At 34.5% G+C, this 72,089-nt stretch overlaps 1 protein-coding gene across 1 annotated transcript; it reads right to left on the reverse strand.

Annotated features, from left to right (window-relative positions):
* Positions 1-18,824: 18,824 nt before the first annotated feature.
* Positions 18,825-48,194, reverse strand: LOC143226689 (alpha-crystallin B chain-like). The gene is made up of 3 exons (XM_076458034.1): positions 47,888-48,194; positions 40,446-40,829; positions 18,825-19,553 (listed from the first exon to the last, which is right to left on the reverse strand). Exons 1-3 carry the CDS (start codon positions 47,888-47,890, stop codon positions 19,356-19,358), a joined length of 585 nt encoding a protein of 194 aa, XP_076314149.1. The 5' UTR covers positions 47,891-48,194; the 3' UTR covers positions 18,825-19,355.
* Positions 48,195-72,089: the final 23,895 nt, after the last annotated feature.

The following is a 72,089-nucleotide window of genomic DNA, read 5'->3' on the forward strand; positions in this document are numbered from 1 at the left end:
TTTTTTTTCAATATTAAAAAAGAATTGTTTTATTACAAAACGGGTTTAATTTAAAAAACTGTATATTTAATAACATTCATCTTCATTCGTGAAAACCGTGTTCTAAGTTAAGATGGCCGTCTTATTCCATCTTCCCTTATTACCGTTCTTACAGTAAGATAAGTCCCTGTACTAAATCCACTGTTAATCTAAGTTAAGATGGCCGTCTTATTCCATCTTCCCTTATTACTGTTCTTACAGTAAGATAAGTCCCTGTACTAAATCCACTGTTAATCTAAGTTAAGATGGCCGTCTTATTCCATCTTCCCTTATTACCGTTCTTACAGTAAGATAAGTCTCTGTACTAAATCCACTGTTAATCTAAGTTAAGATGGCCGTCTTATTCCATCTTCCCTTATTACTGTTCTTACAGTAAGATAAGTCCCTGTACTAAATCAACTGTTAATCTAAGTTAAGATGGCCGTCTTATTCCACCTTCCCTTATTACTGTTCTTACAGTAAGATAAATCCCTGTACTAAATCCACTGTTAATCTAAGTTAAGATGGCCGTTTTATTCCATCTTCCCTTATTACTGTTCTTACAGTAAGATAAGTCCCTGTACTAAATCCACTAAAATTTTCTTTAAAGGTAAAAGATTCAAACAAGCTTCAGAAAACAATTCTATTCTAGTATAACGTACTATTTCACATAATTAGTGATAAATTTTAATTTTTCTCACGTGATACAATGTTTAGTTTTGATTTGTTCTTCCAATTTTTAACTGATTGTTTATTTGGTAAATTATTGACCACGTTCAATGACGGATTTCGCTGAGATTAAAAGTTTCAGTTTGTCTATCATGTTATTGTACATTAAAGCAATTACGAAAAAATATGGGTTTTATTTATTTATTTTATTTTTTGTAGAGAGTAATTGTTCTGGATATCGTGAGAATTGTTATTTTAATTATGTTTGTTTTAATTTCACACAAAGCTGCATGAGGGCTATCTGTCCAACAGCCTTGTTTCAGACAAAGCTGCATGAGGGCAATCTGTCCAACAGTCTTGTTTCACACAAAGTTGCATGAGGGCTCTCTGTCCAACAGTCTTGTTTCACACAAAGCTGCATGAGGGCTATCTGTCCAACAGTCTTGTTTCGCACAAAGCTACATGAGGGCTATCTGTCCAACAGTCTTATTTCGCACAAAGCTGCATGAGGGCTATCTATCCAACAGTCTTGTTTTACACAAAGCTGCATGAGGGCTATCTGTCCAACAGTCTTGTTTCACACAGAGCTGTATGAGGGCTATCTGTCCAACAGTCTTGTTTCACACAGCTGCATGAGGGCTATCTGTCCAACAGTCTTGTTTCACACAAAGCTGCATGAGGGCTCTTTGTCCAACAGTCTTGTTTCACGCAAAGCTGTATGAGGGCTATCTGTCCAACAGTCTTGTTTCTGGCTTGAAATCCATAATTTTCTTGAGAAAATCGCCGTTAATAAAATGAAACCAAAGTTATTTTAATGTGATTTGTTTTCAACAGTCTTACTGCTATAATCTGTCACTTTGGATATTTGTTTTTCTTCGTTCGCTGACAACTATTTATTTAACTTCCATTATATTGATAATTTAATATTAATTAATAATCTATAAGTTAACCCTTTTGAAATTTATCCTGAAATTGAATTAGAGCGTTATAAATATTTAATTTACAAAATACACTTTTCAGAGTTAGATACTGGCTTCTTTTGTTTTTTTTACACAGACTGTTTGACAACGCATACGGATACGATAGTCTGTGGGGTAAATATGGAAAAGGAATCACATAATGTTATTCATGGTCACAGGTGGAGAATATAATTGACAGAACAGGAGATATAGATGCTGCTGCTTTTGTTGTGTACGTAGGAGCTAATAGTGTAGGGAAAGATATGTCAGAGGAGGCAAATGATAAGCCCAGGGGTTGATGAAAGGATTTATAGAAAAGCGTCACAACTTTACTGTGTCAGGGGTACTGCCCAAGATTAATACAATTATAAATAGGTCATTGCGGAAGAATGCTTGGCTAAGGATGAGTTGGTTTACTGGTTGGACTTTTGAAATCAGTTTACTGGGAGAAACGAGGTATTTGGATTGGATGGTTTGCGTTTAAATATGGTAGGAGCTATTAATAGCAGTCTGCAAGAACTAATTGCTTAGTTGTAAAGGAGTTTTAAACAAGGGCTATACAGTGGTAAGGGGCAGGATAAACTAAATAAGAAAACCCATCATGCAGAGAAAGTTTGGTATAGGAAGCGAGTACGAAAGTAGTTCTTAGGTTAGGCTTAACTGTTACTGTTGTCATACTAGAAATATAAGAAGTAAAATAGGTAATTTTAGTGCATTGGTAGGAGTGGGGAATTCTGATATAATGGGAATAACTGAAACCTGGTTAAATGTTGATGACAGAAATACGTGGTTATAAACTATTTAATATAGAGTATCAAAGAGGAATAAGTTTATATGTAAATGTGAGTTACATATCATAGTTATTAACAAGGACATTTAATCCATCCGAGCTTCTGATCGTGAGTATTGTTACAGACAACCAGATGGTACTGATGAAATTATTAGTGAAAGACTTTACAGTGAAATTAATTTGTTAGCTATTAATCAGATCATTATTATGGGCAATTCTAATTTCAAACATATAGATTAGGAAATGCTAGAGGCAAACCGTGAGGGAAAAATAATTTTAGAAACTATTGAACATGGCTTTCTTCACCAATGCGTCAAACAACCTACAAGAAAAACCACTATTTTAGATTTATTGTTAACTTTTTAGGTGTAAATTGTTGAGTGGATGGAAACTGGGGAACATCTGGGTGTCACTGAGCGCTGCTCTATCAGGTTCGATGCTTTGCTCCATATGAAGATAAAGAATAATGATATTTTGGTTACAGATTTTAATAAAAAAGCAAATTTTGAAGGGATCTAAAGAAATTATTTGTTGTGAACTGGACACTTGCTTAACTGAAAACCCTTAACATGTTAACAGTGTAAGTTTGTTTTATCATTTATAACGTTCTTTGTTGTGCAGCACAAAGCTACCCACTGGGCTACATACGTACTACCCATCGCTGGTATCAAAACTCGCTTTTTAACCTCTAAGTCCTCAGATGTACAGCTGAGCTCTTGGACGTATAAGACCACAGGAAGACATGATATATAGTATACCATCACAAGTAACTACAGTGTAGTATCATGAATTTGATAATGTTTTCTTGCTTGATTTACTTTAATAATGTTATTAACATACATAATGAATATTCGTGTCGAATTGTTGGTTAACATAGTCGTAGTAAACGTGTTGTAAGTTTTTCCTTATTTTATTTCAAATTACTCCTTTGAATATATAAATAAATGAATTCCATTGTTTTGCACTGATACAAGTAAAGTCAAATTAAAATTATGGCGGTACATATTGAACATAAATTTTTCTATAAGTAGTTTCTTTTCTTTTTTTTATCTTTTTAAACAGAAATCTACACGATCATCTGTCTGTGCTTTGCCTACCACGGGTATTGAAACTCGAGTTTTAGGGCTGTATGCCTCCAGACTTACCGCTCAATCAATGGCGACTTCTATAAACATTAAAATTTCAGTTTATGTAATTTGTTTTAAGTATTATGTCATATATATTTTTAAGATTTGTTTGGAATACATCATTAGAAAGAAAAAAATGTATCACATGTTTTCCAGTTTACAAAACAACTGAATGAGAAACTGGCAAAAGCTAAATATTTATATTAATAATTCTCTTTCATCTTATGCTTCTGAGAAAGTGATCTAAATTACGGAGGTAGCGACATAGTTTAGAGTCCGTGCCATACCCCAAAATATTCTCCACTTCCTAAGCTGTGGGTGCGTTATAAGAATGACAGTCAATCCCTTACTACATTGTAGGGTGTTGCTGACTGGTTGTCTTCCCTCTGGTCAGTAGCTCAGAGACGGTAACAATCTGTTTGGTTTTTGATTGGACAACACTGAACACCTGATGACCTGAGCACTGGTGGTAACAGATTTATACCAGATAGATTCTGTCATATCATACTGCGTAGTTAGTGGGATTTCAGATTGGAATTTTCGTATGGGTCAGAAATGTATGTGGTTTGGTTATTTCATTTTGCCAATTTAGTTACCACATGTTTCATCTTGGTATTAATACTTTTATCTTTTACGTAATTTTCCCTGTCAAACAGTCGTCATATTAAAACGATTTAGAACACGTAAATCAGCAAATCACATGGATGACTGTCTGAGAAAAATCAAATGTCAAAAACAAAATGTGTTATAACTGATATTCTTAGCTAGTAAGTTGTTTGTACTTCCACAAAACGTACTCGTCTATTTATAAGGCTAAAATGAAAGGTTCTACATCTGCCGTGAACATAGCATAGATAGCCCATCGTGTGGTTTATCCGATGGTGTATATACACTGCTGGCCAAATTCTTAAAGCCGATGAACATAAAGGAAAAATATGCATTTTCCATTGTTAGACTCAACCACTTATTTGAGTAGAGTTTCGAAAGATGAAAATAAGAAAAGAGAAAAAAAATATTTTTTAGTATTTAATAGGGAAAATGTGAACACTATGAAATTAGTCTAAATACTAGCTGGTCAAAATGTGAACACTATGGAATTAGTCTAAATACCAGCTGGTCAAAAGTTTAAGACCATACTGAAACGAAGCGTTAATCGGTAAACACGTAACGAAATTTAGTCATTTGTGTTCAAGCATTAGCGTTGTCAACATCTCCCACTGACATCTCCTGTGTTACATTGGGTAAAACAATGGGGTTCAGTTCGGGCGAACACGCTGGATGGTCCAAAAGAATCACGTTATTCGCCATGAAAAAGTCCTTTGTCCTGCGAAAATTGTGGATTGCAACGTTGTCCTGCTGAAAGATCCAGTCATTTCCATACAAGCGAGGGCCTTAGTCAATAAGGATGCTCTTGCTCTCTCCGACATGCCAATGTAGCCATCTGCTGTTTGACGCCCCTGTATAAACTGAAGCTCTATTGTTCCATGGAAGGAGAAAGCACCCCAGATCATGATAGAACCTCCTCTACTGTGTCGTGTAGCAAACATCTCCGGTGGGATATCCTTATCTTGCCAGTAACGTTGGAAGCCAACTGAACCATCCAGGTTAAATTTTCTTTCATCACAGAACAAAACTTTCGTCAACTTCTCTACGTCTCATGTTTGGTGCTTCTCAGCAAAGTTTAACCGAGCTGTTTCGTGGTGTGGAAGAAGGCGTGGCCTTTGAAGACGTTTACGGTTTTTAGCGCCTTTCTCTCGCAGATTCCGTCTTATTGTTCTTGAGCTGCATTCTGCATCCGTAAGGGCCTTAATCTGATTCGACGATCGGCTGGTGTCTTGCCGGACAACCCATCGAATCCTTCTGCTTCACGTCAGCGAAATTTTTTTGGGCCGATCACTTGAAATTCTCGTTTCGTATCCCTCAGGGTCTTTTAAGACATTTTCAACTGCAGTTTTACTACGCTTAATCTCACCAACGATGGCACGTTGAGAGATACCTTGCTTTTGCAGCTCTACAATTATGCCACGTTCAAACTCTGTCAACTTTTTAGCCTTTGCCATGTTTTTACCTAATGTAACACAGGAGATGTCAGTGGGAGATGTTGACAATGCTGATGCTTGAAACACAAATGACTAAATTTTGTTACGTGTTTACCGATTAACGCTTCGTTTCAGTATGGTCTTAAACTTTTGACCAGCTAGTATTTTGGCTAATTTCATAGTGTTCACATTTTCCCTATTAAATGCTAAAAAAGTTTTTATTTTTATTTTCCATTTTATTATTTTCATCTTTCGAAGCTCTACTTAAATAAGTGGTGGAGTCTAACAATGGAAAATGCATATTTTTTCTTTATGTTCATTGGCCTTAAAAATTTGGCCAGCAGTGTATATCACCTCATAAAGTGATAGTCGTAAGATAGTAAATGTTGAATATCGGACACGTGGGACAGTAAGAATGGAGAATAATTTGAAGGAATGTGTTTTCGACTCGGTAAATATACCTTAATGTACCGTTACAAATAAAGCTACGTGGTCAAAAAATAACTATTTCTTCTGAAAAACTCTGTGGGAGTTTGGAGATTCTATTTAAGTTCCAGAAAATGTGATTAACTATACAACAGTTCTAAAAGTACTCGCTGAATGTTGATTGTTTGTGACGATTATATTTTTGTCTTCTCACATGTGAGATACGAAATGTAGTGTGTGTATATATATATATTTCGTCTAATTTTTCTTCTTAATAATATATTATGTGAAATCATTCACACGTTTCCATATAAATTAAGTGATATTTTTGGATCCGAAAATACAGAGTAGCGGTTAAAAACTGGTATTGGTTGTTTGGCCTAAGCCTCGTCAACTTCTCTTTCCCACATCTAATGATTCATTACGTGTCTTATATCATACAGCTACGATTATTTCATAATTGTGTCAATACTGCATACCTTCGTCAGGTTATAACTGAAGTGTTTTTTATTGTTACTGATTTTAAGCGCAAAACTGTTCAAAAGTTTATATGTGCTAATTGCAGAGATCGTGGCTCAAAAATGTGAATACAAATCTTTAAGCCTACTACTAAGCTGTCTAGCGCTAACATAACTTTTTCCCCTGATCTTGGTGTCGTTTACAGTTGTATGTCAAAAATACTTTTCTTTTTCATAATCACATTATTTTTATCTTTTGACTTTTAGTAAAATCATTAGAAATATCTGTTGTTCCTTAATGTACAGAGAAAACGGGAAAACATGACAGCCTGTTGTCTTCTGTTCTCAGGTATAGATAGAATAGTGACAAAATAACATGTTGTCTTCTGTATTCTGGTATAGATAAAATAGTGACAAAATAACATGTCTTCTGTTCTCAGGTATAGATAGAATAGTGACAAAATAACATGTCTTCTGTTCTCAGGTATAGATAGAATAGTGACAAAATAACATGTTGTCTTCTGTATTCTGGTATAGATATAATAGTGACAAAATAACATGTCTTCTGTTCTCAGGTATAGATAGAATAGTGACAAAATAACATGTTGTCTTCTGTATTCTGGTATAGATATAATAGTGACAAAATAACATGTTGTCTTCTGTATTCTGGTATAGATAAAATAGTGACAAAATAACATGTTGTCTTCTGTATTCTGGTGTAGATAGAATAGGGACAAAATAACATGTTGTCTTCTGTATTCTGGTATAGATAGAATAGTGACAAAATAACATGTTGTCTTCTGTTCTCAGGTATAGATAGAACAGTGACAAAATAACACGTTGTCTTCTGTATTCTGGTATAGATAGAATAGTGATAAAATAACATGTTGTCTTCTGTATTCTGGTATAGATAGAATAGTGACAAAATAACATGTTGTCTTGTGTATTCTGGTATAGATAGAATAGTGACAAAATAACATGTCTTCTGTTCTCAGGTTTAGATAGAATAGTGACAAAATAACATGTTGTCTTCTGTATTCTGGTATAGATATAATAGTGACAAAATAACATGTTGTCTTCTGTATTCTGGTATAGATAAAATAGTGACAAAATAACATGTTGTCTTCTGTATTCTGGTGTAGATAGAATAGTGACAAAATAACATGTTGTCTTCTGTATTCTGGTGTAGATAGAATAGGGACAAAATAACATGTTGTCTTCTGTATTCTGGTATAGATAGAATAGTGACAAAATAACATGTTGTCTTCTGTTCTCAGGTATAGATAGAACAGTGACAAAATAACATGTTGTCTTCTGTATTCTGGTATAGATAAAATAGTGACAAAATAACATGTTGTCTTCTGTATTCTGGTATAGATAGAATAGTGATAAAATAACATGTTGTCTTCTGTATTCTGGTATAGATAAAATAGTGACAAAATAACATGTCTTCTGTTCTCAGGTATAGATAGAATAGTGACAAAATAACATGTTGTCTTCTGTATTCTGGTATAGATATAATAGTGACAAAATAACATGTTGTCTTCTGTATTCTGGTATAGATGGAATAGTGACAAAATAACATGTTGTCTTCTGTATTCTGGTATAGATAGAATAGTGACAAAATAACATGTTGTCTTCTATATTCTGATACAGATAGAATAGTGACAAAATAACATGTTGTCTTCTGTATTCTGGTATAGATAGAATAGTGACAAAATAACATGTTGTCTTCTGTATTCTGATACAGATAGAATAGTGACAAAATAACATGTTGTCTTCTGTATTCTGGTATAGATAGAATAGTGACAAAATAACATGTTGTCTCTCTATTCTGGTATAGATAGAATAGTGACAAAATAACATGTTGTCTTCTATTCTGGTATAACCTTAGTAGCCACTTTATTAGGTACACCTGCGCTTTAATGCAAATAGCGAATTATGTGGCTGCAACTCAATACATAAAGCATGCAGAAATGGTCAAGAGGTTCAGTTGTTGTTCGGTGAAACATTAGAATGGGGAAGATACGTGCTCTAAGCGACTTTGACAATGGAATGGTTATTGGTGTCATACATGGTGGTTCCAGCATCTCGGAAACTGCTGAGCAACTGGGATTTTCACGAACTACAGTGTCTTGAGTTTACATAGAATGGTGAGAAAAACATTTAGTATGCTGCAGTTCTGTGAGCTAAAACACGTTGTTAATGAGAGAAGACAAGTTGCCAGGAAAGCCACAAATACACAAATAACCACTCTTTAAAACAGTAATGTTCAGAAGCAGATGGTCTACAGCAGCAGACAAACACTCCGGGTTTCACTCCTGTCAGTTAAGAACAGGAAGATGAGGCTACAGTGTACACTGGATCACCAAAACTGGATGATTGAAGATTGGAAAAACATCCCCTGGTCTGATGAATCTTGAATTCTGCTGTTACACACTCACAACTTGACGTAAACAACATTAATCCATGGATTCATTCTGCCTTGTGTCAATAGTACAGGCTGGAGGTGGTGGTGAAATGGTGTAGGAGATGTTTTCTTGGGACACATTAGGCCCGTTAATACCAATTAAGCATTATCTGAATGTCACAGTGAACCTTAGCATTGCTGCTGACCATGTGCATTTCTTTATGGTCACAGTCCACCCATTTTCCAATAGCTGTATCTAGCAAGATAATCTGCAATATTACAAAGCACACATCATCTCAAGCTGGTTCCACGAACATGACAGTGACTTGAGTCACTGCAATAGCCTACACATTCCTCAGATCTTAATCCAATATAGCATCTTTGAGATGAGGTGGAAAGGGAGGTTCATAGCATGAATATGTGTCCGACAAATCTCCAGGAACTGCTTGGTCCTGTCGAGTCAGCATTGGTTCTCAACAGGTGTTTTGGACGTTGTGTCTGATGCTGGTGTTTGGGTACAGTGCTCAAGAAACCCTGGCATTGTTAAAATGTCTTTGTTTAACATTGTAGTGCGCCCCTCGTAGGGCTTCATAGTGGGTGGGGTCAGTGGGCACTGAAATGTATTGCCTTTATTATAGATATCCCTATTCATGTCGTCCTTTCAGCCATGGGGGGCGTTATAATGTGACGATCAATCCAACAATGCGTTGGTGAAAAAGTAACCAAGAGTTGGCGGTGGGTGGTGATGACTAGCTGTCTTCCCGCTAGTCTTACACTGCAAAATTAGGGAAGGGTAGCGCAAATAGCCCTCGTGTAGTTTTGCGCAAAAATCCAAAACAAATTAAACCCTATTCATGAAAAAATAAATAAAAATGAAAAACAGATTACTGGAAAACGATCACACATGGACGACTCTGATGTACCATCACCATCGCAGTCAGATTCTGTACTTCGATTTCTAATTATCCATTCCTTATCTGAGAAACTCTTAGGGCAGATGTCTCCATTTTTTTCAAAACGGATTAGAAGGGCTTGCTGGGTCCCCAGGTCAGTAAAGAAGTTGTGCTCTGGAGACGGTTTGGTGGAAACATCTTCACCACAACATACCAAACTCCTGAAACTGAAGGCCATTGGGGATATACCCATTGACTCTGCTCTTCATGCAACTCTGAATTCTTCCAGTAACGTTATGGTTGAGAGGACTTTAAAGAACATTCGTAAGTCAGAGATTCTCGCTGGTTTCTCCAGCCAAGGCATTTCTGTGGTGCGCCGAATATCCACTCGCAAATAATGCCTACTAATGTTCTGATATTGACGTTTACATCACCACGTCCTTCTGATACAGTCAAAGCAGGTTATCTGAACTGTAAGGTACGGCCATACATTCCAAATCCTCAAATACATCATGTTGTGGTTCTTTAACATGTGTTCGTTATGGTGGCAAAAACCACGACGCCTACGAGTGCAAACAGGAGCCACATTGAGTTAACTGTAGTGGTTCACACCTATCTTACTCTATTTCTTGCCCTGTGTGGGTGAAGAAAAAAGAGGTACAACGCTTGAAGACTGTAAAAATATCTAGAGGTTCGGAAGTTATTGTCCCTACTCCATCTCAGACATATGTTGTCGTCTATGTTGTTCCATTACCACATTTGGAGTGTAGACAGATCTCTCCATGCCTCCAGCAAAGGTGTTTGCAAAACATTTGAAGAGTTTTTGCCCTCCGTGATTAAAAGAGTTGACGAATCTAGTCTATTTCCATCTCTGTCTCTGCCACTCCTTCTAGTGACAGCCCAGGTCTACTTCTTTTGGCTTCAAATTCGGGTGTTTCCTCGGTTACATCCTCTTCTGCAGCTCCAAGATGCAAAACGATTATTCAGTCGCTGGAATATTTGTCCACAGATAGAGACCTTCCTAGTCAACCCAGGGCAGGGTCCATGGAGGTCAATAGACCTTTGTCCAATAAAAAAAAATGTGGTTGCAAACAGAAGAGCTCCCTCTTCCATTCTCCTCTACATAAATAAAAATGACCACTATGATGCAGTGGAACTGTCAGGGTTTTCATTCAAATATAGATGACATTAAAATTTTGATTGATTTTTATCATCCTGTATGTCTCTCTTTACAGGAAATGCTTCTGAAACCTGCTGATGCAATCATCCTTTGGTACCTTTCTTTGTATAGAAATGACAGGTAGTGTGATGGAAGAGTGCATAAAGGGATGGTACTACTGGTCAATCAGCATGCACCCACTTTGTCTTTGACACTCGATACACCTGTATCGGGAGACCATAGTCATCCATATTTTCTTGGGTTGTACCATCACCATTCGTTCTCTCTACCTGTCTCCTGAAGAGACCTATGATCAGTCAAACCTTGAAGCCCTCATTAAACAGTTGCTATCTCCCTTTTTAATCCTGGGGGATTTTAATGGACATAATTCCCTTTGGGGTGGTACTGATATTCATGGGAGGGGTCGTTCCATAGAGTATATGTTCTTGGATCACAACCTTCTCTCTTCAATACTGATTCTTATACTTATTTTAAAGCACCAAGTTAGTCGTTTACTGCTATTTATCTCCATGCCTGCTCCCCTTCATTTTTCTCTTACTTTCCTTGGAGGGTTGACAGCAACCCATGGGGCAGTGATCATTTTCCTATCATACTGAGAGAGACTGGCCATAGTTGATGCAACCAGACCCGCGTGCGTCGATAGAAGTTGGACTAGACCAACTGGCCCTCTTTCACTGCTCTCTCAGAACTTGGTTCTACCATCGTCTGTAAGTTTCGATAGACGAGTGCATGGCAGCAGTGACTGACTGTATTGTACAGATAGCTCCTCAGTGTATTTCTTAAACCTCGACAAGTTTTCCACAGTATCTTTGTCCGTGGTAAAATCTTGCCTGCCACGTGGCACGGAAGGCTCAAAAACGGGCCTGGGATACCACACTGCTTTTTAGTGGGATCGTGCACGTACTCAGAAGGTCATATGTCAAAGCTAGAAGAAATTTTGGATAAAGTACACATCTAGCATCTCTTCTACCACAAGTTCCAAAGTGATATGGGACAAGAATCGAAAAGTCAATGGACAGTATGCTTCTGTCCACCTTTCAATCTTGCTTTCTGATGGCCAGGAAGTTACTAATGCTCATAACATCGCCGATACTGTCGGAGAAAGCTTTTCTCGTGCATCAAGCACTTCTGCTTAACCTCCCACCTTCTTAAACATGAAGACATGGGCAAAGTGATCGCTTATTTTCTGTCAGGCTGATAATCTCTATAATTATAATCGCCCCTTTACAGTGGTGGACCTCAAGCTCACTCTTTATCAGTCTGGCAGTACATCAGTCGGACCTGATGATATTCACTATGAGATGTTGCGCCATCTATTTCCTGTTTTTGTTGCTGTTCTTCTGGTTGTTTTTAACTGGATCTGGCAGGAGAATGTTTTCTTTCTGAAGCTTGGCACCATGCTATTGTGTTACCTTTTCCTAGGCCTGGGAAAGATCCCAAGTTTCCTTCAAACTACTGTCCAATTGCTTTGATGAGCTGTCCCTCGAATCAAACAAATTCCTCTCACCCATCCAGTGTGGATTTTGACGACAACGCTCCACTGTGGACCACCTGATTCGACTTGAAACGTCAATCAGGGAAGCCTTACTCAAGTGACAACATCTTGTTTCTCTATTTTTTTACCTTGATAAAGCATATGATACTACTTGGAGGTATGGCATCCTGCGAAATCCCCGCTCACACTGGTTGCGTGGTCATTTGCCGATTTTTATTAAACATTTTAATGGACTGACGATTCCAAGTTGATGTGGGTCAGACTCTTTCCTATTATTTCCCACAGGAACTTTGAGTTTTTGGAGGCTGTTTCTTGAATGCCACACTTTTCATTATAAAGATTAATGCCATTACTGGACAACTTCCCCCTACAGCTGCAAATGGTTTCTATGTTGATGACTTCTACGCTTCTTGTTAGTCGTCGAACAGGAGGTTTATTGAGCAGAAGCTACAGACTGCCCTCAATTATTTACTGAAGTGGATCACAGTAAATGATTTTACTTTTTCTCTCTCTACATGCAATACGGGCATTCACTCAATTCCCGAGATCCGCTTTGATAAACTTGTGCTTCCTGTGGTCTACTGTCAGGCTGATAATCTCTATAATTATAATCGCCCCTTTCAAGTGGTGTAACTCAAGTGACTCATCAAACAGCTACGTGTCAAGTGTACAAAGACATTGAACTTCCTCTGTGTCCTCTCTTTCACCTCTTGGGGAGTGGATCTATGTTCTATGTTCAAGATCTATCGTCCCCTCATTCGATCAAAACTGGAATATGGGTCTCTGGTCTATGGCTCTGCCATGATTTCGGCCTTGAAGATGTTGGATCCTGTTTATCATTAGGGGCTTTGGCTCTGCACAGAGGCCTTCCACACTTCTCCAATCCAGAGTTTGTACACTGGGTCTCATGAACTTCCTCTATATATTCGCCATTTTCAACTGTCTTTACTGAATGCTTCAAAACTTTGTTCCTTACCATAGCATTCCACCTGGAGATGAGTTTTCCTTCTTCAGTGGATCATGCTTTTTCAGAATAAACGGTCGGCCATTTTTTCTTTTGGGCTTTATATCCATTCACCAATTCAATGGGTGAATTGAGTCAGTTCTTGAATAACACTGCTGTATGCACTGGTCAGCCCATCCAACCATGGCTTATTTCTATTCCCAAGTGTGACCTTTCTTTACGTCAGCTGAGAAAGGGCAGATATTCCCGATTGGAATTACTGTCTTCTGTTGGCCATCTTTCCATTCCCATTCGTAGAGATGGTTCAAAATCACGTCACTCTGTCAGCTCTACCATGATTTGTTGTGGTTTGGTGGTTGTTGTACACAAAATCCCCACTACAGTTTCTGTGTTCACTGCCGAACTGTATAACATTTCTCTTGCCTTAGATAAATAGAAGCTATGTAGCACACGAACTGTACTATTTATACTGACTCGCTTAGTTCTCTACTGGCCCTGGTATCGCTTCATGTTAGTTCTGTACTGGTCCTGGTATTGCTTCATGCTAGTTCTGTACTGGTCCTGGTATTGCTTCATGTTAGTTCTGTACTGGTCCTGGTATTGCTTCATGTTAGTTCTGTACTGGTCCTGGTATCACTTCATGTAAGTTCTGTACTGGTCCTCGTATCACTTCATGTTAGTTCTGTACTGGTCCTGATATAGCTTCATGTTAGTTCTCTACTGGTCCTGGTATCGCTTCATGTTAGTTCTCTACTGGTGCTGGTATCGCTTCATGTTAGTTCTGTACTGGTCCTAGTATCACTTCATGTTAGTTCTGTACTGGTCCTAGTATCACTTCATGTTTGTTCTCTACTGGTGCTGGTATCGCTTCACGTTAGTTCTGTACTGGTCCTAGTATCACTTCATGTTAGTTCTGTACTGGTCCTGGTATCGCTTCATGTTAGTTCTCTACTGGCCCTGGTATCGCTTCATGTTAGTTCTGTACTGGTCTTGGTATCGCTTCATGTTAGTTCTGTACTGGTCCTGGTATCGCTTCATGTTAGTTCTGTACTGGTCCTGGTATCGCTTCATGTTAGTTCTGTACTGGTCCTGGTATCGCTTCATGTTAGTTCTGTACTGGTGCTGGTATCGCTTCATGTTAGTTCTGTACTGGTCCTGGTATTGCTTCATGTTAGTTCTGTACTGGTCCTGGTATTGGTTCATGTTAGTTCTGTACTGGCCCTGGTATCACTTCATGTTAGTTCTGTACTGGTCCTGATATAGCTTCATGTTAGTTCTCTACTGGTCCTGGTATCGCTTCATGTTAGTTCTCTACTGGTGCTGGTATCGCTTCACGTTAGTTCTGTACTGGTCCTAGTATCACTTCATGTTAGTTCTGTACTGGTCCTAGTATCACTTCATGTTTGTTCTGTACTGGTACGGGTATTGCTTCATGTTAGTTCTGTACTGGTCCTGGTATCGCTTCATGTTAGTTCTGTACTGGTCCTGGTATCGCTTCATGTTAGTTCTGTACTGGTCCTGGTATCGCTTCATGTTAGTTCTGTACTGGTCCTGGTATCGCTTCATGTTAGTTCTGTACTGGTGCTGGTATCGCTTCATGTTAGTTCTGTACTGGTCCTGGTATTGCTTCTTGTTAGTTCTGTACTGGTGCTGGTATCACTTCATGTTAGTTCTGAACTGGCCCTGGTATCACTTCATGTTAGTTCTGTACTGATCCTGGTATCGCTTCATGTTAGTTCTCTACTGGTCCTGGTATCGCTTCATGTTAGTTCTGTACTGGTCCGGGTATTGCTTCATGTTAGTTCTGTACTGGTCCGGGTATTGCTTCATGTTAGTTCTGTACTGGTCCTGGTATCGCTTCATGTTAGTTCTGTACTGGTCCTGGTATCGCTTCATGTTAGTTCTGTACTGGTCCTGGTTTCGCTTCATGTTAGTTCTGTACTGGTCCTGGTATCGCTTCATGTTAGTTCTGTACTGGTCCTGGTATCGCTTCATGTTAGTTCTGTATTGGTGCTGGTATCGCTTCATGTTAGTTCTGTACTGGTGCTGGTATCGCTTCATGTTAGTTCTGTACTGGTCCTGGTATCGCTTCATGTTAGTTCTGTACTGATCCTGGTATTGCTTCATGTTAGTTTTGTACTGGTGCTGGTATCGCTTCATGTTAGTTTTGTACTGGTCCTGGTATCACTTCTTGTTAGTTCTGTACTGGTTCTGGTATTGCTTCATGTTAGTTCTGTACTGGCCCTGGTATCGCTTCATGTTAGTTCTGTACTGGCCCTGGTATTGCTTCATGTTAGTTCTGTACTGGTCCTGGTATTGCTTCATGTTAGTTCTGTACTGGTCCTGGTATTGCTTTATGTTAGTTCTGTACTGGTCCTGGTATTGCTTCATGTTAGTTCTCTACTGGTCCTGGTATTGCTTCATGTTAGTTCTGTACTAGCCCTGGTATCGCTTCATATTAGTTCTGTACTGGTCCTGCTATTGCTTCATGTTAGTTCTGTACTGGTCCTGGTATCACTTCATGTTAGTTCTGAACTGGTGCTGGTATTGCTTCATGTCAGTTCTCTACTAGTCCTGGTATCGCTTCATGTTATTTTTTCACCCTGTTTTTGTCCATACTCTAAACTGACTGGTCCATTTCTCTCTATCATCTACTTCTGTATAGTTTTTCTGGATACCAGGCCACGTCAGTATTCACGGACACGAGCTTGCTAACATCGCAGCTAAGTGTCACCTCTGGTCGTATCACAGCCTTTCCTAGTCCATACATGGACTATGATTCTGTATTTAAGATTCGGCTCCGTGCCAGTTGGCAGTCGACTTGGAGTGAGCAACGTGATAACAAGCTTTTCCAAATAAAACCCTATATCGGACGTTGGCCGTCCTTATTTCAGTAAGGATCAGAAAGAGGAAGTTGTTCTAACTCAACAACACATTGGTCACAGTTTTATAACTCATCGTTTTCTTTTATCTGGAACTGATGCACTACTGTGTAGTCTGTGTATCACTCTGATCACAATAAGTCACATTTTTCTGTCTTGTCGTCGTTACGACTCTTAACGACGGTACCATTTTAAATGTTTTATACACAGGTTTACCCCTAACGCTGGACAGTGTCACTGACGATGGTGACACTGTCCACCTCAGTTGTGTTTTTAAATTTTTAAGGGCAGCTGTCCTTTCTAACTCTATTTAAGATTTTAATTAGAAAATTGGATTTTGTTTTTTCTCAAAATGATTTTTTTTACGTGTTTTAATAATTCTAATTTTATTTTTACTTTTTACCGGTTGTTTGGTGCAGATAGCCTTGTTGCTTTGCACCAGCAAACGCCAAACAACCAAAGAAATACAGTTGGGCTTCTTATATTGGTAAAGTGTATATATCATTTAGGAGGGGAGTTGGGTCATTTTGAATATATCCCGTAATAACCTTCGTTAACTTTCGTGCATGAAAAATATTATGGCATTGCACCTAATTTATTATTCGAAATTTTACAGCCGATAATAAAATATAATAGTAAAAAACATAACTGTTTAGTTTACCTTGTTACATAGAATTTGGTCGGATATTATATAATAGTTATCGTTTCAGACTATGAATTCGAGAGTTGAAGGTTCGTGTCACGTCACAATTGATTGTTTGTTTGTTTTGGAATTTCGCACAAAGCTACTCAAGGGCTATCTGTTCTAGCCGTCCCTAATTTAGCAGTGTAAGACTAGAGGGAAGGCTGCTAATCATCACCACCCACCGCCAACTCTTGGGCTACTCTTTTACCAACGAATAGTGGGATTGACCGTCACATTATAACGCCCCCACGGCTGGGAGGGCGAGCATGTTTGGCGCGACTCGGGCGCGAACCCGCGACCCTCAGATTACGAAGCGCACGCCTTAACGCGCTAAGCCATGCCAGGCCCAATTAAGTGAGAATGTTAGTTTTATTGATGAGTCACGTGTCATTATTTCATTACAATATTTATTTGGGAAAAATTCTGTGCAAACGTAAAGTTGTTTATAAATTATTGTTTTAAGTCGTTATATCATGAACCTTTGAATTACTGGTTTCACCACTTTAGATTAACTTTTCACGAAGTCAAAAAATCTACTCGTAAATTTTAGATTTCTTAAAATTAATAGTTTCACTGTGAATTTAAAATTTAACAGTGAAGCGAAACTTTCGCAAAATATTGAATGTTTTTATTGTGTTTTCAAGATGATTTGACGTATATTTCAGTTCTGGTATGTTTAACTCTATTCAGTTACCTATTGTGATGGTACTGGTCTCAGTCAGTTAATGTACTAAACGTGTTAAATGAACTGGACTAATACATACTGATAGTTATGCACGTGGACACAGGTTAGCACTGTGGTTCAGCTTTGTATTTCGAGCCAAGTGATTCGAGTTCTAATCTGTGCGATGCCATTAAATAGTGTGTGTGGCTTATAAAAGTAAAAAAAATACATATAGTGTAAAGGAATGATTATTACACTGACCTTTGAACTCCTAAATGTAAATAAGAACTGTCTACGTTTTTCTTTCGAATGAAATTAGCATTGAGTAATTTCAAGTTCAAATGTAAATATTCTATTCTAAGGATACTTAAGTGAATACAGAGAAGGATGCACTAAATCTGTCATATCTAGTGCTGATAATACGCTTAGTCCATCACCAGAACTTAGCAGACAGGCTGGGGTATGACAGACACTATTTATGTCATTAGTTGTATGAACTACAACAACTCTAATGTTGTAAACTGTAGTTATTATTATTTATTCAAATAATTTACAATTTAGAATTAGTGTTTGGTTTCTGTTGAATATTGCGCAAAGCTACACGAGGGCTATCCGCACTAGTCGTCCCTAATTTAGAAATGGAAACTAGAAGGAAGGGAAGCTAGTCATCACCATCCACCATCAACTCTTGAACCACTCTTTTACCAGCGAATAGTGAGAGTTACCGTCACATTATAACACTCCCGCGGCTGAAAGAGCGAGTATGTTTGGTGGGACGGGGATTCGAACCCGCGACCCTCAGATTGCGAGTCAGTCGCCCTAGCCAGCTGGCTTAGAATTAGGGTAAGAATTTATAACACATTATTTGTATTCAAAACCAACTATTTAGTTATCAGTTTTATTTTTACTTGAATTAACGTTACTATGAATCGCAACTATTAGTCGTGTTGTTCTCGTCATGGGTCACTTCAACCATAACGTTAAAAGGAGAGAAAACTACACCAGCAATTCTGAGAACGGAAGTGTAAGAGTATATGTCAAACACACAATATCCAGCGTACCTAGTGCCGACGAGGTATTGTGAGAAATGCGACGGTTCACCAGGCTGGCTGGGTTACGTAGTCGCTGTTGTTGTAGTATGAACCAGATTAACTAATAACATGACTTTAAGAGAGAGAAAGAAGAACTTTATTTTTCTTTTAACAACATGTAAGTACAAAGAAATATCACACGAGATAAACAACACCGAGCATCGACGTAGGATAGCGAACTTGTCATTGTTTTTACGTGCTGTGTTCTACTGTTCTAACGTGTATTATTTCTTTAAAATGTGATTAGGTTGTAGAATTATATTTTAGTGGATGCGTAGACTATACTAATACAGATATAATGTTACTGCTGTGACTTACTATCAAAGTAAGAACATTTCAACACAAGGAATGCCATTACAGGTGACTGAATATTGTAACAAGTAGCTTTTCAGAACAAACAAAGTATCGTTTCGATTAAGGGTTAATAAACGTTGGATGAAACCGAAATCTAAGTGCAACTTATTTTGAAATGTGAAACGATTTTTGTGTAAGTGGGAACATTATCACAGGAAACCAAGAACAGCGAAAACTTTGCTTGAAAATAAAAGCTACTTTATATTCTTACGATAATATATTAATTACGATAAGTTTTGTCGTTGTTTAGTTTAAGCTGAGTGAATAGGAATCATTCGTTCTTGTGATCCTTCTAAGGCCGGTAGAGGCGCTTCAACTGTTAGAACGCCATCTTTTGATAAAGATGATTTAATCATTTCTGGGTTGGTTCCATTTGGCAACAGAAACTCTCTGTTGTACTCTCGATAAACTTGTCGGCACTCAGATTTCTCTTCGTGCTTAGCATGCACCTATAAAAATATAAATAAATAACAAAAAGAAGTTAATTAAACTAGGAAAATAATACGGAGCTAATAAAAAGACACATACATATATACATGAAAAGTACAAAATATATGTAATTTATATCTAATTTTAAAAAAAACTACAAATAAGATGTTTTATTTTGTAAGTACAGAAAAACTGTATATAAACGTTAAAATATTTTTTCAGTGCATGATTGCATACATAAGTTTATCAGAAATAATGATCATACTTACTGATTACTTGACAAGAAGAATTTTAACTGAACTTGTAACAACAAACAAATATCCTAAAAGTTGAAAATGTATATAGAACTTGCAGTCCTGAATTGTTAAAAAATATTAACCTATGCAATTAAAAATTGATATTATTATTAATTATTGAAACACAACTAATCTTTTATTAAGAAATGCTAATGTTTTGCATTTTCCAAATCCTTCGTTTTTAGCTTCAGCATAGCGGCGTATAGAATGGTTGTAAGTTTTATTTTTGTCACGTACAAACTTTTAGCTCGAGGCTTCACTTCTTCATTCATTTCAGATCTAATTACTTCCGCGGCTATTGAGGATTTCCTCTTTTTCAAATAGAAAAATAACTATAAATATTGATTTCGCTGCATGAAAAGTGCTATACACAAAATATCCATTTGATAAATGTTATTGAGAGGACTTATATATATGTTAGTGTTACTAATTTATATAACAGTTTAAAAATTGTGATCGTACAGATGACTAAAACGTTACAAAAATAACGTTCTTATTTCAAACCGTTGTAACAACTGGTCCCCAGTGGCCACAACGATATATCTGCGGAAGTACAACACTGTAAACGTGGTTTCCATATGCGTGTTGGACAGAGAACAGTTAGCAGTTTGTTTAGCTTTGTGCTTAACTACAAACAAACAGGTAGCAACCGGTCTTGTTATGTTAGTGCAATTTTGCACATAAAGTCCTAAATAACCAAGAAAAACAAAGAAAGTCGGATACTGTGACCCTGTTGAAAAGTTGAAAATGTGTGAAATCTATTGGTTGGTCGTGACATCTTTAATGGCAACATTTTACTATATTTTGTGGCACAGAGACATTTGTTAAACAAAAGAAACACATGCAGTAGCAGCTTCCTTTAGTATTGAAGACGATATTTCTGGTGTAGGTTATGACTCAACCTTGGAACAGCTGAACTGAACAGAAGAAGACCAAGAACTATCTTAAGACATGTTCAGGGTCTTTAGAAACTCTAAACGTTTTAAAACATCTCTTTTTACAGGCAGTGAATAAAACAATAAAAGGTATGAGAGTAACATCCAGAAACTTGCCAACTAGTTGTACATAGGGCAGCCTTAACCCATCACCTTGTATAACACTCCCTGCCAAGTATAAAAATAAGCATTGTTTCTAGCTGATGTGAATATTTAACCTCCTGTTAATAATAAAGATATCAAATAAACATCATAATGTCGACATTATGTAGCTTTGTCTTTAACTTCAAACAATAAACATCATAATGTCGACATTATGTAGTTTTGTCTTTAACTTCAAACAATAAACATCATAATGTCGACATTATGTAGCTTTGTCTTTAACTTCAAACAATAAACTTCATAATGTCGACATTATGTAGCTTTGTCTTTAACTTCAAACAATAAACATCATAATGTCGACATTATGTAGTTTTGTCTTTAACTTCAAACAATAAACATCATAATGTCGACATTATGTAGCTTTGTCTTTAACTTCAAACAATAAACATCATAATGTGGACATTATGTAGCTTTGTCTTTAACTTCAAACAATAAACATCATAATGTGGACATTATGTAGCTTTGTCTTTAACTTCAAACAATAAACATCATAATGTCGACATTATGTACCTTTGTCTTTAACTTCAAACAATAAACATCATAATGTGGACATTATGTAGTTTTGTCTTTAACTTCAAACAATAAACATCATAATGTGGACATTATGTAGCTTTGTCTTTAACTTCAAACAATAAACATCATAATGTGGACATTATGTAGCTTTGTCTTTAACTTCAAACAATAGACATCATAATGTCGACATTATGTAGCTTTGTCTTTAACTTCAAACAATAAACATCATAATGTCGACATTATGTAGTTTTGTCTTTAACTTCAAACAATAAACATCATAATGTGGACATTATGTAGCTTTGTCTTTAACTTCAAACAATAAACATCATAATGTGGACATTATGTAGCTTTGTCTTTAACTTCAAACAATAAACATCATAATGTCGACATTATGTAGCTTTGTCTTTAACTTCAAACAATAGACATCATAATGTCGACATTATGTAGCTTTGTCTTTAACTTCAAACAATAGACATCATAATGTCGACATTATGTAGCTTTGTCTTTAACTTCAAACAATAAACATCATAATGTCGACATTATGTAGTTTTGTCTTTAACTTCAAACAATAAACATCATAATGTCGACATTATGTAGTTTTGTCTTTAACTTCAAACAATAAACATCATAATGTGGACATTATGTAGCTTTGTCTTTAACTTCAAACAATAAACATCATAATGTGGACATTATGTAGCTTTGTCTTTAACTTCAAACAATAAACATCATAATGTGGACATTATGTAGCTTTGTCTTTAACTTCAAACAATAAACATCATAATGTCGACATTATGTAGCTTTGTCTTTAACTTCAAACAATAAACATCATAATGTCGACATTATGTAGCTTTGTCTTTAACTTCAAACAATAAACATCATAATGTGGACATTATGTAGCTTTGTCTTTAACTTCAAACAACATACATCATAATGTGGACATTATGTAGCTTTGTCTTTAACTTCAAACAATAAACATCATAATGTCGACATTATGTAGCTTTGTCTTTAACTACAAACAATAAACATCATAATGTCGACATTATGTAGCTTTGTCTTTAACTTCAAACAATAAACATCATAATGTCGACATTATGTAGCTTTGTCTTTAACTTCAAACAATAGACATCATAATGTGGACATTATGTAGCTTTGTCTTTAACTTCAAACAATAAACATCATAATGTGGACATTATGTAGCTTTGTCTTTAACTTCAAACAATAAACATCATAATGTCGACATTATGTAGCTTTGTCTTTAACTACAAACAATAAACATCATAATGTCGACATTATGTAGCTTTGTCTTTAACTTCAAACAATAAACATCATAATGTCGACATTATGTAGCTTTGTCTTTAACTTCAAACAATAAACATCATAATGTCGACATTATGTAGTTTTGTCTTTAACTTCAAACAATAAACATCATAATGTCGACATTATGTAGCTTTGTCTTTAACTTCAAACAATAAACATCATAATGTCGACATTATGTAGTTTTGTCTTTAACTTCAAACAATAAACATCATAATGTCGACATTATGTAGCTTTGTCTTTAACTTCAAACAATAAACATCATAATGTGGACATTATGTAGCTTTGTCTTTAACTTCAAACAATAAACATCATAATGTGGACATTATGTAGCTTTGTCTTTAACTTCAAACAATAAACATCATAATGTCGACATTATGTACCTTTGTCTTTACCTTCAAACAATAAACATCATAATGTGGACATTATGTAGTTTTGTCTTTAACTTCAAACAATAAACATCATAATGTCGACATTATGTAGCTTTGTCTTTAACTTCAAACAATAAACATCATAATGTCGACATTATGTAGCTTTGTCTTTAACTTCAAACAATAGACATCATAATGTCGACATTATGTAGCTTTGTCTTTAACTTCAAACAATAAACATCATAATGTCGACTAATGTATGTAGTTTTGTCTTTAACTTCAAACAATAAACATCATAATGTGGACATTATGTAGCTTTGTCTTTAACTTCAAACAATAAACATCATAATGTGGACATTATGTAGCTTTGTCTTTAACTTCAAACAATAAACATCATAATGTGGACATTATGTAGCTTTGTCTTTAACTTCAAACAATAAACATCATAATGTCGACATTATGTAGCTTTGTCTTTAACTTCAAACAACATACATCATAATGTGGACATTATGTAGCTTTGTCTTTAACTTCAAACAATAAACATCATAATGTCGACATTATGTAGCTTTGTCTTTAACTACAAACAATAAACATCATAATGTCGACATTATGTAGCTTTGTCTTTAACTTCAAAAAAATAAACATCATAATGTCGACATTATGTAGCTTTGTCTTTAACTTCAAACAATAGACATCATAATGTGGACATTATGTAGCTTTGTCTTTAACTTCAAACAATAAACATCATAATGTGGACATTATGTAGCTTTGTCTTTAACTTCAAACAATAAACATCATAATGTCGACATTATGTAGCTTTGTCTTTAACTACAAACAATAAACATCATAATGTCGACATTATGTAGCTTTGTCTTTAACTTCAAACAATAAACATCATAATGTCGACATTATGTAGCTTTGTCTTTAACTTCAAACAATAAACATCATAATGTCGACATTATGTAGCTTTGTCTTTAACTTCAAACAATAGACATCATAATGTGGACATTATGTAGCTTTGTCTTTAACTTCAAACAATAAACATCATAATGTGGACATTATGTAGCTTTGTCTTTAACTTCAAACAATAAACATCATAATGTCGACATTATGTAGCTTTGTCTTTAACTTCAAACAATAAACATCATAATGTCGACATTATGTAGCTTTGTCTTTAACTTCAAACAATAAACATCATAATGTGGACATTATGTAGCTTTGTCTTTAACTTCAAACAACATACATCATAATGTGGACATTATGTAGCTTTGTCTTTAACTTCAAACAATAAACATCATAATGTCGACATTATGTAGCTTTGTCTTTAACTACAAACAATAAACATCATAATGTCGACATTATGTAGCTTTGTCTTTAACTTCAAACAATAAACATCATAATGTCGACATTATGTAGCTTTGTCTTTAACTTCAAACAATAGACATCATAATGTGGACATTATGTAGCTTTGTCTTTAACTTCAAACAATAAACATCATAATGTGGACATTATGTAGCTTTGTCTTTAACTTCAAACAATAAACATCATAATGTCGACATTATGTAGCTTTGTCTTTAACTACAAACAATAAACATCATAATGTCGACATTATGTAGCTTTGTCTTTAACTTCAAACAATAAACATCATAATGTCGACATTATGTAGCTTTGTCTTTAACTTCAAACAATAAACATCATAATGTCGACATTATGTAGCTTTGTCTTTAACTTCAAACAATAGACATCATAATGTCGACATTATGTAGCTTTGTCTTTAACTTCAAACAATAAACATCATAATGTCGACATTATGTAGTTTTGTCTTTAACTTCAAACAATAAACATCATAATGTGGACATTATGTAGCTTTGTCTTTAACTTCAAACAATAAACATCATAATGTGGACATTATGTAGCTTTGTCTTTAACTTCAAACAATAAACATCATAATGTCGACATTATGTAGCTTTGTCTTTAACTTCAAACAATAGACATCATAATGTCGACATTATGTAGCTTTGTCTTTAACTTCAAACAATAAACATCATAATGTCGACATTATGTAGTTTTGTCTTTAACTTCAAACAATAAACATCATAATGTCGACATTATGTAGTTTTGTCTTTAACTTCAAACAATAAACATCATAATGTGGACATTATGTAGCTTTGTCTTTAACTTCAAACAATAAACATCATAATGTGGACATTATGTAGCTTTGTCTTTAACTTCAAACAATAAACATCATAATGTGGACATTATGTAGCTTTGTCTTTAACTTCAAACAATAAACATCATAATGTCGACATTATGTAGCTTTGTCTTTAACTTCAAACAATAAACATCATAATGTCGACATTATGTAGCTTTGTCTTTAACTTCAAACAATAAACATCATAATGTGGACATTATGTAGCTTTGTCTTTAACTTCAAACAACATACATCATAATGTGGACATTATGTAGCTTTGTCTTTAACTTCAAACAATAAACATCATAATGTCGACATTATGTAGCTTTGTCTTTAACTACAAACAATAAACATCATAATGTCGACATTATGTAGCTTTGTCTTTAACTTCAAACAATAAACATCATAATGTCGACATTATGTAGCTTTGTCTTTAACTTCAAACAATAGACATCATAATGTGGACATTATGTAGCTTTGTCTTTAACTTCAAACAATAAACATCATAATGTCGACATTATGTAGCTTTGTCTTTAACTTCAAACAATAAACATCATAATGTCGACATTATGTAGCTTTGTCTTTAACTACAAACAATAAACATCATAATGTCGACATTATGTAGCTTTGTCTTTAACTTCAAACAATAAACATCATAATGTCGACATTATGTAGCTTTGTCTTTAACTTCAAACAATAAACATCATAATGTCGACATTATGTAGTTTTGTCTTTAACTTCAAACAATAAACATCATAATGTCGACATTATGTAGCTTTGTCTTTAACTTCAAACAATAAACATCATAATGTCGACATTATGTAGTTTTGTCTTTAACTTCAAACAATAAACATCATAATGTCGACATTATGTAGCTTTGTCTTTAACTTCAAACAATAAACATCATAATGTGGACATTATGTAGCTTTGTCTTTAACTTCAAACAATAAACATCATAATGTGGACATTATGTAGCTTTGTCTTTAACTTCAAACAATAAACATCATAATGTCGACATTATGTACCTTTGTCTTTACCTTCAAACAATAAACATCATAATGTGGACATTATGTAGTTTTGTCTTTAACTTCAAACAATAAACATCATAATGTCGACATTATGTAGCTTTGTCTTTAACTTCAAACAATAAACATCATAATGTCGACATTATGTAGCTTTGTCTTTAACTTCAAACAATAGACATCATAATGTCGACATTATGTAGCTTTGTCTTTAACTTCAAACAATAAACATCATAATGTCGACATTATGTAGTTTTGTCTTTAACTTCAAACAATAAACATCATAATGTGGACATTATGTAGCTTTGTCTTTAACTTCAAACAATAAACATCATAATGTGGACATTATGTAGCTTTGTCTTTAACTTCAAACAATAAACATCATAATGTGGACATTATGTAGCTTTGTCTTTAACTTCAAACAATAAACATCATAATGTCGACATTATGTAGCTTTGTCTTTAACTTCAAACAACATACATCATAATGTGGACATTATGTAGCTTTGTCTTTAACTTCAAACAATAAACATCATAATGTCGACATTATGTAGCTTTGTCTTTAACTACAAACAATAAACATCATAATGTCGACATTATGTAGCTTTGTCTTTAACTTCAAAAAAATAAACATCATAATGTCGACATTATGTAGCTTTGTCTTTAACTTCAAACAATAGACATCATAATGTGGACATTATGTAGCTTTGTCTTTAACTTCAAACAATAAACATCATAATGTGGACATTATGTAGCTTTGTCTTTAACTTCAAACAATAAACATCATAATGTCGACATTATGTAGCTTTGTCTTTAACTACAAACAATAAACATCATAATGTCGACATTATGTAGCTTTGTCTTTAACTTCAAACAATAAACATCATAATGTCGACATTATGTAGCTTTGTCTTTAACTTCAAACAATAAACATCATAATGTCGACATTATGTAGCTTTGTCTTTAACTTCAAACAATAGACATCATAATGTGGACATTATGTAGCTTTGTCTTTAACTTCAAACAATAGACATCATAATGTGGACATTATGTAGCTTTGTCTTTAACTTCAAACAATAAACATCATAATGTGGACATTATGTAGCTTTGTCTTTAACTTCAAACAATAAACATCATAATGTCGACATTATGTAGCTTTGTCTTTAACTTCAAACAATAAACATCATAATGTCGACATTATGTAGCTTTGTCTTTAACTTCAAACAATAAACATCATAATGTGGACATTATGTAGCTTTGTCTTTAACTTCAAACAACATACATCATAATGTGGACATTATGTAGCTTTGTCTTTAACTTCAAACAATAAACATCATAATGTCGACATTATGTAGCTTTGTCTTTAACTACAAACAATAAACATCATAATGTCGACATTATGTAGCTTTGTCTTTAACTTCAAACAATAAACATCATAATGTCGACATTATGTAGCTTTGTCTTTAACTTCAAACAATAGACATCATAATGTGGACATTATGTAGCTTTGTCTTTAACTTCAAACAATAAACATCATAATGTGGACATTATGTAGCTTTGTCTTTAACTTCAAACAATAAACATCATAATGTCGACATTATGTAGCTTTGTCTTTAACTACAAACAATAAACATCATAATGTCGACATTATGTAGCTTTGTCTTTAACTTCAAACAATAAACATCATAATGTCGACATTATGTAGCTTTGTCTTTAACTTCAAACAATAAACATCATAATGTCGACATTATGTAGCTTTGTCTTTAACTTCAAACAATAGACATCATAATGTCGACATTATGTAGCTTTGTCTTTAACTTCAAACAATAAACATCATAATGTCGACATTATGTAGTTTTGTCTTTAACTTCAAACAATAAACATCATAATGTGGACATTATGTAGCTTTGTCTTTAACTTCAAACAATAAACATCATAATGTGGACATTATGTAGCTTTGTCTTTAACTTCAAACAATAAACATCATAATGTCGACATTATGTAGCTTTGTCTTTAACTTCAAACAATAGACATCATAATGTCGACATTATGTAGCTTTGTCTTTAACTTCAAACAATAAACATCATAATGTCGACATTATGTAGTTTTGTCTTTAACTTCAAACAATAAACATCATAATGTCGACATTATGTAGTTTTGTCTTTAACTTCAAACAATAAACATCATAATGTGGACATTATGTAGCTTTGTCTTTAACTTCAAACAATAAACATCATAATGTGGACATTATGTAGCTTTGTCTTTAACTTCAAACAATAAACATCATAATGTGGACATTATGTAGCTTTGTCTTTAACTTCAAACAATAAACATCATAATGTCGACATTATGTAGCTTTGTCTTTAACTTCAAACAATAAACATCATAATGTCGACATTATGTAGCTTTGTCTTTAACTTCAAACAATAAACATCATAATGTGGACATTATGTAGCTTTGTCTTTAACTTCAAACAACATACATCATAATGTGGACATTATGTAGCTTTGTCTTTAACTTCAAACAATAAACATCATAATGTCGACATTATGTAGCTTTGTCTTTAACTACAAACAATAAACATCATAATGTCGACATTATGTAGCTTTGTCTTTAACTTCAAACAATAAACATCATAATGTCGACATTATGTAGCTTTGTCTTTAACTTCAAACAATAGACATCATAATGTGGACATTATGTAGCTTTGTCTTTAACTTCAAACAATAAACATCATAATGTCGACATTATGTAGCTTTGTCTTTAACTTCAAACAATAAACATCATAATGTCGACATTATGTAGCTTTGTCTTTAACTACAAACAATAAACATCATAATGTCGACATTATGTAGCTTTGTCTTTAACTTCAAACAATAAACATCATAATGTCGACATTATGTAGCTTTGTCTTTAACTTCAAACAATAAACATCATAATGTCGACATTATGTAGTTTTGTCTTTAACTTCAAACAATAAACATCATAATGTCGACATTATGTAGCTTTGTCTTTAACTTCAAACAATAAACATCATAATGTCGACATTATGTAGTTTTGTCTTTAACTTCAAACAATAAACATCATAATGTCGACATTATGTAGCTTTGTCTTTAACTTCAAACAATAAACATCATAATGTGGACATTATGTAGCTTTGTCTTTAACTTCAAACAATAAACATCATAATGTGGACATTATGTAGCTTTGTCTTTAACTTCAAACAATAAACATCATAATGTCGACATTATGTACCTTTGTCTTTACCTTCAAACAATAAACATCATAATGTGGACATTATGTAGTTTTGTCTTTAACTTCAAACAATAAACATCATAATGTCGACATTATGTAGCTTTGTCTTTAACTTCAAACAATAAACATCATAATGTCGACATTATGTAGCTTTGTCTTTAACTTCAAACAATAAACATCATAATGTGGACATTATGTAGCTTTGTCTTTAACTTCAAACAATAAACATCATAATGTCGACATTATGTAGCTTTGTCTTTAACTACAAACAATAAACATCATAATGTCGACATTATGTAGCTTTGTCTTTAACTTCAAACAATAAACATCATAATGTCGACATTATGTAGCTTTGTCTTTAACTTCAAACAATAAACATCATAATGTCGACATTATGTAGCTTTGTCTTTAACTTCAAACAATAGACATCATAATGTGGACATTATGTAGCTTTGTCTTTAACTTCAAACAATAAACATCATAATGTGGACATTATGTAGCTTTGTCTTTAACTTCAAACAATAAACATCATAATGTCGACATTATGTAGCTTTGTCTTTAACTTCAAACAATAAACATCATAATGTCGACATTATGTAGCTTTGTCTTTAACTTCAAACAATAAACATCATAATGTGGACATTATGTAGCTTTGTCTTTAACTTCAAACAACATACATCATAATGTGGACATTATGTAGCTTTGTCTTTAACTTCAAACAATAAACATCATAATGTCGACATTATGTAGCTTTGTCTTTAACTACAAACAATAAACATCATAATGTCGACATTATGTAGCTTTGTCTTTAACTTCAAACAATAAACATCATAATGTCGACATTATGTAGCTTTGTCTTTAACTTCAAACAATAGACATCATAATGTGGACATTATGTAGCTTTGTCTTTAACTTCAAACAATAAACATCATAATGTGGACATTATGTAGCTTTGTCTTTAACTTCAAACAATAAACATCATAATGTCGACATTATGTAGCTTTGTCTTTAACTACAAACAATAAACATCATAATGTCGACATTATGTAGCTTTGTCTTTAACTTCAAACAATAAACATCATAATGTCGACATTATGTAGCTTTGTCTTTAACTTCAAACAATAAACATCATAATGTCGACATTATGTAGTTTTGTCTTTAACTTCAAACAATAAACATCATAATGTCGACATTATGTAGCTTTGTCTTTAACTTCAAACAATAAACATCATAATGTGGACATTATGTAGTTTTGTCTTTAACTTCAAACAATAAACATCATAATGTGGACATTATGTAGCTTTGTCTTTAACTTCAAACAATAAACATCATAATGTCGACATTATGTAGCTTTGTCTTTAACTTCAAACAATAGACATCATAATGTCGACATTATGTAGCTTTGTCTTTAACTTCAAACAATAAACATCATAATGTGGACATTATGTAGCTTTGTCTTTAACTTCAAACAATAAACATCATAATGTCGACATTATGTACCTTTGTCTTTACCTTCAAACAATAAACATCATAATGTGGACATTATGTAGTTTTGTCTTTAACTTCAAACAATAAACATCATAATGTCGACATTATGTAGCTTTGTCTTTAACTTCAAACAATAAACATCATAATGTCGACATTATGTAGCTTTGTCTTTAACTTCAAACAATAAACATCATAATGTGGACATTATGTAGCTTTGTCTTTAACTTCAAACAATAAACATCATAATGTCGACATTATGTAGCTTTGTCTTTAACTACAAACAATAAACATCATAATGTCGACATTATGTAGCTTTGTCTTTAACTTCAAACAATAAACATCATAATGTCGACATTATGTAGCTTTGTCTTTAACTTCAAACAATAAACATCATAATGTCGACATTATGTAGCTTTGTCTTTAACTTCAAACAATAGACATCATAATGTGGACATTATGTAGCTTTGTCTTTAACTTCAAACAATAAACATCATAATGTGGACATTATGTAGCTTTGTCTTTAACTTCAAACAATAAACATCATAATGTCGACATTATGTAGCTTTGTCTTTAACTTCAAACAATAAACATCATAATGTCGACATTATGTAGCTTTGTCTTTAACTTCAAACAATAAACATCATAATGTGGACATTATGTAGCTTTGTCTTTAACTTCAAACAACATACATCATAATGTGGACATTATGTAGCTTTGTCTTTAACTTCAAACAATAAACATCATAATGTCGACATTATGTAGCTTTGTCTTTAACTACAAACAATAAACATCATAATGTCGACATTATGTAGCTTTGTCTTTAACTTCAAACAATAAACATCATAATGTCGACATTATGTAGCTTTGTCTTTAACTTCAAACAATAGACATCATAATGTGGACATTATGTAGCTTTGTCTTTAACTTCAAACAATAAACATCATAATGTGGACATTATGTAGCTTTGTCTTTAACTTCAAACAATAAACATCATAATGTCGACATTATGTAGCTTTGTCTTTAACTTCAAACAATAAACATCATAATGTCGACATTATGTAGCTTTGTCTTTAACTTCAAACAATAAACATCATAATGTCGACATTATGTAGTTTTGTCTTTAACTTCAAACAATAAACATCATAATGTCGACATTATGTAGCTTTGTCTTTAACTTCAAACAATAAACATCATAATGTGGACATTATGTAGTTTTGTCTTTAACTTCAAACAATAAACATCATAATGTGGACATTATGTAGCTTTGTCTTTAACTTCAAACAATAAACATCATAATGTCGACATTATGTAGCTTTGTCTTTAACTTCAAACAATAGACATCATAATGTGGACATTATGTAGCTTTGTCTTTAACTTCAAACAATAAACATCATAATGTGGACATTATGTAGCTTTGTCTTTAACTTCAAACAATAAACATCATAATGTCGACATTATGTAGCTTTGTCTTTAACTTCAAACAATAAACATCATAATGTCGACATTATGTAGCTTTGTCTTTAACTTCAAACAATAAACATCATAATGTCGACATTATGTAGCTTTGTCTTTAACTTCAAACAATAGACATCATAATGTGGACATTATGTAGCTTTGTCTTTAACTTCAAACAATAAACATCATAATGTGGACATTATGTAGCTTTGTCTTTAACTACAAACAATAAACATCATAATGTCGACATTATGTAGCTTTGTCTTTAACTTCAAACAATAAACATCATAATGTCGACATTATGTAGCTTTGTCTTTAACTTCAAACAATAAACATCATAATGTCGACATTATGTAGTTTTGTCTTTAACTTCAAACAATAAACATCATAATGTCGACATTATGTAGCTTTGTCTTTAACTTCAAACAATAAACATCATAATGTGGACATTATGTAGTTTTGTCTTTAACTTCAAACAATAAACATCATAATGTGGACATTATGTAGCTTTGTCTTTAACTTCAAACAATAAACATCATAATGTCGACATTATGTAGCTTTGTCTTTAACTTCAAACAATAGACATCATAATGTCGACATTATGTAGCTTTGTCTTTAACTTCAAACAATAAACATCATAATGTCGACATTATGTAGTTTTGTCTTTAACTTCAAACAATAAACATCATAATGTGGACATTATGTAGCTTTGTCTTTAACTTCAAACAATAAACATCATAATGTGGACATTATGTAGCTTTGTCTTTAACTTCAAACAATAAACATCATAATGTGGACATTATGTAGCTTTGTCTTTAACTTCAAACAATAAACATCATAATGTCGACATTATGTAGCTTTGTCTTTAACTTCAAACAATAAACATCATAATGTCGACATTATGTAGCTTTGTCTTTAACTTCAAACAATAAACATCATAATGTGGACATTATGTAGCTTTGTCTTTAACTTCAAACAACATACATCATAATGTGGACATTATGTAGCTTTGTCTTTAACTTCAAACAATAAACATCATAATGTCGACATTATGTAGCTTTGTCTTTAACTACAAACAATAAACATCATAATGTCGACATTATGTAGCTTTGTCTTTAACTTCAAACAATAAACATCATAATGTCGACATTATGTAGCTTTGTCTTTAACTTCAAACAATAGACATCATAATGTGGACATTATGTAGCTTTGTCTTTAACTTCAAACAATAAACATCATAATGTGGACATTATGTAGCTTTGTCTTTAACTTCAAACAATAAACATCATAATGTCGACATTATGTAGCTTTGTCTTTAACTACAAACAATAAACATCATAATGTCGACATTATGTAGCTTTGTCTTTAACTTCAAACAATAAACATCATAATGTCGACATTATGTAGCTTTGTCTTTAACTTCAAACAATAAACATCATAATGTCGACATTATGTAGCTTTGTCTTTAACTTCAAACAATAGACATCATAATGTGGACATTATGTAGCTTTGTCTTTAACTTCAAACAATAAACATCATAATGTCGACATTATGTAGCTTTGTCTTTAACTACAAACAATAAACATCATAATGTCGACATTATGTAGCTTTGTCTTTAACTTCAAACAATAAACATCATACTTATTTTCACGTGAAGTAAAACTAACCTGAGTTAACAATAGTAATTTTTAGAGTAACAAAAATACTGTTGTTGCAAAACGTCGATCACAAAGTTTCACGCTCACTATTCGTTTTTTGAAGCTGTTTTGTAAACATTATAATTTTTTTAAAGAAACAAAATAGGAAGGATCATTGCCCGAGAACAATGTCTGTTACTGCATGTTATTACAGTATAGGAAGTGCAGGATGTTCGATGTCTGTTTCTGCATGTTATTACAGTATAAGAAGTGCAGGATGTTCGATGTCTGTTTCTGCATGTTATTACAGTATAGGAAGTGCAGGATGTTCGATGTCTGTTTCTGCATGTTATTACAGTATAGGAAGTGCAGGATGTTCGATGTCTGTTTCTGCATGTTATTACAGTACAGGAAGTACAGGATGTTCGATGTCTGTTTCTGCATGTTATTACAGTACAGGAAGTGCAGGATGTTCGATGTCTGTTTCTACATGTTATTACAGTATAAGAAGTGCAGGATGTTCGATGTCTGTTTCTGCATGTTATTACAGTATAGGAAGTGCAGGATGTTCGATGTCTGTTTCTGCATGTTATTACAGTACAGGAAGTACAGGATGTTCGATGTCTGTTTCTGCATGTTATTACAGTGCAGGATGTTCGATGTCTGTTTCTACATGTTATTACAGTATAAGAAGTGCAGGATGTTCGATGTCTGTTTCTACATGTTATTACAGTATAGGAAGTGCAGGATGTTCGATGTCTGTTTCTGCATGTTATTACAGTATAGGAAGTGCAGGATGTTCGATTTACTTCACGTGATCTAATGATTAACACATCGGGTGCTGATCGATCACAAAGAAGTGACTGAAGAAAAAAATTTTTCTTTAGTAACTATGCTTTGCGCAAGAGCGATAGGCATCACCGTTTGGATGATGTAAACACTTATTCAGACTAACACTCCTGGTAGTTGTTTCTCAGATTAGAATTTTCTTGTAGTTGGATTAGACTATATAAGGAAACTTGGTAAAAGAATACGTGGATAACAACAAATCAGTAAACAAACGGGAAGGTAACGAATAATGCTACACACATAGCATAAACACATTGTTATACTATCGTGACAGGTAATGAGCTTACTGAAAGAAGATGGGAGTAGAAAGACATTTGTAATCATTGTTAACATACCTGACACCAGAGAGAGTCGTCAGCCCACTGTTAACATACCCGATACCAGGGAGAGTCGTCAGCCCACTGTTAACATATCTGATGCAAGGAAAGGTCTTCAGCTCACTGTTAACATACCTGACACTAGGAAGGGTCTTCAGCTCACTGTTAACATATCTGATGCTAGGAAGGGGCTTCAGCCCACTGTTAACATATCTGATGCTAGAAAGTGTCTTCAGCCCAATGTTTTCTTAAGATATGTTATTCGGTTTTCAATATGCTTCCTTAAGACATGTTATTCAGTTTTTTAAATATGCTTCCTTAAGACATGTTATTCAGTTTTTTATATATGCTTCCTTAAGACATGTTATTCAGTTTTTTATATATGCTTCCTTAAGACATGTTATTCAGTTTTTTATATATGTTTCCTTAAGACATGTTATTCAGTTTTCAATATGCTTCCTTAAGACATGTTATTCAGTTTTTCATATATCTTCCATCTCGTTTTCTTTCGCTCGAGCTTTTTTAAGCAGTTAGGAAGGTTTACATCTGACCGAGTGTAACAGTCATTTGTTGTTGTGATTTATAAATTACTACTCTATCATGAAATGTTATTTGGGTATCTTTTGTAAGATCTGTATTTGGTAATATCACACAGCAAAACAAAACTATTAAGTAAAGCAAGGAATCATGGGTAAGTTGTAGAACCACGAACATCTTCTTGCATCTTCGTCATGAAATCTTGGAAACTTTCCAAACCGGTAGTTCTATTTCTCTCACATAGTTAAACACATGTATAACTCAAAGCTCACCCTGGACTGAATACACTTGTCTTTGCTAAAAATAACTTAAGTCTGCCAAAGCAATTTTGACGCGTATTTCTTATAACATTAGGGCTTTTGATGTATAAATATTCGATCTTCGAACTAATGGATTCAGCATTACTACTTCTTGGTGTAATGAACTTGAATTTATTAATTTATAGAAGCTTAATTAAATGATAATTAACAAAGAGTCTGGAAATGCTTTAATAAATCTGGGGGTCACATTTTAAAGCGCTAAAATTCGGCTCTTGATACCCGCAAGTGAGCACAGCACAGATAGCCAATTATACAGATTTGTGCTTAGTAATAGAGAAAGAAAGACACAAAGAGATTTCTATTCCCATCTAAATTTTCACAGAAACATGTGTATCTTCTTCTGTTTTTCTGTGGGAACATTTACTTAGAGCTATATACGAAGATGGATATTTGAAATGCATTCATTGAACGACCAATGAGAGATCAAACAGAAGCGTACCAAGATGACACAGAACGACGAGGATTTGTGAGTCACTGTCCTTGAGTCACTCAATGCGACGACTTTTATTACAATACTTAGAAATAGAGGGTAGTTATGCATCTGGACAGTTACTTACTGATCCTTGGATTAAACCCGGTTCAGAGAACAACTCAGTAACCTTCTTAGTGGAACTGTTGATAATGTGGGCTGTGCATGCTATTCCTTTCTGTCTTTGTTGAAAGACGAAGATATGTGTGACTAACCAGATTGGGTGCTGGTTGTATTAATAGTTCCACATTTAAATGGCGAAGCTACATGAACTTCTTCCCAACGTTTGCAATATTTAACATCGTTACTATATAATCGTTATATCTCATAAACAATTTTAGCACGGCTTACAGTAGGTAAAATAAATGAGTAAAGAATAATGTTCTAATCCATCTTCTTACGACCTTACGTGCAATTGCAATAACGATATAAAGTGTAAGATTACTTTTTATAAATATCTGTTTATCTTTTGTACCTTGAAAGTTCTGAAAACTAACTTGTTAAAACTATATCCACTAAACCGAAAAGAGAAATTGTCTTTCTTTTGAGCGTAAAGCTACACAGTACGAAAAGTGTATTCTTCGCACAGTTGGTATCGAGCCCTTATTTTTAGCGTCATAATTTTTCAAGATTCGTTGGGCCGCCAGGGGGCTACAACGCAAATGATTTATTAGATGAACCTGTGTTTGCAAGATAAACAGATGTACAGAATCTTAGAATTATCTTAACTATGCATCACCAAGTTACTTGTGGGCCTATTACATTTTGAATGTAGAACCTAGAACCTTAATATTGTAATTAATTCTAATGTTTGCTCCTTGGGTCTCCTATATATCTTATATGAAAAGGATAAAAGGATATATTTTAGTCATTGTTCTTTGTTCTTACCACTAGGTGTTGTAACAGAAAAAAGAACGCAAAGTTTATTGGCTTGTTGCCAAATGTAGACTCGTTGATAAGAAACAGAATAGACCATTTTGTAACTTGAAGGTTAAAATTACTAAATTGTCTTCACAGTGTTAAATTCTGCTTACGAATATAACCACACACCTTTTACTTCGCTTTTGAGGGTCGCAGACTCGAATCCCCGTTACACCAAACATGCTCGCCCTTTTAGCCATGGGGGCGTTATATTATGACGGTCAATCCCACTATTCGTTGGTAAAAGGGTAGCCCAAGAGTTAGCGGTGGGTGGTGATGACTAGCTACCTTTCCTCTAGTCTTACACAGCTAAATTAGGGACGGCTAGCGCAGATAACCCTCGTGTAGCTTTGCGCGAAATTCCAAAAAAAAACAAACTTTTATTCAAAATATCACTGAATTTAACAGTCAACTCGTCGTGTATTACACGGAGAATCATCTAGCACTACAGGGGGAACTGAAAACTAAAGATAGCACTACAGGGGGAACTGAAAACTAAAGAATAAATTAATGCACTGAATTGTATACGGGAAGCCAATTAGCTGACCACTAGATGGAAAAGTAATTTTCAAGTTTTCAATTTGATTTCAATTTAAAGAAGCCGATATATTACAATGTTATTTAAAGTTTTAAAAAATTCACAGAAATAAAGAATACATCTCTTAAAATAAATGTTAATACATAATATTTTCACATGTATAGTGCCGAAGTTGGTCCTCACTTCTTCTACCCATACCGAGACTTTTTCACGCATAATAGTTATTAGAAGGAAATATTAATTCATTTCTAGTTGGAAATGCCATTTTCATAAAGCTCTAGCAGATGGCGCTGGTGTATATCTCATTATACTCAGTTTATGAGAAAGTGGATGGCTCTGTCGTTCTCAAAACTAATATCAAAAAAATATATATGTCTTAAGATACGATATTTACTTTAAGGTCAGTGTACTGAACATTAGGAGATAAAAATAGTGTCTAATTTGATTTTAAATGTAAAATATGATAAGTGGAGTAAGAATTATTTCAGTAACTTTTATCTAAGGTGACTTCATCATTCATTAGTTAAGATCTCCCCTTCTTGAAAAAGTCATGCAAGCTTTATTTAAACCAAACTTAATCTATTATTATTATTCCGTTTCTACTGCTAAACACGCCAACTAGCTGGAGTATATTGCTTTCAGACAGAGCTGCGTGTGGATCGTTGATAGGTTTTACCAACGATTATCCGTTTTCGTGACAACGTTCATAACGTGTATTGGTTTCTATGACAACATTCGAAAGATCATCTAGTTATACTGTAACTACCTTGGCAGTTTCAAACTCTATTTCGCATTAAAACAGTGTTAAGTTTCATGTAAAAACTAGTAAATATGTTTCAGCTTTTTAGACTAATACTGACTGGTCGTACCTTATAGGACAACTACAACTGACGTCACTACTGTATCCATTGTTTGTAGTTGCGTTGTTGTTACTTTCAGGACTTCGAGGGAACCCAAGCATAGCAACGATGAACAAACTCTCGTTACAATAAACACATTTTCCAATTAATACGTTTTTTTACACTGTATTTAAAGTAGTACACGTCTTAACAAAAATACAATGTAATGACGAATACTGAAAACAATTATATTCAAATATTTTGTGTCAACTTAGAATATTTTAAAGAAAATTAAAATCTCTTTTGTCCTTCAACGTGTTAATTTGTCAGTAACTCATGTCCTTTTTACACATCTATGTGAATGACATCACAAAATAATGTTTTGCATTAGCTCAGCAGTTAGTTTGGAGGTTCATAACACTAAAAACTTGGTTTATATATTCTTAGTGAGCAAACACAGATACCCTATTGTGTAGCTTAACAAGAAATATAAACACAAACTAAAGATAATATAACAGAATTGTAATCTATAATTTATCTGAAAATTATAAGCGAAATATGAAGACGGGTGAGGTCCTTATCGATATGTGATCACATGTTTCATAAGTAAGATATACTTTATTACTTCTTCAACGTTACTTTCATTCGAAGTAGTGGTTACAATGATTAGTATATGTACTTTTATTATTCTCCATTTTAATACATTTTCGATGGTTATATTTATGGATCGACATATGGATTTCGGGTTAACATAAAGCTCATAAGCTAGCCGAAACTCACCAGTTATTATTGTATTTACGGCCGAAAAGATCGATAACAATGCATTCTAACCTTATACATAAACAAAAATACATGAAAAGTATATTTCATTAGCTATACTTATGACGTAGGTTATTTTTGGTTTTGGTCTAAGTAAGAAGGGTTCTCTTATCGGAAACTAATATAATTAAGTGATGTTTGGCTGTTTTTCACAACCTGCTGGTGCTATTCTAGCAGCTTACCTGAAGACGGTTGTCCACAGTCTTCACCACGATTTCCTCAGGGCTGTACTCAGATACGTCAAACCTTTAGCAGCTTACCTGAAGACGGTTGTCCACAGTCTTCACCAGATTTCCTCAGGGCTGTACTCAGATACGTCAAACCTTTAGCAGCTTACCTGAAGGCGGTTTTCCATAGTCTTCACCACTTCACCACGATTTCCTCAGGGCTGTACTCAGATACGTCAAACCTTTAGCAGCTTACCTGAAGGCGGTTGTCCACAGTCTTCACCACGATTTCCTTAGGGCTGTACTCAGATACGTCAAACCTTTAGCAGCTTACCTGAAGGCGGTTTTCCACAGTCTTCACCACTTCACCACGATTTCCTCAGGGCTGTACTCAGATACGTCAAACCTTTAGCAGCTTACCTGAAGGCGGTTGTCCACAGTCTTCACCACGATTTCCTTAGGGCTGTACTCAGATACGTCAAACCTTTAGCAGCTTACCTGAAGGCGGTTGTCCACAGTCTTCACCACGATTTCTTCAGGGTTGTACTCAGATACGTCAAACCGTAACTTTAATTCCTTTCCAGCTTCGCCTTCTTGAATAAGAGGAGACTTGAGCCCGTCCAACCAGGTTCGCAGTTCAGACTTATGCGTGGTGCCCTCGTTAGATGACGTTGATGTATGCGTGGTGCTAGTGCGTTGAGTTTGGCTGGTGCTGGTAAAAGAATCACGTTCACGGTCCAGTAGCTGTGACCGGAACTTGTTCATCTCTTCTTCCATCCGTTTCATCTCGGCATCGAAACGTTCTCGGACGGAGCTAAATTCCTGGTCGATGATGTGGGAGTCCGTTTTAAGGATGGGAAGCTTTCTTTCTGAGCTGGTCATCTATGGAATGAAGAAAACTGTGCATAAACTAAGTTTTTACTGTAAAACATAATACTGACGGACAAAGACACCTAATATACGTAAACGTGTGAAAAACTTCCAAACCTAAACCAGTTGTTTATATAATTTGTTTTGTCGTGTAATAACGACCAGTATAAAGAAATTCTAGAGAATCAAGATATTACTTTGAAAAAAAAGATAATGTATCATTGTGTACCATAAGAGTGGTACTAACAAAATGAGATAAACCACAAAAAGATAATGTATCATTGTGTACCATAAGATTGGTACTAACAAAAATACCTACACAAAGAAATATACTTATTATAATACTACAAGACGGATTAAGAAATGACAGAATAAGGAAAACGGACAAATAAAATAGATGTAGCAAATAACATTCCAAGAACTGAATGGAAATGGGCACGACATGTAGGAAAGATATGTGGGACATTAGGAACAATGAAATGGTAACCTAGGAGGAAAGATATGTGGGACATTGGGAACAATGGAATGGTAACCTGGGAGGAAAGATATGTGGGACATTAGGAACAATGGAATGGTAACCTAGGAGGAAAGATATGTGGGACATTAGGAACAATGGAATGGTAACCTGAGAGGAAAGATATGTGGGACATTAGGAACAATGGAATGATAACCTAGGAGGAAAGATATGGGACATTAGGAACAATGGAATGGTAACCCGAGAGAGGAAAGATATGTGGGACATTAGGAACAATGGAATGGTAACCTAGGAGGAAAGATATGTGGACATTAGGAACAATGGAATGGTAACCTAGGAGGAAAGATATGTGGGACATTAGGAACAATGGAATAGTAACCTAGGAGGAAAGATATGTGGGACATTAGGAACAATGGAATGGTAACCTAGGAGGAAAGATATGTGGGACATTAGGAACAATGGAATAGTAACCTAGGAGGAAAGATATGTGGGACATTAGAAACAATGGAATGGTAACCTAGGAGGAAAGATATGTGGACAATTAGGAACAATGAAATGGTAACCTAGGAGGAAAGATATGTGGGACATTAGGAACAATAGAATGGTAACCTAGGATAAGGAAAAAAATCTGATAGAAGATAAAAAAGGAGATGCAGGTACAATAAAGTGTTGTAAGCAGGAGTCAGAAGGAGATGCAGGTACAATAAAGTGTTGTAAGCAGGAGTCAGAAGGAGATGCAGGTATAATATAGTGTTGTAAGCAGAAGTCAGAAGGACATGCAGATACAATATATTGTTGTAAGCAGGAGTCAGAAGGAGATACAGGTACAATATATTGTTGTAAGCAGGAGTCAGAAGGAGATGCAGGTACAATATATTGTTGTAAGCAGGAGTCAGAAGGAGATGCAGGTACAATATATTGTTGTAAGCAGGAGTCAGAAGGAGATGCAGGTACAATATATTGTTGTAAGCAGGAGTCAGAAATAGATGCAGGTACAATATATTGTTGTAAGCAGGAGTCAGAAGGAGATGCAGGTACAATATATTGTTGTAAGCATGAGTCAGAAGGAGATGCAGGTACAATATATTGTTGTAGGCAGGAGTCAGAAGGAGATGCAGGTACAATATATTGTTGTAAGCAGGAGTCAGAAATAGATGCAGGTACAATATATTGTTGTAAGCAGGAGTCAGAAGGAGATGCAGGTACAATATATTGTTGTAAGCAGGAGTCAGAAGGAGATGCAGGTACAATATATTGTTGTAGGCAGGAGTCAGAAGGAGATGCAGGTACAATATATTGTTCTAAGCAGGAGTCAGAAATAGATGCAGGTACAATATATTGTTGTAAGCAGGAGTCAGAAGGAGATGCAGGTACAATATATTGTTGTAAGCAGGAGTCAGAAGGAGATGCAGGTACAATAAAGTGTTGTAAGCAGGAGTCAGAAGGAGATGCAGGTATAATATAGTGTTGTAAGCAGAAGTCAGAAGGACATGCAGATACAATATATTGTTGTAAGCAGGAGTCAGAAGGAGATACAGGTACAATATATTGTTGTAAGCAGGAGTCAGAAGGAGATGCAGGTACAATATATTGTTGTAAGCAGGAGTCAGAAGGAGATGCAGGTACAATATATTGTTGTAAGCAGGAGTCAGAAGGAGATGCAGGTACAATATATTGTTGTAAGCAGGAGTCAGAAGGAGGTGCAGGTACAATATATTGTTGTAAGCAGGAGTCAGAAGGAGATGCAGATACAATATATTGTTGTAAGCAGGAGTCAGGAGATGCAGGTACAATATATTGTTGTAAGCAGGAGTCAGAAATAGATGCAGGTACAATATATTGTTGTAAGCAGGAGTCAGAAGGAGATGCAGGTACAATATATTGTTGTAAGCAGGAGTCAGAAGGAGATGCAGGTACAATATATTGTTGTAGGCAGGAGTCAGAAGGAGATGCAGGTACAATATATTGTTGTAAGCAGGAGTCAGAAATAGATGCAGGTACAATATATTGTTGTAAGCAGGAGTCAGAAGGAGATGCAGGTACAATATATTGTTGTAAGCAGGAGTCAGAAGGAGATGCAGGTACAATATATTGTTGTAGGCAGGAGTCAGAAGGAGATGCAGGTACAATATATTGTTCTAAGCAGGAGTCAGAAATAGATGCAGGTACAATATATTGTTGTAAGCAGGAGTCAGAAGGAGATGCAGGTACAATATATTGTTGTAAGCATGAGTCAGAAGGAGATGCAGATACAATATATTGTTGTAAGCAGGAGTCAGAAATAGATGCAGGTACAATATATTGTTGTAAGCATGAGTCAGAAGGAGATGCAGGTACAATATATTGTTGTAAGCATGAGTCAGAAGGAGATGCAGGTACAATATATTGTTGTAAGCATGAGTCAGAAGGAGATGCAGATACAATATATTGTTGTAAGCAGGAGTCAGAAATAGATGCAGGTACAATATATTGTTGTAAGCATGAGTCAGAAGGAGATGCAGGTACAATATATTGTTGTAAGCATGAGTCAGAAGGAGATGCAGGTACAATATATTGTTGTAAGCAGGAGTCAGAAGGAGATGCAGGTACAATATATTGTTGTAAGCAGGAGTCAGAAGGAGGTGCAGGTACAATATATTGTTGTAAGCAGGAGTCAGAAGGAGATGCAGGTACAATATATTGTTGTAAGCATGAGTCAGAAGGAGATGCAGGTACAATATATTGTTGTAAGCAGGAGTCAGAAGGAGATGCAGGTACAATATATTGTTGTAAGCAGGAGTCAGAAGGAGGTGCAGGTACAATATATTGTTGTAGAGCAGGAGTCAGAAGGAGATGCAGGTACAATATATTATTTGTAAGCAGGAGTCAGAAATAGATGCAGGTACAATATATTGTTGTAAAGCATGAGTCAGAAGGAGATGCAGGTACAATATATTGTTGTAAGCAGGAGTCAGAAGGAGATGCAGGTACAATATATTGTTGTAAGCTAGGAGTCAGAAGGAGATGCAGGTACAATATATTGTTGTAAGCAGGAGTCAGAAGGAGATGCAGGTACAATATATTGTTGTAAGCATGAGTCAGAAGGAGATGCAGGTACAATATATTGTTGTAAGCAGGAGTCAGAAGGAGATGCAGGTACAATATATTGTTGTAAGCAGGAGTCAGAAGGAGATGCAGGTACAATATATTGTTGTAGGCAGGAGTCAGAAGGAGATGCAGGTACAATATATTGTTGTAAGCAGGAGTCAGAAATAGATGCAGGTACAATATATTGTTGTAAGCAGGAGTCAGAAGGAGATGCAGGTACAATATATTGTTGTAGGCAGGAGTCAGAAGGAGATGCAGGTACAATATATTGTTGTAAGCAGGAGTCAGAAATAGATGCAGGTACAATATATTGTTGTAAGCAGGAGTCAGAAGGAGATGCAGGTACAATATATTGTTGTAAGCAGGAGTCAGAAGGAGATGCAGGTACAATATATTGTTGTAAGCATGAGTCAGAAGGAGATGCAGATACAATATATTGTTGTAAGCAGGAGTCAGAAATAGATGCAGGTACAATATATTGTTGTAAGCATGAGTCAGAAGGAGATGCAGGTACAATATATTGTTGTAAGCATGAGTCAGAAGGAGATGCAGGTACAATATATTGTTGTAAGCAGGAGTCAGAAGGAGATGCAGGTACAATATATTGTTGTAAGCATGAGTCAGAAGGAGATGCAGATACAATATATTGTTGTAAGCAGGAGTCAGAAGGAGATGCAGGTACAATATATTGTTGTAAGCAGGAGTCAGAAGGAGATGCAGGTACAATATATTGTTGTAAGCAGGAGTCAGAAGGAGATGCAGGTACAATATATTGTTGTAAGCAGGAGTCAGAAGGAGATGCAGGTACAATATATTGTTGTAAGCAGGAGTCAGAAGGAGGTGCAGGTACAATATATTGTTGTAGGCAGGAGTCAGAAGGAGATGCAGGTACAATATATTGTTGTAAGCAGGAGTCAGAAATAGATGCAGGTACAATATATTGTTGTAAGCATGAGTCAGAAGGAGATGCAGGTACAATATATTGTTGTAAGCTATGAGTCAGAAGGAGATGCAGGTACAATATATTGTTGTAAGCATGAGTCAGAAGGAGATGCAGGTACAATATATTATTTGTAAGCAGGAGTCAGAAGGAGGTGCAGGTACAATATATTGTTGTAAGCAGGAGTCAGAAGGAGATGCAGGTACAATATATTGTTGTAAGCAGGAGTCAGAAGGAGATGCAGGTACAATATATTGTTGTAAGCATGAGTCAGAAGGAGATGCAGGTACAATATATTGTTGTAAGCAGGAGTCAGAAGGAGATGCAGGTACAATATATTGTTGTAAGCAGGAGTCAGAAGGAGGTGCAGGTACAATATATTGTTGTAAGCAGGAGTCAGAAGGAGATGCAGATACAATATATTGTTGTAAGCAGGAGTCAGGAGATGCAGGTACAATATATTGTTGTAAGCAGGAGTCAGAAATAGATGCAGGTACAATATATTGTTGTAAGCAGGAGTCAGAAGGAGATGCAGGTACAATATATTGTTGTAAGCAGGAGTCAGAAGGAGATGCAGGTACAATATATTGTTGTAAGCAGGAGTCAGAAATAGATGCAGGTACAATATATTGTTGTAAGCAGGAGTCAGATGAACTTTCCAAGCAGGTTTTCTGGTTGTTCAATGAATAATCAGCTTCATATGTTAGTGAAATATCTAGTTGTTAGTAATTAACAACCGTTTTAAACAATTACGTGAATGTCCTATAAATTACCTCTTTTCTCATTCAGTAGATCAAATAATTATCCAGCTTACTAGATAAGATATCTAGATAAGATAAGATAGGTAAGATATCAACTTGTGGATAATTAACCACTTTTATGGACAAGTTTTCCAATAATCACTTAACTTTAGAAGTAAATTATTTTGGTAATCCAATAACTTACAAGCATCTGGAAAGTTTTCCAATAATCAGTGCAATAATGAACAGGCTTTGGGGGTAAGCTTTCCAATAATTAGTTAACATTTTAAGTAAGTTATCTCGGCAGTCTAATAATGAGCAGGCTTTGGGGGTACGTGTTCCAATAATTAGTTAACGTTTTAAGTAAGTTATCTCGGCAGTCCAAAAATGAACAGGCTTTGGGGTAAGTTTTCCAATAATTAGTTAACTTTTTAAGTAAGTTATCTCCGCAGTCCAATAATGAACAGGCTTTGGGGTAAGCTTTCCAATAATTAGTTAACATTTTAGGTAAGTTATCTCGGCAGTCTAATAATGAGCAGGCTTTGGTGTAAGTTTTCCAATAATCACTTAACTTTTTAAGTAAGTTATCTCCGCAGTCCAATAATGAACAGGCTTTGGGGTAAGTTTTCCAATAATTAGTTAACATTTTAGGTAAGTTATCTCGGCAGGCTTTGGGGGTAAGTTTTCCAATAATTAGTTTACTTTTTAAGTAAGTTATCTCGGCAGTCCAATAATGAACAGGCTTTGGGGGTAAGTTTTCCAATAATTAGTTAACTTTTTAAGTAAGTTATCTCGGCAGTCCAATAATGAACAGGCTTTTGGGGGAAAGTTTTCCAATAATTAATTAACTTTTTAAGTAAGTTATCTCGGCAGTCCAATAATGAACAGGCTTTGGGGGTAAGTTTTCCAATAATTAGTTAACTTTTTAAGTAAGTTATCTCGGCAGTCCAATAATGAACAGGCTTTTGGGGGAAAGTTTTCCAATAATTAATTAACTTTTTAAGTAAGTTATCTCGGCAGTCCAATAATGAACAGGCTTTGGGGGTAAGTTTTCCAATAATTAATTAACTTTTAAAGTAAGTTATTTCAATAATCCAATAATTAACCAATTTTTTGGTAACACAGCGAGTTTCAGATGAATCATGGAACTTGTACAATCTTTAATTTTAAATTCATTTTCCTGCTCTGTAGGAGAAATGTAACAGTCAATCCTACTATTCGTTGATTATGGAGTATCCCAAGAGTTGACGGTGAGTGGTGTTGACTAGCTGCTTTCCCTCTAGTGGTGCCCCCCCCCTAGTGGCTCAGCGGTATGTCTGCGGACTTACAACGCTAAAAACCGGGTTTTGATACCCGTGGTGGGCACAGCACAGATAGCCCATTGTGTAGCTTTGTGCTTAACTCAAAAAACAAAAACAAAAAAAAACAACCCTCTAGTCTTACATTGCTAAATTAGGTACGGCTAACGCGAAATTCAAACCAAACCAAACCTGTAGAAGACATACATGTTTGGTTTAGAAAATTAGTATTTTGAAACATATATTTAATTCGGACATGACTAAAGTACTTAAGTAAAACAGCTAAAAATTACTAAATAATTATTCATTTCGGTTCTGGAGTACATTTAAATCAGAGTGGATTATTCTTGCTCTGCTCACAACCGGTTTCGAAACACGGTTTTCAGTCCGAAGACACACCACTGTGCCACTGGAAGGCATTTTGTGTTAGAGATATCCAAGAACGCGGAAAACAGGACAAAGTTTAACTAATAATTTTAAAGGAAATAAATTAGGTGTAAGAAAAACAAATAATGAAAATATTTACTCACCATTGTTTAATATTGCTTACAATAAAATCACGTGGACCTTCTAACTTTTACAAGCTTAGCAGAACGTTTACAAATATCAACAGATAGCTTTAGTGTTAACGAATTGTTCTCATGCACGTCTTTGCAGAACTCGATATAAGGCGTACCGCTGAACGAATATACTTATATATAGAATCTGACCGTGGGAGATTCGCAATGACGTCACATACCATAACCTAAAAATTACAAACAGAATCAGCTTTAACGCCCCCTTCCATCGTGAATCACATCTGGTGAAACAGAGTAATACGCAACTCTGAAGACATTGCGCATGCTCAGAAACCCATATGTATTTAACCTTCGTCTTTTTAATGTCTTATTGGCCGCTTAGTTTGTGACGTAATGCTGAATACTCATGTAGAGAAAGATGAAAATTTTTCTAACATGTAATCACTGTTTATCACACTATTTTAGGTATTAAACGTTTCCACTGAGTGTTTTAAGGAGACACAGTTTTCGGCATCAGACTCATTGTGCAAGCGATGATACACAAGAAAGGAAAAAAGGAAAAGAACATTTGAAGAATATTGGGAAACATTTATTATTTATTAAAAAGATCAAACCAGTTCACCTTCAACATAACCAGAGTATTCTGTATGTAATCTCACATGTCTGAAATTCAATTTCAGGCTATTATAATTAGAGAACATTGTGAAATATATACACATGATTTTAAAGCCAAAGTCCGGATAGAAACGCTGTATTTGGTAAACAGAAACATGTGCGGTGGGAAAACGAAATATAAATAAAGATGACACTTATGTTGTTGTGAACCAGTATGAATTAGAGATATGTATATAAACCATTTGTTAGATCCTACAGGAACAATGAAATGTTCATCTACTACAACTGTATCTAGAATGTTGGTGTATAAAATAACAAAAAAATGTTCATCTAGTACAACTGTATCTAGAATGTTGGTGTATAAAATAACAATGAAATGTTCATCTACTACAACTGTATCTAGAATATTGGTGTATAAAATAACAATAAAATGTTCATCTACTACAACTGTATCTAGAATGTTGGTGTATAAAATAACAATGAAATGTTCATCTACTACAACTGTATCTAGAATGTTGGTGAATAAAATAACAATAAAATGTTCATGTGCTAGAATTGTATTTAGAATGTTGGTGTATAAAATAACAATGAAATGTTCATCTACTACAACTGTATCTAGAATGTTGGTGTATAAAATAACAATGAAATGTTCATCTACTACAACTGTATCTAGAATGTTGGTGTATAAAATAACAATGAAATGTTCATCTACTACAACTGTATCTAGAATGTTGGTGTATAAAACAACAATGAAATGTTCATCTACTACAATTGTATCTAGAATGTTGGTGTATAAAATAACAATAAAATGTTCATGTGCTAGAATTGTATTTAGAATGTTGGTGTATAAAATAACAATGAAATGTTCATCTACTACAACTGTATCTAGAATGTTGGTGTATAAAATAACAATGAAATGTTCATCTACTACAACTGTATCTAGAATGTTGGTGTATAAAACAACAATGAAATGTTAATCTACTACAACTGTATCTAGAATGTTGGTGTATAAAACAACAATGAAATATTCATCTACTACAACTGTATCTAGAATGTTGGTGTATAAAATAACAATAAAATGTTCATCTAGTACAACTGTATCTAGAATGTTGGTGTATAAAATAACAATGAAATGTTCATCTACTACAACTGTATCTAGAATGTTGGTGTATAAAATAACAATAAAATGTTCATCTACTACAACTGTATCTAGAATGTTGGTGTATAAAATAACAATGAAATGTTCATCTACTACAACTGTATCTAGAATGTTGATGTATAAAATAACAATAAAATGTTCATGTGCTAGAATTGTATCTAGAGTGTTGGTGTATAAAATAACAATGAAATGTTCATCTACTATAACTGTATCTAGAATGTTAGTGTATAAAATAACAATGAAATGTTCATCTACTACAACTGTATCTAGAATGTTGGTGTATAAAATAACAATGAAATGTTCATCTCCTATAACTGTATCTAGAATGTTGGTGTATAAAATAACAATGAAATGTTCATCTCCTATAACTGTATCTAGAATGTTAGTGTATAAAATAACAATGAAATGTTCATCTACTACAACTGTATCTAGAATGTTGGTGTATAAAATAACAATGAAATGTTCATCTACTACAACTGTATCTAGAATGTTGGTGTATAAAATAACAATGAAATGTTCATCTACTACAACTGTATCTAGAATGTTGGTGTATAAAATAACAATGAAATGTTCATCTACTACAACTGTATCTAGAATGTTGGTGTATAAAATAACAATGAAATGTTCATCTACTACAACTGTATCTAGAATGTTGGTGTATAAAACAACAATGAAATGTTCATCTACTACAACTGTATCTAGAATGTTGGTGTATAAAATAACAATAAAATGTTCATCTAGTACAACTGTATCTAGAATGTTGGTGTATAAAATAACAATGAAATGTTCATCTACTACAACTGTATCTAGAATATTGGTGTATAAAATAACAATAAAATGTTCATCTACTACAACTGTATCTAGAATGTTGGTGTATAAAATAACAATGAAATGTTCATCTACTACAACTGTATCTAGAATGTTGGTGTATAAAATAACAATAAAATGTTCATGTGCTAGAATTGTATTTAGAATGTTGGTGTATAAAATAACAATGAAATGTTCATCTAGTACAACTGTATCTAGAATGTTGGTGTATAAAATAACAATGAAATGTTCATCTACTACAACTGTATCTAGAATGTTGGTGTATAAAATAACAATGAAATGTTCATCTACTACAACTGTATCTAGAATATTGGTGTATAAAATAACAATAAAATGTTCATCTACTACAACTGTATCTAGAATGTTGGTGTATAAAATAAAAATGAAATGTTCATCTACTACAACTGTATCTAGAATGTTGGTGTATAAAATAACAATGAAATGTTCATCTACTACAACTGTATCTAGAATGTTGGTGTATAAAATAACAATGAAATGTTCATCTACTACAACTGTATCTAGAATGTTGGTGTATAAAATAACAATAAAATGTTCATCTAGTACAACTGTATCTAGAATGTTGGTGTATAAAATAACAATGAAATGTTCATCTACTACAACTGTATCTAGAATGTTGGTGTATAAAATAACAATAAAATGTTCATCTACTACAACTGTATCTAGAATGTTGGTGTATAAAATAACAATGAAATGTTCATCTACTACAACTGTATCTAGAATGTTGGTGTATAAAATAACAATAAAATGTTCATGTCCTAGAATTGTATCTAGAGTGTTGGTGTATAAAATAACAATGAAATGTTCATCTACTATAACTGTATCTAGAATGTTAGTGTATAAAATAACAATGAAATGTTCATCTACTACAACTGTATCTAGAATGTTGGTGTATAAAATAACAATGAAATGTTCATCTCCTATAACTGTATCTAGAATGTTGGTGTATAAAATAACAATGAAATGTTCATCTCCTATAACTGTATCTAGAATGTTAGTGTATAAAATAACAATGAACTGTTCATCTACTACAACTGTATCTAGAATGTTGGTGTATAAAATAACAATGAAATGTTCATCTCCTATAACTGTATCTAGAATGTTGGTGTATAAAATAACAATGAAATGTTCATCTACTAGAACTGTATCTAGAATGTTGGTGTATAAAATAACAATGAAATGTTCATCTACTACAACTGTACCTAGAATGTTGGTGAGTCTTGTCATGGATAAATGACTGATTTTGTTGCGCAACAGTTCTGCGTTACAGGAACAGAATTGGTTAATAGTGTAGTACACGCACGTTACATTGTCGCACTGTATATTTTATTGTAGGTTGGAGGTCAATGAACGTTTCTATAGCGATTAGGAAACAAACTTTGGTTTTATTGTATTAATTTCCGTGAATATACCATGTATATAGCTTTCACCACGAAATAATGGCTTGTTTTATGGATCTGGTTTAGTCCTCTTAGTGAGTGAGCGAAGTTTATGTACCTAGTTCTACATCAAATACTAGCCCTGATGAAACCACAATGACAAAACTTTAACCAAATTAAAAGGTTTTGTATTATTACCTGAATAATAAAGGTATTAATAATGGATTAGGTTTGTTCATAATTTTCCTTTACCTGTATAACTGTATGAAGTCAGTATATTTAACCATAATTACCCATTTGCCACTCGAACTAAAGTAAGTTCAGAAAGAAAAGGTACAGAGCGTATTAAGTTTCTGGAACAAAAATATAGAGGGCGTTATTTGCTGAAAAAAGACTTAACAACATCAATGAAATTTCTTGGTTTAAGTCTCGTTTTTAGTTATTTTTAACACAAGTTAATGTTCAGGGACAACAAGAGACTTAGTGGTTTATCTAGGCTATCCTATTTACCAAATTAAACCTGTTAAAAGTAACTCAAAGTCAGCCTCTATTATTCTTATATTTATTAAGTTTTCTATTAATTTAAATTTATTATCTCTACAACATCCGACGGGAACCAGTTCCAAAGACCAACCGCTCAAATATAAAAATGAAACTGTCTTCACTGAAGCTGACTCCTACCCTGCAAAAATATATACGTGTGTGTCCTACCATTTGTTCTGTTCACTATGAAAATAGATGACGCATTAACACTATCAAGTCCCTTAATAATCTCAATAAAATCCCTCTAACTTTTCTTTTTTTCAGGATAAAACAATTTCAGTATTCTACTCTACCCCTCCATCCGAAGTACTATTATAGCAGCACCTCCTTTGAACCCTTCCCAAAAATACAATGTTCTTCCTAAGGTAAAGGTTCTAAGGCTAAACACAATATTCTAAATATTATCTTACCAGCGACTAGTACAACGAAATTACATCTTTAGACTTGTATTGAGTAATTCTGTAGATACAACCTAAAATCCTGTTTGCCGTACCACTAACAACAGCACACTGATTGGCTGGCTTAAGAGAATGATAAAAAATACACCAAGATTCTTTTCTTACATAACACTATTAAAGTTACATCAAAATTAGATTATTATAACTCACATGCATTATCTCTTATTTATTATAATTAAAACCCATCTGCCATATATTTGTCATCAAATAACGTAAATTGTAACCACCATACTGTTTACAGCCAACAACACACTAAACTTTAATGTGATCAGAAAATTTAAATAATTTACTAACCATTCCTCATCTAGGTCGTCATTTATTTAAATAAAAATTAACAAAAATTCTACCATTAATCCCTGATGTACCCCACTTGCAACATTAATCCCTGAGGTACCCCACTTGTGACATTAATCCCTGAGATATCCCACTTGTGACATTAATCCCTGAGGTACCCCACTTGTGACATTAATCCTTGAGGTATCGCACTTGTGACATTAATCCCTGAGGTACCCCACTTGTGACAATAATCCCTGAGGTACCCCACTTGTTACATTAATCCAGTTTGACTGAGCTCCAACCCTGTTTTCTTCATCCAGTAATTTTTCTATCCATTTAGCTAATTTATTCCCCACAACTGTAGGAATAATTATTACCAGTGTTTAATGTGGCACTTTGTTAAAGTTTTTTCTGAAAATCCAGATACACCAAATCTACACCCTTACCTTCATCTACATAACCAGTGACCTTTTCAAAGAATGTTAAAGGATTTGTAAATGAAGATTTTTTTCCCGTAATGAAACCATGCTGACCATCAAATACATTTCTAAATTATACTAAATGACTTTACAAAACATTTTATTAGAGTTCTAGAAACAACTGATGTAAGACTAATTAGGTATATGATTACTGAAATAATGTTCATTACCCTCCTTTACATTAATTAACTTTCACTGTTTAAAACTTATCCACTATTCAAGTACTTTGTGACGTTTAGTCATCTAAAATGCAAAGCCCTCTATTGTCGATAGTTTAATATGTTGTGTAATGGAGATAACTTTATTATCTTAACTGAGAGCACACAGTTAACCTTTACTCTGCGTGGTATTCGTCTCAAAATCACGTGATAGAAAAACATTTTGCATATTTGCAGTTAATACCGTCGTAGTTGTGGGTTTTCTCATGATATGAAACATTTAACAATATTTATTACTTCTTTGACTATTTAGAATAGATTAAATATGGCTTTGACTTCAGCAATATATGTTTTTATGAAGATAAAGTTTTTTCACATATTATTCAAATCAGTTTAATTAATGAAGTTTAGGGAAAAAAATTGAATTTTCAACCTGGACTGTCTTTTATGTTTGCGGTTTAGTCCAAGACACCTCATGGTTCGGGTATAGATGAAGATAATTTTGTCCTATTGGCCAGAGGAAAACCAGTCAGTTAGTCAACGGTACACACCGCCAAGAAAGCTTTGTCATGTTTTTTAGACCCACTATTGAGTGTTATTTTTAGAGCATGTTTACAACTGAAACTACACGGCATATTCAGGTGCATGACGTCAGCCCAGCAATCTTTGATATTCAACCTGGCAGGCTAACTACTAAGTTACACTTGTCTCAAGTTTTAGGAGAAGACACTGGCATGCACATGCGCACATGATAAAATTTAAAATATTTGTTTGTTTTTGAATTTCGCACAAAGCTACTCGAGGGCTATCTGTGCTAGCCGTCCCTAATTTAGCAGTGAAAGACTAGAGGAAAGGCAGCTAGTCATCACCACCCACCGCCAACTCTTGGGCTACTCTTTTACCAACGAATAGTGGGATTGACCGTCACATTATAACGCCCCCACGGCTGAAAGGGCGAGCATGTTTGGCGCGACGGGGATGCGAACCCGCGACCCTCAGATTACGAGTCGAACCCCTTAACCCACCTGGCCATGCCGGGCCTGATATAAGTGACCTCATAACCTGGTTTGTTCCAGATTTCAAGTGTTATATAAATGACCTGAAAACCTGGTTTGTTCCCTATTTCAAGTGTTATATAAGTGACCTGATAACCTGGTTTGTTCCAGATTTCAAGTGTTATATAAGTGACCTGATAACCTGGTTTGTTCCAGATTTCAAGTGTTATATAAGTGACCTGATAACCTGGTTTGTTCCAGATTTCAAGTTATATAAGTGACCTGATAACCTGGTTTGTTCCAGATTTCAATTGTTATATAAGTGACATGATGACCTGGTTTGTTCCAGATTTCAAGTGTTATATAAGTGACCTGATAACTTGGTTTGTTCTAGATTTCAAGTGTTATATAAGTGACCTGATAACCTGGTTTGTTCCAGATTTCAAGTGTTATATAAGTGACCTGATGAACTGGTTTGTTCCAGAATTCAAGTGTTATATAAGTGACATGATGACCTGGTTTGTTCCAGATTTCAAGTGTTATATAAGTGACCTGATAACTTGGTTTGTTCTAGATTTCAAGTGTTATATAAGTGACCTGATAACCTGGTTTGTTCCAGATTTCAAGTGTTATATAAGTGACCTGATGAACTGGTTTGTTCCAGAATTCAAGTGTTATATAAGTGACCTGATAACCTGGTTTGTTCCAGATTTCAAGTGTTATATAAGTGACCTGATAACCTGGTTTGTTCCAGATTTCAATTGTTATATAAGTGACATGATGACCTGGTTTGTTCCAGATTTCAAGTGTTATATAAGTGACCTGATAACTTGGTTTGTTCTAGATTTCAAGTGTTATATAAGTGACCTGATAACCTGGTTTGTTCCAGATTTCAAGTGTTATATAAGTGACCTGATGAACTGGTTTGTTCCAGAATTCAAGTGTTATATAAGTGACCTGATAACCTGGTTTGTTCCAGATTTCAAGTGTTATATAAGTGACCTGATAACCTGGTTTGTTCCAGATTTCAAGTGTTATATAAGTGACCTGATAACCTGGTTTGTTCCAGATTTCAATTGTTATATAAGTGACCTGATAACCTTGTTTGTTCCAGATTTCAAGTGTTATATAAGTGACCTGATAACCTGGTTTGTTCCAGATTTCAATTGTTATATAAGTGACCTGATAACCTGGTTTGTTCCAGATTTCAAGTGTTATGTAAGTGACCTGATAACCTGGTTCGTTCCAGATTTCAAGTGTTATATAAATGACCTGATAACCTGGTTTGTTCCAGATTTCAAGTGTTATATAAGTGACCTGATAATCTGGTTTGTTCCAGATTTCAATTGTTATATAAGTGACATGATGATCTGGTTTGTTCCATATTTCAATTGTTATATAAGTGACCTGATGAACTGGTTTGTTCCAGATTTCAAGTGTTATATAAGTGACCTGATAATCTGGTTTGTTCCAGATTTCAATTGTTATATAAGTGACATGATGATCTGGTTTGTTCCATATTTCAATTGTTATATAAGTGACCTGATGAACTGGTTTATTCCAGATTTCAAGTGTTATATAAGTGACCTGATGAACTGGTTTGTTCCAGATTTCAAGTGTTATATAAGTGACCTGATAACCTGGTTTGTTCCAGATTTCAAGTGTTATATAAGTGACCTGATAACCTGGTTTGTTCCAGATTTCAAGTGTTATATAAGTGACCTGATGAACTGGTTTGTTCCAGATTTCAAGTGTTATATAAGTGACCTGATAACCTGGTTTGTTCCGTATTTCAAGTGTGATATAAGTGACCTGAAAACCTGGTTTGTTCCAGATTTCAAGTGTTATATAAGTGACCTGATAATCTGGTTTGTTCCAGATTTCAATTGTTATATAAGTGACCTGATAACCTGGTTTGTTCCGTATTTCAAGTTTTGTATAAGTGACCTGATAACCTGGTTTGTTCCAGATTTCAAGTGTTATATAAGTGACCTGATAACCTGGTTTGTTCCAGATTTCAAGTGTTATATAAGTGACCTGATAACCTGGTTTGTTCCATATTTCAAGTGTTATATAAGTGACCTGATGAACTGGTTTGTTCCAGATTTCAAGTGTTATATAAGTGACCTGATAACCTGGTTTGTTCCGTATTTCAAGTGTTATATAAGTGACCTGATAACCTAGTTTGTTCCAGATTTCAAGTTTTGTATAAGTGACCTGATAACCTGGTTTGTTCCGGATTTCAAGTGTTATATAAGTGACCTGATAACCTGGTTTGTTCCATATTTCAAGTGTTATATAAGTGACCTGATAACCTGGTTTGTTCGAGATTTCAAGTGTTAATTGTTGTGACTTTTTTCCATGAAAACCAGAAACATATTTCCAGCTAAACCCGATATGTTAAATGATTAAACAAATGTATAAAGTTAAAAAAACGACATAAGAATAAACATATAAGTTCAGAGACACGAAGTTTCCAAACAGAAACTAATGACTGTAGTTCACAGAATTTCTTTAGCAGTACTGGGAACATGAGGTTGACGTTTATGGTACGTTAATGGTTTTTGTTACTTATGGATTATTATAACGGTTATACTTAAAACTAAGTTGACTAAGGATCCAACTTCATGGACTGATTGATGGAATCACTTCCTTACCAGAAATTAACGATAAAAATAGTAGACGTAAGGGAAGTGTACTATTAACTTAATTACAGATATGTTCGTGTTCCCTCCATTACCTCAAACAATAATCACCTTGTGCGTATAAAGCCAGTCACGTGACAAACTCTGATCCACTAACGACCAATTATTGTATTATTTTTGAGCTTTTGAGAGAGGTGACAGCCATCTAGAGGAAATTATGAATTGTCATTCCATTTTTAGTAGGACGTGGCTATTAATAACATAAACTACCATTAAAATCAACTCTCCAAGCTTTGTTTAAGTTTTACCTGAATAATAAATAAGATTTATTTATCTGTTTGTGGTTTTCATGGTGACACGTGAAAATCAAATTTTCTGTTTTCGGTATATTATTAAAGCATTTAAAACCCAAACTACCAAATTCGAACGTTAACTACTGGTGAGTCCAAAAATTACATCATTAGCTCACATATCCGTTCAACGCAAGAGAAAGATTTGGGAAGTAAAGTCCGAATGCTGACTATCTTGAGGAGTTAGTTGAAAAGTATATGCGCTAAGCTTGAAAACAATAAGTTCGGAATTTCGCCATTTATAAGGTTAGATACACAGGAACATTTGTAAAATAATGGTTTAGAGAGACTTGATGATTTTATGTTACCTATGTCTTAAACGTCCAAAAATGACTAACAACATATTTGTTCTAGATTCTGGCTGGAACTAGCATACTGAAAATAACACAAAATACATTAAAATACCTCATTCTTTATTGTTCGGAATCTTATATAATACACTAACGACAACTTATTCATCACACACTAAACTATTGTTATGCAAAGTTTAAAAACAAAGAAACAAACAACAAGCAATCAGTAGAATTAATCACTAAATTGAAAACATACTTACACCCTTGTGCAAATTAATTGAAATAAGATGGAAAATTACGATTTTTTCAATTTTTTTGCGTTTTATTTCTCAGAGTCCAAAAATTACTCACAAATTAATACATGATATTACCGCCTTTATTTTTCAGAAGATCATTAATCCGCTTTGGCATCGAGTCCACGAGTTGATTGCAATCTTTACTAATTTTTGGATCGCGGTACCACCCCTCTATTATGGCCTCAATTAGCTTATCTTACGGAGTACAGTCTTTTCCCTGAAGTCTTTCTGTACAAATCGCCCAAAGATTTTCAATAAAATTTAAGTCCGGAGAGGTTCCAGGCCAGTCCAGAACCTTTATTCGTGTTGTAGTAAAAACATTCTTCACAAGTTTCGATGTGTGGCACGGAGTCAGATCTTGCTGAAAAATGCCAGATCCATCTGGAAATCTCTTTTTCACTTCTAGAACGACTCTTTTCTGCAAAACTTCGATGTACTGTGGTCCTTGCATCATACCTTCTTCGATATGTAAGCCTCCGACGCCACAGTAGCTGAAAAAGCCCCAAAACATCTTTTTCAAGGGATGTTTAACGAACTGATTGATGTGAGATTCTCGAAGTTTCTCACCTGGAGATCTGCGAACATGCAGACTTCTTTGACCCTGTACGAACAAATGAGTCTCGTCACTGAATAACACCTTCCTCCAATTTTCTTGCGTCCTTGTTATTTTCGGCTGTTAGTTCGAGTTTGTATTTTACTTTCTGAATCCTAAAAAAAGCGTAAAACAAAAAACGTTTATTTTTTCTTTATGAACATGGTTTTCATTCTGCAGTTTGCTCGACCAATTTTAAAAAACTGATACTTTTTGGTTTCTGTGAAGTTCAAATTATGATTTCAGATATAAAGTTTCAAGGAAATGGTTTGTTTACATGTGTTTTTGAATTTCGCGCAAAGTCACACGAGAGATAAGGGCTATCTGCCAACTCTTAGGCTACTTTTTAACCAATGAATAGGGGATCGATCTCCACCTATAACGCCCTCATGGCTAAATGAGCAAACATGTTTGGTGTGACGAGTATTCACATCCGAGACCCTCAGATTGCGTGTCGAGCTTCCTAACCACCAGGCCATGCGGGTCCCAACTGAATTTTGACGACGTTCTTTGATAACAACTACTTAAGTTAAGTGTTAACTATTAAAACTATAGGTTTTAACTGGCTGTATGTTTTTATTTGACTATCAGAATTAAGAAAATGTGTTTCTTTAGAAAGAGCTACAGATTAACCACGCTGTTTGGCTCACGGTGTTTTACCCCTGTTACTAACATTTTAATTCATTAGAAGAAGCAAAATTCTGTTTTTCACCGTTAAGTATCTAGTCATCGAATGTGCTAAAGTCAATCCACAGATCCTTTCCTTAGCACGTGTTGTTCGTCTAGACCCCCCTTCATAAACCTTAGCACGTGTTATTCGTCTAGACCCCTTCATGAACCTTAGCACGTGTTGTTCGTCTAGACCCCCATTCTGTACACACCTAAAATAAACGTAGGTAATAATTATCCATCCCAGTGTCCCACCCTTGTGTTCCTTAGGCTCGCGTGGCATTCATAGTTAAAAGTGCTTACTGCAGTTATTCTATTTCGAACGAACAATTGTGCTAAGAGAGTTAAAGGCGTGAAAGTCAAACTTTTTTTTTAACCCTCGTAATTAATAGACAACATTGAGAGAACAAATAAATCTAAACAAAAGTAAGTTAAAGAGCCACGGCTGTGCAGACGTTAAACATTCTCGTCTGCTTATTCCTTTAAATTGTAAAATAGTAGAAAAAATAAATACGTTTATAACGGTGTCACGAAAAATTCAGATGGTTACATTCACCAACTTACCTTCAAACTTAGGAAAGTTAACCAACAGAAGCGATGCCTGTTTCAGAGGTTGCTAAACATTTTTAGACTTCCTTGTTACGAAAATAAAGATTCAATTGGCTCGTCGTATTCCGATGCTTGAAAATAGCACTGGTACTTGGATGTTAACGCAGGACAAGTGTTATCTCGTGCATTTCTCGTGGTTTGATAGAACTGTTTCGTAACGGACTAAATAAAACACCGCTACAGCCGGATGAAACAAAAACAATTTATCAAATGCAAGAACAGAACTAAGAACAACTTTCGAGAAGCTAGAATACGAATTGTATCACTTACAAAAAACCCATTAATAAACCTATGCTTGTGCAAGACGAGGTAGAAGCGTTGATAAAGAGTATAATACAAATTTTAATGTCATTTATTTCAATAAATACCAAGTAAATTAGCAAAAATAACCAGAGAAAACGCAATTCAACATAAAATAACAATATTTCAAAATTAACCCACTTCTCAAAACCAAGAACAACATCGAACAATTCAACATAAGATAACAATATTTCAAAATTAACCCACTTCTCAATACCAAGAACAGCATCGAACAATTCAACATAAAATAATAATATTTCAAAATTAACCCACTTCTTAATACCAAGAACAACATCGAACAATTCAACATAAAATAACAATATTTCAAAATTAACCCACTTCTCAAAACCAAGAACAACATCGAACAATTCAACATAAAATAACAATATTTCAAAATTAACCCACTTCTCAATACCAAGAACAACATCGAACAATTCAACATAAAATAACAATATTTCAAAATTAACCCTCTTCTCAATACCAAGAACAACATCGAACAATTCATCAGAAAATAACAATATTTCAAAATTAACCCACTTCTCAATACCAAGAACAACATCGAACAATTCAACATAAAATAATAATATTTCAAAATTAACCCACTTCTCAATACCAAGAACAACATCGAACAATTCAACATAAAATAACAATATTTCAAAATTAACCCACTTCTCAAAACCAAGAACAACATCGAACAATTCAACATAAAATAACAATATTTCAAAATTAACCCACTTCTCATTACCAAGAACAACATCGAACAATAATTTTTTTCGAATTACATCTCGTGATCTAACTCCTTTTCAAGATCAATGAAAGTTTTTTATTTAGTGGTCAGACCATGAGGTTACATCTCGAGTGACTAAATATTACCATAAATTTATGTAATCTGTACGTCACCACTAGGGAAGCTTACTTGCGTTTTGCAAAAATATATGGTATAGATAGGACGACGAGTTATCGTTTCTTTGTAACCAAAAATTCATAATTAAAATAACGGATAGAAAAAGTAATAAACAAAGGGTGAACAAAACCATAACAAAATAATATTAGAATCCGTTATAAGTTTCATATGAGCATTTTTTTTTATCATATATTTAAGAAACTTTTAATGATGGCAGTTAAGGGAATGAAATTACCACAATTAAGTATAACGTAAACTGTTTTACAAAACATCAGATTAATTACCAGGTTCATAAAGTAAGGCTGCAAAGATGGGTGAAACATTAACACTTTGATACTGGGTTAAACCACAATGGTTAAGGGATGAACTTTTTGTTTTCTATTTCCGAATAACTTTTGTAATGTTTTATGTAATTTATTTGTTAACTCTCACATTCCAAATTCACATGATTCAGAGACGTAAATACAAATCTATTACGATATATATGCATATACACAATCTATGGTCATTCTTTCATTGTGCGTTAGACAATGAACAAAACATATATCATTGTTCAACCAAACGTCCGAATTTTGCAATAATAGACTGGAAGAAAGGCATTTAGTCAGCACCGCTAACCGTCACCTCTTGAGCTACTCTTTTACCAATGAATAGGGGGATTGACCGTAACTTTATAACGACCCCAAAACTAAAAGGACGAGCACATTCAAACCCGATGCTCACCAATTGTGAGTCAAGTGCTATAATTACCAAGCCATAATATTCATTAAGAGTTTCAACCTTACAGATAATGAACATTCAATGTACACTTCAAACATTACAATTTTATCAAATTTCTTTTATTTAAAACAGTAAACACTTTCTTCAGTTGACGAATTGTTATGTAAAATAAAGTTTTTCATGAAAGATGGTTGGACCATAAAAATGGCTAGGTACTACTGTTTCTTGTCTAAGTTGGGAAACCTTGCTGTTGCAAGATTTTGTTCTAAATAAGCGACAATCACATCATGACTAAAGTCGTTGTTAAAGGGAACATATCACTGAAAAAGTACTCACTCAGTGCTAGTTGTAAAATAATAATTAGATCTTTAAATGAAAACGAATTTATTCAAAAGAAACGACCTGAAGAAGTATTCTTTATAACAGGACGAAGACCGACGCCAAGTCTTGGCAGTGGAAGATGTGACATTTGGATGTGTCAGTAGGGCGACGTAGAGCACAGTTTAACACATTATTATGTTGTTAGTAAGGGTGACGGAGAGTACAATTTAACACATTATTATGTTGTTAGTAAGGGTGACGGAGAGTACAGTTTAACACATTATTATGTTGTTAGTAAGCGTGACGGAGAGCACAGTTTAACACATTATTATGTTGTTAGTAAGGGTGACGGATAACAGTTTAACACATTATTACGTTGTTAGTAAGGGTGACGGAGAGTACAGTTTAACACATTATTATGTTGTTAGTAAGCGTGACGTAGAGCACAGTTTAACACATTATTATGTTGTTAGTAAGGGTGACGGAGATCAGTTTAACATATTATAGTGTCAGTAGGTTGACGTAGAGTACAGTTTAACACATTATTGTGTTTTCAGTAAGGTGACGGAGATCAGTTTAACACATTATTATGTTGTTAGTAAGCGTGACGGAGAGCACAGTTTAAGACATTATTATGTTGTCAGTAAGGGTGACGTAGAGCACAGTTTAAGACATTATTATGTTGTCAGTAAGGGTGAATGCTGTGTTTCAAATTAGATAATTTATTTATATAATTATGATTTGTTCTGACTTCGAACAAATGATTTGTACAAAAATCACCGAGTTATTGTAATGATAGTAAAAAAACCAACATGCTTTGCTATATATGTATATGAACTTTATCGACATATATATGTAATAATTGGCATGTGTTTCTTATTGACAGTTTTCTGACGTATGTTTTTCGTATTTTAGTTTAGATAGTTTTATCATTTACAATGTAAACTTGTTCATTTCCCTAAGAGTGGGTCTAAGGCACCCTGGAAGGCTCACCTTTTTAACCACTTACAATAGAGCAGTGTGTTGTCTGTAAGTCAGTCATTGAAATGCTGTTTCTCCTCCAGTGGCACAGCAGACTTCCAACGCTAGAATCTAAGGCTCGATACCCGTGGTGAGCATAGCACAAATAACTTAACTTCAAATAAACAAGTTAAAATGCTGTCAGGTAAATAGTGATAGATTTAAGGTTGTGTGAGCCCAGGAATTAATAATTTTTATGGATCCTACATAATTTTACATAGAATAAAATTGTCAATGGGACCCCATTAAGACCATGCGCCCTGGGGCTGAGCCCCCTATCTAAATACACCACTGCACATAAGGAACGCTGAACGTTACAACTTGTACTGTCGTAACGTCAGTAAAACGTGCGCATAAATCACGAAAAGAATTTTGTACTGCGCAGGTTACAACACAGCATGACATGTGATTTTTAAAACCAAGAAAAAAAAATTTGCTGCTCTTGAAACAGAACACTCTCGGGGACACTATGGAAGTACATCTAATACTTACAAGTTTTGTTTACTCCAAGAGATAATGTTTAGTGCAGTTATATTTAGTTACATTTTTTGTGTGAATATATAAGATACGTGTGTGTGTTTTCCTATAGGCAAAGTCACATCGGGCTATCTGCTGATAAAAGAACATTTAATTCTATGCGAATCAACTGTTATATGGAATATCACCACATTTTCAATATAGTTTCCAGGGAGGTTAAGGCATTCAACTCGTCATCCGAGGGTCGCGGGTTCGAATCCCGGTCGCACTAAACATGCTTGCCCTTTCAGTCGTGGGAGCGTTATAATGTGACGGCCAATCCCACTATTCGTTGGTAAAAGAGTAGCCCAAGAGTTGGCGGTGGGTGGTGATGACTAGCTGCCTTCCCTCTAGTCTTATACTGCTAAATTAGGGATGGCTAGCACAGATAGCTCTCGAGTAGCTTTGCGCGAAATTAAAAAACACACACAGAAAACAAAAAACAATCCTTCGTGTGTAACAGAATACTGATTGGAGTACTCCTGTCTTGGACGGAAGTTATGATTTATGAAAGTTTATCTTAGGACATGAAATTTGTTATATATCAGCGAAACACAAAATCTGAAACATTAAATTTTTATGCATCTGTTCATGAAGATCCATGAACAGGGGCAAAGTAGTGGTAAAAAACAAACCAACCCAGAAACACTCATAAAAATCGCAAAATACGAAACTGAAATTTGTGTGTATTTCCCCATTGACCTAATGAACTTCCATATCAATTCTGGCGAAGATTCATCCACACACTAGAAAGTATTTGCAACGGCATATAACAAGCAGTGCTGTTATATTATTATAGGTGGCGCTATTGCATTAGATCCGGGTGAGACGTAATCGTGATGGTTTGGTTTGCTCTGTTTTGAATTTGGTGTAAAGCTACACGAGAGCTTTAATTCAACTTCGGGATAAATTTCAAAAGGGTTAAATTATGGATTATTAATTAATATTAAATTATAACTACAACGAAAGTTAAAGAAATACTTGTCAGCGAACGAAGAAAAACAAATATCCAAAGGTGACAGATTATAGCAGTAAGACTGTTGAAAACAAATCACATTAAAATAACGTTGGTTTCATTTTATTAACAGCGATTTTCTCAAGAAAATTATGGACTTAGAGCCAGAAACAAGACTGTTGGACAGATAGCCATCGTGCAGCTTTGTGTGAAACAAGAGTGTTGGACAGATAGCCCTCATGCAGCTTTGTGTGAAACAAGACTGTTGGACAGGTAGCCCTCATGCAGCTTTGTGTGAAACAAGACTGTTGGACAGATAGCCCTCATGCAGCTTTGTGTGAAACAAGACTGTTGGACAGATAGCCCTCATGCAGCTTTGTCTGAAACAAGACTGTTGGACAGGTAACCCTCATGCAGCTTTGTGTGAAACAAGACTGTTGGACAGATAGCCCTCATGCAGCTTTGTGTGAAACAAGACTGTTGGACAGATTGCCCTCATGCAGCTTTGCGTGAAACAAGACTGTTGGATAGATAGCCCTCATGCAGCTTTGTATGAAACAAGACTGTTGGACAGGTAGCCCTCATGTGCAGCTTTGTGGGAAACAAGACTGTTGGACAGATAGCCCTCATGCAGCTTTGTATGAAACAAGACTGTTGGACAGGTAGCCCTCATGTGCAGCTTTGTGTGAAACAAGACTGTTGGACAGATAGCCCTCATGTAGCTTTAAGTGAAACAAGACTGTTGGACAGATAGCCCTCATGCAGCTTTGTGTGAAATTAAAACAAACATAATTAAAATAACAATTCTCACGATATCCAGAACAATTACTCTCTACAAAAAATAAAATAAATAAATAAAACCCATATTTTTTCGTTATTGCTTTATTGTACAATAACATGATAGACAAACTCAAACTTTTAATCTCAGCGAAATCCGTCATTGAACGTGGTCAATAATTTACCAAATAAACAATCAGTTAAAAATTGGAAGAGCAAATCAAAACTAAACATTGTATCACGTGAGAAAAATTAAAATTTATCACTAATTATGTGAAATAGTGCGTAGTACTAGAATAGAATTGTTTTCTGAAGCTTGTTTGAATCTTTTACCTTCAAAGAAAATTTTAGAAAATTTAGTACAGGGACTTATCTTACTCTAAGAACAGTAATAAGGGAAGGTGGAATAAGACGGCCATCTTAACTTAGATTAACAGTGGATTTAGTACAGAGACTTATCTTACTGTAAGAACAGTAATAAGGGAAGGTGGAATAAGACGGCCATCTTAACTTAGATTAACAGTGGATTTAGTAAAGGGACTTATCTTACTGTATGAACAGAAATAAGGGAAGATGGAATAAGACGGCCATCTTATATTAGATTAACAGTGGATTTAGTACAGAGAATTTTTTTACTGTAAGAACAGTAATAAGGGAAGGTGGAATAAGACGGCCATCTTAACTTAGATTAACAGTGGATTTAGTACAGGGACTTATTTTACTGTAAGAACAGTAATAAGGGAAGATGGAATAAGACAGTCATCTTAACTTAGATTAACAGTGGATTTAGTACAGGGACTTATCTTACTGTAAGAACAGTAATAAGGGAAGGAGGAAAAAGACGGCCATCTTAACTTAGATTAACAGTGGATTTAGTACAGGGACTTATCTTACTGTAAGAACAGTAAAAAGGGAAGATGGAATAAGACGGTCATCTTAACTTAGATTAACAGTGGATTTAGTACAGGGACTTATCTTACTGTAAGAACAGTAATAAGGGAAGGTGGAATAAGACGGCCATCTTAACTTAGATTAACAGTGGATTTAGTAAAGGGACTTATCTTACAGTAAGAACAGAAATAAGGGAAGATGGAATAAGACGGCCATCTTAAATTAGATTAACAGTGGATTTAGTACAGAGACTTATTTTACTGTAAGAACAGTAAAAAGGGAAGGTGGAATAAGACGGCCATCTTAACATAGATTAACAATGGATTTAGTACAGGGACTTATCTTACTGTAAGAACAGAAATAAGGGAAGATGGAATAAGACGGCCATCTTAAATTAGATTAACAGTGGATTTAGTACAGAGACTTATTTTACTGTAAGAACAGTAATAAGGGAAGGTGGAATAAGACGGCCATCTTAACTTAGATTAACAATGGATTTAGTACAGGGACTTATCTTACTGTAAGAACAGTAATAAGGGAAGGTGGAATAAGACGGCCATCTTAACTTAGATTAACAGTGGATTTAGTAAAGGGACTTTTCTTACTGTAAGAACAGAAATAAGGGAAGATGGAATATGACGTCCATCTTAAATTAGATTAACAGTGGATTTAGTACAGAGACTTATTTTACTGTAAGAACAGTAATAAGGGAAGGTGGAATAAGACGGCCATATTAACTTAGATTAACAGTGGATTTAGTACAGGGATTTATCTTACTGTAAGAACAGTAATAAGGGAAGATGGAATAAGACGGTCATCTTAACTTAGATTAACAGTGGATTTAGTACAGGGACTTATCTTACTGTAAGAACAGTAATAAGGGAAGGTGGAATAAGACGGCCATCTTAACTTAGATTAACAGTGGATTTAGTACAGGGACTTATCTTACTGTAAGAACAGTAATAAGGGAAGGAGGAATAAGACGGCCACCTTAACTTAGATTAACAGTGGATTTAATACAGGGACTTATCTTACTGTAAGAACGGTAATAAGGGAAGATGGAATAAGACGGCCATCTTAACTTAGATTAACAGAGGATTTAGTACAGGGACTTATCTTACTGTAAGAACGGTAATAAAGGAAGGTGGAATAAGGCGGCCATCTTAACTTAGATTAACAATGGATTTAGTACAAGTACTTATCTTACTGTAAGAACAGTAATAAGAGAAGGTGGAATAAGACGGCCATCTTAACTTAGATTAACAGTGGATTTAGTACAGGGACTTATCTTACTGTAAGAACAGTAATAATGGAAGGTGGAATAAGACGGCCATCTTAACTTAGATTAACAGTGGATTTAGTACAGGGACTTATCTTACTGTAAGAACAGTAATAAGAGGAGATGGAATAAGACGGTCATCTTAACTTAGATTAACAGTGGATTTAGTACAGGGACTTATCTTACTGTAAGAACAGTAATAAGGGAAGGTGGAATAAGACGGCCATCTTAACTTAGATTAACAGTGGATTTAGTACAGGGACTTATCTTACTGTAAGAACAGTAATAAGGGAAGATGGAATAAGACAGCCATCTTAACTTAGATTAACAGTGGATTTAGTACAGAGACTTATTTTACTGTAAGAACAGTAATAAGGGAAGATGGAATAAGACGGCCATCTTAACTTAGATTAACAGTGGATTTAGTACAGGACTTATCTTACTGTAAGAACAGTAATAAGGGAAGGTGGAATAAGACGGCCATCTTAACTTAGATTAACAGTGGATTTAGTACAGGGACTTATCTTACTGTAAGAACAGTAATAAGGGAAGGTGGAATAAGACGGCCATCTTAACTTAGATTAACAATGGATTTAGTACAGGGACTTATCTTACTGTAAGAACAGTAATAAGGGAAGGTGGAATAAGACGGCCATCTTAACTTAGATTAACAGTGGATTTAGTAAAGGGACTTATCTTACTGTAAGAACAGAAATAAGGGAAGATGGAATAAGACGGCCATCTTAAATTAGATTAACAGTGGATTTAGTACAGAGACTTATTTTACTGTAAGAACAGTAATAAGGGAAGGTGGAATAAGACGGCCATCTTAACTTAGATTAACAGTGGATTTAGTACAGGGACTTATCTTACTGTAAGAACAGTAATAAGGGAAAGTGGAATAAGACGGCCATCTTAACTTAGATTAACAGTGGATTTAGTACAGGGACTTATCTTACTGTAAGAACAGTAATAAGGGAAGATGGAATAAGACAGCCATCTTAACTTAGATTAACAGTGGATTTAGTACAGAGACTTATTTTACTGTAAGAACAGTAATAAGGGAAGATGGAATAAGACGGCCATCTTAACTTAGATTAACAGTGGATTTAGTACAGGGACTTATCTTACTGTAAGAACAGTAATAAGGGAAGGTGGAATAAGACGGCCATCTTAACTTAGATTAACAGTGGATTTAGTACAGGGACTTATCTTACTGTAAGAACAGTAATAAGGGAAGGTGGAATAAGACGGCCATCTTAACTTAGATTAACAGTGGATTTAGTACAGGGACTTATCTTACTGTAAGAACAGTAATAAGGGAAGATGGAATAAGACGGCCATCTTAACTTAGATTAACAGTGGATTTAGTACAGGGACTTATCTTACTGTAAGAACAGTAATAAGGGAAGATGGAATAAGACAGCCATCTTAACTTAGATTAACAGTGGATTTAGTACAGGGACTTATCTTACTGTAAGAACAGTAATAAGGGAAGGTGGAATAAGACGGCCATCTTAACTTAGATTAACAGTGGATTTAGTACAGGGACTTATCTTACTGTAAGAACAGTAATAAGGGAAGGTGGAATAAGACGGCCATCTTAACTTAGATTAACAGTGGATTTAGTACAGGGACTTATTTTACTGTAAGAACAGTAATAAGGGAAGGTGGAATAAGACGGCCATCTTAACTTAGATTAACAGTGGATTTAGTACAGGGACTTATCTTACTGTAAGAACAGTAATAAGGGAAGATGGAATAAGACGGCCATCTTAACTTAGATTAACAGTGGATTTAGTACAGGGACTTATCTTACTGTAAGAACAGTAATAAGGGAAGGTGGAATAAGACGGCCATCTTAACTTAGATTAACAGTGGATTTAGTACAGGGACTTATCTTACTGTAAGAACAGTAATAAGGGAAGATGGAATAAGACGGCCATCTTAACTTAGATTAACAGTGGATTTAGTACAGGGACTTATCTTACTGTAAGAACAGTAATAAGGGAAGGTGGAATAAGACAGCCATCTTAACTTAGATTAACAGTGGATTTAGTACAGGGACTTATCTTACTGTAAGAACAGTAAAAAGGGAAGATGGAATAAGACGGTCATCTTAACTTAGATTAACAGTGGATTTAGTACAGGGACTTATCTTACTGTAAGAACAGTAATAAGGGAAGGTGGAATAAGACGGCCATCTTAACTTAGATTAACAGTGGATTTAGTACAGGGACTTATCTTACTGTAAGAACAGTAATAAGGGAAGATGGAATAAGACGGCCATCTTAACTTAGATTAACAGTGGATTTAGTACAGGGACTTATCTTACTGTAAGAACAGTAATAAGGGAAGGTGGAATAAGACGGCCATCTTAACTTAGATTAACAGTGGATTTAGTACAGGGACTTATCTTACTGTAAGAACAGTAATAAGGGAAGGTGGAATAAGACGGCCATCTTAACTTAGATTAACAGTGGATTTAGTACAGGGACTTATCTTACTGTAAGAACAGTAATAAGGGAAGATGGAATAAGACGGCCATCTTAACTTAGATTAACAGTGGATTTAGTACAGGGACTTATCTTACTGTAAGAACAGTAATAAGGGAAGGTGGAATAAGACGGCCATCTTAACTTAGATTAACAGTGGATTTAGTACAGGGACTTATCTTACTGTAAGAACAGTAATAAGGGAAGGTGGAATAAGACGGCCATCTTAACTTAGATTAACAGTGGATTTAGTACAGGGACTTATCTTACTGTAAGAACAGTAATAAGGGAAGATGGAATAAGACGGCCATCTTAACTTAGATTAACAGTGGATTTAGTACAGGGACTTATCTTACTGTAAGAACAGTAATAAGGGAAGGTGGAATAAGACGGCCATCTTAACTTAGATTAACAGTGGATTTAGTACAGGGACTTATCTTACTGTAAGAACAGTAATAAGGGAAGGTGGAATAAGACAGCCATCTTAACTTAGATTAACAGTGGATTTAGTACAGGGACTTATCTTACTGTAAGAACAGTAATAAGGGAAGATGGAATAAGACGGCCATCTTAACTTAGATTAACAGTGGATTTAGTACAGGGACTTATCTTACTGTAAGAACAGTAATAAGGGAAGGTGGAATAAGACGGCCATCTTAACTTAGATTAACAGTGGATTTAGTACAGGGACTTATCTTACTGTAAGAACAGTAATAAGGGAAGATGGAATAAGACAGCCATCTTAACTTAGATTAACAGTGGATTTAGTACAGGGACTTATCTTACTGTAAGAACAGTAATAAGGGAAGGTGGAATAAGACGGCCATCTTAACTTAGATTAACAGTGGATTTAGTACAGGGACTTATCTTACTGTAAGAACAGTAATAAGGGAAGATGGAATAAGACGGCCATCTTAACTTAGATTAACAGTGGATTTAGTACAGGGACTTATCTTACTGTAAGAACAGTAATAAGGGAAGGTGGAATAAGACAGCCATCTTAACTTAGATTAACAGTGGATTTAGTACAGGGACTTATCTTACTGTAAGAACAGTAATAAGGGAAGATGGAATAAGACGGCCATCTTAACTTAGATTAACAGTGGATTTAGTACAGGGACTTATTTTACTGTAAGAACAGTAATAAGGGAAGGTGGAATAAGACGGCCATCTTAACTTAGATTAACAGTGGATTTAGTACAGGGACTTATCTTACTGTAAGAACAGTAATAAGGGAAGATGGAATAAGACGGCCATCTTAACTTAGATTAACAGTGGATTTAGTACAGGGACTTATCTTACTGTAAGAACAGTAATAAGGGAAGGTGGAATAAGACGGCCATCTTAACTTAGATTAACAGTGGATTTAGTACAGGGACTTATCTTACTGTAAGAACAGTAATAAGGGAAGGTGGAATAAGACGGCCATCTTAACTTAGATTAACAGTGGATTTAGTACAGGGACTTATCTTACTGTAAGAACAGTAATAAGGGAAGATGGAATAAGACGGCCATCTTAACTTAGATTAACAGTGGATTTAGTACAGGGACTTATCTTACTGTAAGAACAGTAATAAGGGAAGGTGGAATAAGACAGCCATCTTAACTTAGATTAACAGTGGATTTAGTACAGGGACTTATCTTACTGTAAGAACAGTAATAAGGGAAGATGGA

This window comes from Tachypleus tridentatus, chromosome 1 (genome assembly GCF_004210375.1).
Source record: "Tachypleus tridentatus isolate NWPU-2018 chromosome 1, ASM421037v1, whole genome shotgun sequence".
Classification (NCBI taxonomy): domain Eukaryota; kingdom Metazoa; phylum Arthropoda; class Merostomata; order Xiphosura; family Limulidae; genus Tachypleus; species Tachypleus tridentatus.

Bases quoted from the DNA above. Each gene is read 5' to 3' on its own strand.
- LOC143226689 (XM_076458034.1), bottom strand. The intron at 19,554-40,445 runs GTAAGCTGCTAA...ATATTTTTATAG, and splicing joins CTGTGGACAACCGCCTTCAG to GTGCATGCTAAGCACGAAGA.